Genomic DNA, 52254 nt, shown 5'->3' with positions numbered 1-52254 from the left:
GGTTGAGGGTTTTTATTTTGCCAGTTTGGTTTCCTTTAAACAAAACTAATATCACATAGAGAGGTCTCTTCAGGAGCAGGGAAAGGCTGGCCATAGTGGAACTCTTGTTTCACCAGAGAAAAGGTGACTCATGCTATCTGGAGGTGTTTAACGCCAGACTGGGGTCCTAAGCAGCCTGGTCGAGGACTTGATGTAGTGCCTGGTAACCCTGCTTGCAGCAGGAGGGTTAGAACTTGATCCTTGAGGTCCCTTCAAACCCAAACCACTCTATGATGATTATATGATTTCATAGCCATGTTCAGTTTTGTGGCCACCTGCAAGTTTTAAGTTGCCACTTCAATGGAATAGACAGTCTTAAGTCTGTCTCATTATTTAGATGGATAAGTACAGGTATCTAAAACCCGATATGGATGTTCCATGATGTAATCCTGTCCTAGGAGGCTATGTCTACAAGCTTTGAAGGGTGAAAGGGTAGATGTGTTGTTATGTAAGACATGGAGATTCTTCTTCATTTGAAGAAAGGAAGGAGTGATCCCTCTGACTGAAAGATGTGCCGTATGTTGGCCTGCAGATGTTGTAGTGTAGCACTTCTGAAAATGCAGCTATAAACTTTGAATGAGTCCTGGTAATAGCTGTGGCAAGCAAAGAAAATTAATTCCTTGCATGAAAAGCTCTCTTAGTTTTTTTACTTTCTCCATGTTTTTTAACTAAGAAGCTGAATGTTGTTTTCTATATTCTGGTAAAAATCCACACTGAATAATTGAGTTCTTAATTCTCACCACTTTTCTCCGCTCAGTAAAAGGTGTGCTGCTCTATGTTGAGCTCTGCAAGTGCTAACATCAGAAACGCACCAAGTATGACTTCTAGCACAGCAGTACTCATGAGTGAAGTGAGTTGGAATCAAAGGCATCCAAAGAGCACCAACTATTATTTTTAACCAAAAAATACCTTGCAACCTGCCAAGTATTCACCAAGACTGTTCATCCCAAGGGATTTCACAGCCCCCCATGGTAGGGAAAGGAGCTGTATTCTTTAAGTCACCCAGATAGGAGACTTGTTCTTCTCAACTACCATCACGGTACCATAAACAAACTGATCAAAGCTGTAATTGGCGTCCCAGACTGATTCCCTTCATCTGTCCCTTTAAGTGTACACACAAATGCATTCATACAACACTGGGAAGTATTCAGAAACAAAACGATGATGATTGTGGCACTCTCAGCAGGGACACTCCCTGGCTTATTTCAGAGTCCATTGCAGTGACAAAGGCTAACCTTCTATACCATACTAGTGATGGTGTCAGGACATTGTTAACCTATTCAGTAGTTCATCTTCCCGCAGACTTCCTGTGAAGAATCATAGCATCAGTCTTGTAAGTGGAAAACAAGATCATCCAGTCCAACCGTCCTCCTATCACCAGTTACCATGTCCCTCAACCATGTCCCTCAAGGCAACGTCCAAACGTTCCTTGAACACTAGGGTCAGTGACTTCCCAACTCCCTGGCGCGGCCCATTCCAGTCCCTGAATGACCTTAGTTGCTGGTTTTGTCCTCTACACTTTGTAGCCAATCTGTAAAATGGCGCACAAAACTCACAGATAGATGGCAAAATTAAACACACGGGAGACTTGAGAAGTGATTTGATCTTATGCTGGCTTGGTTTCTACAGAGCTTTGCAAGGTTGTAAATATGAATTACGCTGATCAGTTCTTTTAGAAAAGAGGAACCCCAGTTTGGGACTCCTTTTTTTCTGAAGGAGCTTGAATCAGCCTCTAGTGCGTACTTATGTTTTTATCTCTACAGATAGTTGCAAGTAAACAGGACTGCAAAGGACATCCCAGCTCAGTGTCACTTCCTAGGTAATGTACTGGGAATGTTTTCTACAGCACCCTAGAATGCATATCAAGTTAGTAAGTAAAAGAGAGTAGTCTGCTGTGTTAGTATCACTCAGGAGTGTCCCTATTTCCACTTGCCAAGAGTATAAACTTAACCTGGGAAACAACAGTAACAGACGGAAGCTTGTTTCCTACCAGGAATGCTGTTAAGAATATCTTTATAGAAGCAAGATACAACACTGGTAGGATCATGATAAAAATAATGCCAAGTTATCTAGTCTAATCCCTTGTCAAATTCCGTATGTCCTTCAGGCAATGCATGTACAGTTAAGATGTTAATTGGTCAGGGAATGTGCTGGATAAGTTACAACAGTTATTGCTGTTGGAGATATGCTTATCATCCACAGCTCAGTAACACGTTGTCTGGCACTCACTGGTGTCAAGTGTTTTACATGTGTTACTGGGGACAGCAGCTACATAATCTGCTAGATGTAAATACTAAAGGCCAGTGATTGCCTGCATGTTTTCTCTGTAGAAGTATACCTGCCTCCTGCTAGGGCTGGAGGCTCTGGGTTGCTTAGAACAAACATGGCCAAGAATCTAAAGCAAAGAAAATGTCATTTTCCCCCTACCTCCCAAGAATTGATTATTTGGGAATGTACATAAGTTGGGTACATCTGGTTTTGAATGCAAGTGGATAGATGTTTTTTCTTCCTCTCCCCAACTCCCCATACCTTCTGAAGGAGCACAGTAGAAAAATTGTGCCTAAGTGCAATAGTAGCTGTTCTAGGGATGGATTTTTGGCCAGATGCTCAATCAGCATAAACTGAAATGATTTAATTAAAGTCAATTTAACATAGGGCATGCTAGTTTGTGCCACTGCTCTTGGAAAAGGAAAATGTAGAACAGATTTTGGAAAATACAAGGATGAAAGCAGTTCAAGCTCTCATGTCATTAGTAGGGTTCAGAGGAAAACTTGTCTATGGGTAAAATACCTGTAGCCAGTAAGCACAAGGTTGGATGACATTACATAACTGATCTAAAAACTTAAATAAACGTTAAAAGCTCAGTATTCACCTTTTCTAGCACTGGGGCCAGGATTTTTACTGTATATCTTAAAAATATAGTTCAGAAAGCAAAATCCATCAGATTCAGGAATATTCTGGAGTTCTATAAATCTGTAATATTTTTTTTATTGTTCCAAGTAACATGCACCCAAAGATTGTCTCTCATTAATACTTCTGCAGCAAACATTCCAGCCGTGCTCTTGTCTCAGCAGCAGAAATCCAACAGTGATAGTTATCACCGTAACTTTTTGGGTTCAATCAATGCACAGTAGGATAAGTTTTGCACTAATAAAGCATATATACATCAGAGGCTGTTGCTGTTGTAGGCTGCCAGAGTCAGCTCTAAAATAGCTCTGGCCTAGGGGTATTTGGTTAAAGCTCTATGCTCTAGCTCATTCCAGTGGCCAGTGACAAACAATCCAAAATGTGCATCATCATCTTGCTGTCTGGCAGACCCAGCTTATTGCTGCCACTTGCCTCTTGAACTGTCAAACATAAGTAGGCAGCTAATGGTAGCCATCCAAATGACTGTGTGGGAAGCTGGGAAAGGGGCATGCGAGAAAAGAGCTACTCAGATAGCCTCAAAATTCTCTGCGTGTCTTGGAAAACTCTGCCAGCTGAAGGCTTTGGCTGTGCTGGTGTTCTGCTTAGGAAGCTTGGATAGCTGAATTTAAACCACAGCCTCAGTTCTGCCCACAACTGAAGCAGAGTGACGATAAGAGGGAGAAGAATTTGCCAAATGGAACAAAGAAAAAACTAAATCTGAGTGACTATGTACAGCTGGGTCTTTGAAGCATATATTTAGCCAAAAAGTGATTGAATTATTGATTTTTTTCACTTTATAAAAATATTCACAGATCTTATTACGATAACAATGAGGTTTATGACATTCTGACATATACTAGGGATCCTAGTATGTGAAGTGTACCTGAGTACACGATACTGGGATGCTTGGTGGGAATGCTGACAGTGCTGAATTGTGCGGTTTGTGGTGCCCTGAGCTTTCAGTGTGACTTTGGATGGTCCTCTCTTTACACTCTGAGTGCTACGGATCTCAACTGTTGCAGCATTCGGGCTGTTTTAAGAGCTGGGATTTTATTGTTCTTTTCTAAATATTCAGGCCAATCTTGGGCATCGTACTGTCCTTGACATTTATGGAGCAATGTATTTGCTGTGTTAAATCAGAAACATCTACATGCAAATACTGTTTCCTGGGAGGAGATGGAGCGTCTTCATTTACCAGCAATATATTATTTTGCTGTAGATTCCTTTGTGACAGCCTACCCATGATGGAAAATTTCTTCTGGTGAGGTATTTAAACATAGGTTTAGAAAACATTTTTTTTTAATGGAATTTAAGAGAGATTGTGATTCTAAAGGCCTGTAAACACTGTTGTGCGTAATGTAACTTTGGCAAAGGCAGATTATACAACCCTGGCACAGAGAAGCTCACATCTATAAAAGGCAAGATCTGTCCTTTGTTTATTCCCCAGTAAATCAGTGAAGTATGTCTTGGTATTTTAATTTCAGCTTAGCATATTTTATTTTCCCTTCGCATTTACAGGCCAGTGAAAATTGACTGAGTTGACTAACGACATAGAGACTGTTCATTAAAAAAAAAAAAAAAGGCTGGAAAGGAAACATTTTCTCATTTGTAAACAGAAAGGGCAGCATAGTACATTTATGGTGTGGTATTATAAGCTTCAGGTGCCGCAAGAAATCTAATGTGATTTATAGCCACCCTAGGAAACAATTAACTTTTAATGGCAGTTAAACACGTGGGAAAAATCAGGGTGCATGTACGTAAGAGAAGTTACTGATTTAGATTAGATATCACTGACATCTAATGGTACTGAAGATTTCGAGAGTGGTACTGCTCTGCATCACCCATTCCAGTTACGCACTGCAGCAAGGACAAAGCGTGCACCTTCATGAGCATTTTAAATCAAATCAAATGTAGCATTGATGTGGACTTCTGTTCACCTCATTTTCTGTGCTTTTGTTTGTATTGTTGGTGGTCTTGGGGCACAGAGACTAGATTAGGTACCTGTTAGATGAAACAGAAGCTGTGGCCGGACCCTCAACAGACATTCAGTCCACACAGGACTAGAAGAAGTCTGAAATAAAACCTTCTAAAGTAGCTATAGGATAAACTGTGTTGTTTAGTACCAAAAGATTTGCCCTATAAATTTGCTATTTCTGCATACATCTACAGACATACAGTTGGGTTTGCCTTTCAGTACATACATACATATAAATATATATATATGTATATGTACCTATATAGAGCTCCTGTTTGTCACACTTTTAGATTTATTGGGCTGGACACCTAGCTAGCAGAAAGCCAAATGCAGTGTCATTGAAACCAGCTACTATAATCCATCCTAAATCCTACCGTAGTATTACAGCCAGCTAAGTTTGCCAGGTACTGCCCCTTGCTCTTTAAAATAGAGGCTCAGCAAGCCTAAGGATAGATAATTGGAGTTGTTCTAAGTAGCAGGATTCCCATTCCCATAGCTCAGGAACCCTAAATTCAAAGAATGCAGCCAACAGATAAATCTGTGGTCTGATTACTTCTTTGCCCTTCACCTTGATATGACCAGCAGATTTTCTATATGACAATGTTTTCGTATGGATTGAAATGTGTAGTTCAATATGTTTCTTCAAACTCTCATAAAAATATCCATTAAATGGATGAACTGCATGCAAAAACAAATTTCAAGATTAAACCCTGTCGAATCAATACCAGATGTACCTTCAGAATGAATGAAATAATTCCCAGATTAAAGGATATATTAAAAACAATGCCTATTAAATGGGATGTTAGAAATAGGTGAATTAATATTTATCATCAGTGTCTAGTTACCTGAACATGAGCACCTTTCCTGTCCTTCAATATGGAAATTAAAATTGAAAGAGGGAATGTGGGAAGTAATGAAACTGCCGTTTATAAGTGTATTCCATGTCAAGGCACCACAATCTTGATTTACTTAGTGTTTTCCTCAAATGTAGCTTTCAGAGGTATCTGTTTAACTCCAGATATAATCTGTTCAGCTTGGCTGGAAACTAGTTTCAGTGCTGAAAGAAACTTGCTTTGATACTTATAGGTTTTTCCAGTCAGATGACTGTGAAGAATTACTTTCAAAAAAGTAATTTTGGACAGGAAGAGAAAGCAGAGGTTCAAAATGAAAATTTCCATCATGTCATTTTGTCACAGTTTTGTCTTGTCCTGTCATTATCGAGGATTAGATTTCAAATACTCCCAAATGAGAAGGGTAACGTAAGACTGTGTTCACTCACACTTCCTTATTCAGCTTGAGGGAGCAGCTGGAACCTCGTCCCCAGTGAGAAATCCCAAGTATGGCAATGAAATAGCATCTGCCAAGACTGGCTGCAGCTGTGAGCTCAGTGTGATGCTTTTGCCTCTCTTCAGAAGCTGTCTGCCAAGACCTGTCACTTGCACTGGGATCCTACAGGCGAGACAGAATACTGTGAGGCTTTTGGCTGTCTCATTAAGACAGAATTCTATCAAATGATTTTTTTTCCCCTATCTTGTGCCCATTTACCATTTGTTTGCTTTGATGATTGTATGAATTGCCATTTGTGGTAGCCATTTGAATTGTGTGAAAATAAACATTGAATTATATATGCTTTAATGCAGGCAGGCAACATTTTAGCACTCTGAGAGGAGAGAATGTACGAGTGCAATGAATGTCAGCTGTTTATAAACTTTATTCACAACAGCAATTGTTTAGAACTGATCTCCATCGATGCTCCAACTTCTGCATGTGCCCATGTCACTTATAAGAAAATGTGTCATTCAGGAGCCTGAAGAATTGTGAAGTCATGAGCACCCTGGGTCTAATTCTGAGTCATTTACGCTAGCATATTTGGAAGTAATTCAACTGTAGTCTGTGAAGTTGTCCTGGTATGAAATGCCTTGTAAAATCAGAATCAAGACTCCCTTGTTACTAAGGCATTTTAACTGTGATCTGAAAGGAAGTAAAACAAAAACAAACACAAAACTGCCACAGGCAAACGTCCCCAAATCTGGATTTTTTTTGATTCTATCTTGGGAAATGAGCTTCAAATTTAGATCAGTGCAAGCCAGCTTCTTAATCAAATGTTGGGCCCCTCCTCTCTGCTGCAAGTTCCAGTCAAGATACCATTTGCCTTCTGTGGAATTTTGGCTAATAGCTTAAAGATCAATCCACCATCTACAAATGATTATTGAGTGTGCATAGGACTATGCAACATGGGAAAATATGTGTACACTTATCTTGCAGGTCATCTTTCCTGCAGTATACAACTTGCATCCCATTTCCACTTATTGTTTCTCTCCTGCAGCACACAATATCACTTACAAAACCTTTTGCTCATTTTCAGCAAGCTTGTGCCGAATTCATTTAGGAATGGTTGTTGCATAGGCCGAGCAGAGGTCGCCCTTCTGGGTCCTCTTTGCTTGCTTTCTATTTCCACCATTTCATCCAGTCTGCTTTGTTTACTTTTTATTCCTTCAGCTTCATTTTTCATGCCTTTCATTTGGCCCAGTTAGTATCTCCAGCTGTGCTGATTGTATCTCACTTTATCCACTCTTTTATCTGGTCTTTTTCCAGATTCCATGACAGTTCTGTGGTACTTACCTCCAAACCCCAACTTAAATGATTCTGAGTTTTTATATAGCTATGTTCTCCACTTGAGTCCCCTAAAGCTTTATTTATATAGCCACAGTATAAATATATGTTTCATAGAATCGTGGAATGACCTTTAAGATCACTTCATTCCAATCCCCCTGCTATAAGCAGGAACGCCTCCCTCTAGACCAGCTTGCTCACAACCCTATCCAGCCTGGCCTTGAATGCTTCCAGGGGGGGAGTATACACAGCCTCGCTGGGCAACCTGTTCCAGTGTCCCACCGCTCTAACAGTAAAGAATTTCTTCCTGATATCTAGTCTAAATCTGCCCTCTTCCAGTTTAAAACCATTTCCCCTCCTCCTGTCACTAAATGCCCTTATAAAAAGTCCCTCCTCAGTTCCCTCACAATGTCTCTCTACAACATGGAATCAAAATTCTTGCCAGGCTTCCAATGGCCCTACAGGCTCCACAGGGATCTGCTGTGTCCCAAACAGATCATGTCATCAGGATGAAAACTATTTTAACTTTCAGTCTCACCACAAGGTGCCTTCAAGCCCCACAGCAAGGACCATAATTCATAATGCAATCAGATCAACTATACTAACCAGTATTTAGAGAAGAATCCTAGTTAATCTCTTTGGCTTAACTAGGACTACCAGCCAAAACTGATGGGGATAAGAAAACTCAGTAAAGCAGGACTTGCTCGAAATCAGAACATAAACAAACAGATGGATTCAGAGTTGAATTTCTGTGCAAGTTTCCAGGCCACTCTCTCACATAATAGTTTAGGTGTAAACACAGATGTGTAATTTTCAAGTAAGTTTTTTTTTTTTTTCTTTTACTTAGTTCAGTCCCACTTTTTAACCAACTCTTCCCTCAATCAGGGTGACTACACAGTTTGGAGGAAAATCTATCCACAGATGTATGGCAACTGGAGTTGTTGTAATTTAACTCAAATAATTAAGACATTTGTGAATGGCAGATGACCTCTCTGGAAATAGGCAATAAATTTTTCTGCAGGCTAATCTCAGAGTGGGCTGGAAGCCAGAAATGCTGCCTGTGTGTGCATGTGTGGCTCATTTCTTTGCTTTTCTCAGAGAAAAACAGTTCGGTACAAAATGTCAGCATTCTAATTAAGCTCTATTTTCATGGGCTATTAAACAACAACAAAAATAAATAAACAAATAAATGAAAACCACCAGAATATAAACCACAAAAATATTTTGAAATGGTATTACCAATGTAAACCATATTTCAGACCAAAAGAAAAATACTGTCATGTTAACTTGCATACCAACCTTTCAGCAGATACAATTTAAGTGCTAAGTTTTTAACCACTGTACAGCTATGTTCATAGGGGAAATTGCATTCGACTCTTTCAAGAGCTTCAGATCCATGCCACACTCAGTCCCATGGTGCTGTGGATAGACTTGAAACTGCAGAAATATTTTTTAGTTCTTTTATTTAACTTACGAAACCTCTGTGGATTCAGCATGCTGGACTTTAGCCCAGAGTTTAATATTCAGTCTCTAAGCCTTACAGGGAGAGTGCTGGAAAAAGCTTTTGGCATTGGCAGCCTTCTTTTTTACCTGCCCATATTAGACCAAAGAAACACAAGCAAAAGTATGACTCAGGCACTTTGAAAACTCCAGAGTGTAAGAATGCTGGGTATATTCAACGCAGTCACAGTGTAAAAAGAAGGAAAAAGCCCTTCAAATTCCCTAGGGTCCAGGTATAAATCATAGACAAAAAGTCTTGTCAGCAAATTGAGGGCAAACTTCATTAATTAGAGTAACAAGACTCCCTTCCTTAGTTGAAGTCACCCTTCTAAGATGCAACTTTATCTTCCACATCGACTGAAGTCATGACCTCTTGCAAGTTGGAAGGTTAGCTGATAGATCTGAGGTGATTTAAGGTCAGTGACAGACAGCTATAAACAGATGGAGCCTGATGTTTCTTTCCAAACATTTCCTAGACTCCAACAGTAAAATTCTAGCAGACAGAATCTTAGTTTTGTTAATTAAAATTAAATTATAGGAGGACATTAACTTATTTCATAAGACCAGTAGAAATAACCTTCTGCAGTGATCTCAGTAAAGAGTAGCAGTCTAGAGACCAAAGCTGTTCTTTAGAAAGAGCTCTTAACACATAAACCATCCAAGTTTCATTTCCTCAAGCTGACTGCCAGAACCTAAGGAAGAGGCAATAAAATTTCTAGAACTTGGCAAAAAAATTAGAAGCAATGGCTCAGCTTATCCATGATGCAGCAAAACCTGGTTTTAATCCAAATCCAGAAAGGAGCTACTTCATAGAGTACTTTGGTCCCACGTGTGAAGATTTCCTAAACTGAAGACAGGATTTATATTCCTGATTAAAGATGTGAAACACTGAAAGCACTACTAATTACTCTTCGTGAGTCCAGTCTAGGAACATACAGGGCACATACAGCCTGCATGCAAATACTGGACAGTGCACCACACAACCATTTTCTCTGCTTGCTCAGGAGTGCTTGCTCACATTCTTGAGTGCCATCTGCTGGCACCTCATCTGTTCTTCTATCTAAGCATGTTATTCTCTCAGAGGCTGTTCATTGTTTTACTAGTGATTTTGAAAGAGAGAAGACTATCCAAGAGTTTTTGAATATCTAAGCTGACGCGTCTCCCCATGCAAACTTTGGATCAGAGGCTGTAAGCAGCAATGCTATGGTGACGGTGAAGTAGACACATACCACTGGACTGTGGTTTGCATGAAGCATGAGTCTGAACATACTGTTGTGGTGCTGTTTTGAGACTACTAAAGGAGAAAAAATGTAAGACTGCCAGTCACTTATCTAGTTATTTGCCTGCCTCACTTAAGAAACCTGTGAGGGTACTGCTATTTTCATGTGATACTTCAACAATTTCTTTTTAAAAGACACCAAGTCTTGCTTCAGTCAGTATATTATGCGTGGGCATGCGTGGGACACAGCTGTCTGTAACACTGTATTTAATCCTGGAAAAAAGAATACTATATTTTGGTATTAAAACCTACCCTAAATTTGAAGATTTTGTATTCTGTAATTCTACAGACACCAGAAGTCATATTGGTTTTTAAAACTGCATTATACTATACAAAAGGTTTATTTTGCTCTTGGTCCAGACATTACACGAGTCTTCAACCAGATCTGCTCTGTGGATAACAGATAATACCAGGCATAATTTCACTGATTGTTCAAGTAACTCTGAGAAGTGGTTACTGTCCTTTCTAAGTTAGTCAACTAGATGAATACAACAAAATCCAGTCGGCATTGCTAATACAGTAGTGAGTTTGCTGTTTCTCCCGAAGTAACTCCTTAAGAATATTACAGTGTAACTTACCTCTTTAATACTGTATGGAAACTGCTGAGTCCTGGCCTGAACCACTGATGGAGCACCTGGGGAAAGGACCGGGTCAGCCCTGGGAGCACAGGTGAAGGCAATGCAGCTGTGTGATTGGAAGGGGTGGAACCTGGTTGTGCCTCTCCCAGACCTCATTTAAGGGCTGACTGGCACTGGGAAGGATCTTTAGTTGGGGGAGTCTTCCTTTGTGGAGTTTTCCCTGTAAACCTAAATCTTCAGAAATGGGTGAGTACTTTTCCTTTCCCTTTGTAATGCCTTTCCATTTGTGCTAGTTCCTTTGTTATTACACCTTCTGTATTGCTATTCTATTGTATTAATCTTTTTGATTGTTACACCATTATGCTTTCAACTCCTCCACAGTTTTGAGGCGTGCTATTAGGCACAACTCCCACATTATCTTTACTTTGGCTACCTGTGCTGTACAAGTAAACACGGAGCACAGCAGCACAGGTGTCTCTTCTCTCAAATAATTCTCGGGGACTCATGGAACACCATCATGGTCTGAGATAAGCCAATGATTTCAATTTTTTTTTTTTTTTTTTTTTTTTTGAGTTACCACATGTTCAGAATTCTCTGAAAGTTCATGAACATTAAAGTGGAGCTTCTGTTACCTCACAGAAAACAGCTACGGTGAAGTAAGTTACTCCAGAGTAGAGAAAGGAAAGATAGCTACTGTTTTAAGCTTATACAGAACAAATGGGATTTCTGTGCCAGTGTTCAGAATCTCACCTAAGCTGTCCTTTCATGGAGCGTTTCAGAAGAGGCTTCAGATAGGCTGTGTTCATTGTAAGGCTTGGTGTATTTTACTAAACTGGAGGCTTTGACAGATGAGCTCTGATCCATCCAAGTTAAGTCGGGCAAGGATCCAACTCGGCAAAGCCACAGAAGCTGAGATTGCTCCTGCTGTCCACCCGCTAAGTTCCCTGTTCTCAGAACAGCATCTGTGCTTGGGTCCTTCCCTTGCCTAGGTTAGTGTCTTTGCTCCACCAACATCCGTTCTTTGTCTCAATGTGGGTTACGTACTGCAGTAGCTGACGAGCAGAAACACCTCATCTCTCTGCTCCCTGTGCTAAGGGATGCTGGCTCCTACCCGGAGACGCAGTGCTTTGTGGGACCAGTCATGCTTTAAGCCAGTGTGGCAATGGTTTCTCTGGAGCATAGCCAAAGCCTGTGGAGCTTTGCATTCTCCCTCTGCCACTGTCTCTGAGCCTTACAACAGCACAGTGGTTGGTTTTATCTATATGCATTGGAAAGATTATTGTGGCCAATAGCACATAGTAACAACCCGGATGCTACTGAACAAAGCAGTACTCTCGTGGCCTTCTCATATACAGGTCTTAGCATTCAGGTCTTTCTATGTAAATGCTGCATCCTCCACCACGCAGGCACACACGCTGAGCATCTCGGTGTGTCTGCCTGTCCCATCTCTTCGTTGCTCACCTGCGCTCGAGGCAGCTGCCAGGAGGAGGTGGACCCGCTACGGCTGCCGGGCCTCACGAGGTGAGCGCGCGCTCCCTCGCGCCTCAGCGCCCAGCCCGCCTACCGCACTGAGGAGCCGGCGATGCTGAGGGCCGCCTCTGTAGTTTCCGCCCCTCGAGGCTGTTCGTCCCTCCCTCCCGCGGGTGCCCGTCTCCTCCTCCTGCATCCCCCGTGTTCGGTGGGGAAAAAGGACAGAGCCCTTCCACGTTTTCCCGGCGTCTATAGAGTTAAAATGGCAGCCATCGAGCAGGGCTAGTTTGGGGCTGACAGGATCGGGTAGGTTTCTGATTTATTAAACGCTATATTGGGATTTTGCTGTGTGGCAGCAGGTGCTGGTTGCATTTTCATGAGCTACTGGGATGTAGCTGTCTTACAAGGTCACTGCGTGTTGGAGCCTATCCTAAGCCCAACTCCAGGCATGTGCCTGTTCCATGAGCCAGGCTCAAGGTAACTGAAGCCATTATGAAGTTATCTGCTGTCTGTCTTGGTTTTCAATATAATTTGGCAGAAGAGTACGAGGCAACAGCAGCACACTGCTCAGCAAACTCGTGTGAGGCTGTCTTCAGTTGACTGGATGCCTGTTACTCAGCAGACCTTGAAGTGGTAAAATATGGGAAATAAAAAGGGAGGATTCAAGATGTTGTCTGAGACATGTGAATCTGTTTGTCATTGCCTGGTTTACCATACAAAAATGGGAGAATTGTGCTCTTTTCTGCCAGAAATCCCTACCCAGTATAGCAGCAGAGTGATTCTGGTCTCTGCTTGGAATTGCAGTGGGAGGATTTGTTTTTCTCCCCCTGTGCTGTCATTTCTTATGTTACTTCTAGGCCAGAGCAATTTCTTGCTTGCTTGGCACAACAGCTGGAGAGACACTGACCTGTGTTGTCCTCCATGATATAAGCATCCCACAGGAGAGAGCAGTGCGAGGTTTGTCCCATAGCAGGAATTCTAATGGAAAGGAGCTGATTGCTCTTTGACTGTGGTCCCTGTACCAGCATATAACAAGCTGTGACAGACTGCCTATGGCTACTAGAAGTTCTCCAGCTTCTTACGAGGTGTTGATCTGGTTGAGGAAGGAATAGGTCAGTGCATTTTGCGGACTCCTACTGAGGCAGCTGTCTCATTAATTAATGCATTAGTTTCATAATGAAAAGGGAGTGGTTTTCAGAGGGCGAAAGGTAGAGATTATCTGATAGAGGAAGCACAGAAGATGTTGGGACATCTTATTACGTTCTTCTGTTACCATATAGAAAATGTAGAAAGATAGACCTTTTGTGGAAGAAAATAGTTTACCTTACAGCATTTTAGTAATGTGTGTTAACTGTACTTGAAATATGTGCCTTGTGCATTCAGCAAGAGCCTGTCATGGAGGGCAATTTCTGTTCTGATCTAATGCCTTCTCATTATTATACCACTGCAACAATGTGATCCACCACACTGCTATAGTCCAAATCAGTTTAAGTTTTCTGTGAATGAAAGAATTAAATGCACTGGTGAGTTCATGCCAAATAGTGGCTGATCTGGATTCAGCAGCAGCTTGCACTGGCAGTTTTTGCAGGTAAAAATGACATTTTCACTCTGTGTTGTTCAGTTGAAAGACCTCTGGTATTATATTTAAACTGATCTTTATCAGAAATGTCACCCTGAATTTGATATGTTAATTTACATTTTTGAGGAGGGAACAGAAAGCACTGAGAGCAGAAGTGCCCCTAAATCAATGCCAAATCTTGTCCATGCACTTTCTCTTCAACTCTCTTCTCTTTTGAGAAATGTTTTCTGGCCCAAACTGACTCCAAACAAATATCTCTATTCTTGACATTTCCCAGCAGTAAGTTTTCTAATAATTTAATTTGAAGTTTAATCTCACCTGTCATCTCTGTTGAGAAATTCCTGAGAAGCTTTGAAGAATATTGAAGAAGCCTTTAAAGCCAGTGCAAAGTCTCCTGCAGGTTTCAGTAGACACTGGAATGTGCCTTTTGTAAGGAAGAAGTAGGAAGAGACAGTTTAACTACATGGAGTAAATTTCATGCTGATAATCTATTTGACAATTTTATTAGGATTAACTATGGTGACACCTGGTACTGTGTGTCTGAGTGTATGCACTAACAATTTCAGAATGATGGAAAGAAAGCATTCATACCATAGATATGGTGTTCTGCCTGCTTCCTTTAAGGGTTGTACTGCTTAGAGGCTGAAAGCTTAATGTGTTCCCTTACTTGCAGCCAGCCAAGCTTTGCTGTGCTTAGGCACTTTGCAGTGGGCAATGGGAATTGCAGTTCCACATCCTCCTCTTTGTAGAATAGGGCGAGACTTCAAGTTTCACTGGTGAGACCAGGTTGACTGAAGGACGCAGGTTTCTGATGAGAAGTATGTGCAAGAGCTGACCTCCAAACACCAGTGTCCATTCCAAAGTGCATTGATGTTCTTGCACAGATTTTTAGACTTTAAAAATCTCTTACAATTACAGTAGGAGGTAGTGTCAGAAGCTTTGGAAAGTCACTTTTCTTTATTGGCCCCTTCCTAGTCTAGGTACAGTATACATTTTTTGTGTATTTGTCTGCTTCCTTCTGGGATAATAGTGTTCCAGAGCTCTCTGCCTGATGCTGATGTGCTCGTTTAAGCTTTTTCAGTTCTTTGGGCATTGAGAATAAATATTTAGTGTTATTTGAAACTAACAGGGGAGAGCATTTCCACATGCCCTCTGTTTACAGAGCTCCCCAAACATTGATTTAGACTATTTAGGCTCCTCTAGTTTGCACTGCCCCTCTTGCCTGGAGTGCCTTCACTAAAAGTGTGACTAGAGGAGACAAAAACCATTCCTGCATTCAGTATTAAATAGCTTTGTGCACTGGCTCTCATTCTTTAAAAAGTGTTTGTTCTGAAACAGCCTTGAAATCAAATCTTATCAAGCCTCTGCTTTACTTTCCTGTGTGAGTGGGGCCTCCTAAGTATAAGCCAGAGAAGTAAAAGCCTGTACCTCCTTAGCAGGAGGCAGTCAGAACCAAAACAATTAGTCTGCAGTGCTAGAAAACCTGGACTTTATTTCTTCCAGCCAGTGTTTGAGGAGCCTTTCTCTATCCGGTACCTGCCTCAAGGAAGGATGGCTGCGTGAAGAGGTGAAATTTTTTCTCCCATCTCCAAAGCAACTTGAAGCTTTAGAGAATTCCATGTATGAAATGTCTCAAAGCACCTCAGCAAAATGAATACACCTTCCAAAAAACCTGTAATGCATGCTGCATTTTTGTTATATATCAATCATTGGAAGGTGGCAAAAAGCATGGCAATGTCTCTTATGAGGAAGCTGACAAGTGCTAAGATCTTCATTTTGAAATGCTGGTTCTGAAACAGAGCAGAAATGGGAGGCTTTAGGCAGATGTTTTCCTCACAAACCTTCACTTTTGTCCTGGTTTGATACGGAAGTTTTCATCTGGCAACCAAAGTTTCAGTGTTTGTACCTTCAGTCTGCTTAAGAAAGTCCAGTCCAAAAACACCCTGTTTTGAAATAGCATTCTGAAAATATTAATTCAGACTGCCTTACATCACCCTGCTTCTGTCAGTGAATGAAAGGCTGTTGTTCTTCTAAGTAAATAGGAATACTTAGACTCATGATAGGAATACACCAATGAATTCAGCTCTGAGAGGTTACTTCATTGCAAAAGCTCTCTGATAAGTGGGAAAACCAAAAAAATGGGCTTTTTTTAGTTAAAACTCTCTCGGAGTCTGGGTGAAATTAGGCTGCTGTAACTTTTGTCAGAGTATACATCTTACACAGCTTGGACTGCTGTGGTCTTGTTGCAGCAAGTGAACTGGGATTTGTACGCCTGGATGCAGCCAGAACTTGTCCAACTGCCATTTCATTGTGATGAGCCCAAGGCCTGCAGCAGCTCCTGCATTCGGACAGCTTTCTGATAGCCACTACCTCTGCCAGAGGGGAGCTGTAGAAGTCAAATCTGCCTATGACCCAGTTTTTTAGCAGAAATGAATCCCATGGTCAGAAGTTTCCTTGGGAAGTCTTGGGAGTGACCAGTCCCACAATCTTGCTGCTGTGTGTTTCTGCATGCAGGAGCAACGTGTTGTATCAGGTGGATAGGAAGCCTAGAATCTGCTTCCTAGAAACAGATTAACCCGGCAGTATTCAAAATCATCTTATTTGTAGTGTTAAAACTTAGTTTCTGAAAGTTCATTATACTGGATCCATGAAAAAAAATTTGCTCTTCACCTTAGTATTTTCAATGCTTAGTTTATCTATATGGTGAAAAATACACTTTAGAAAAAAAAAAAATCTGGACAGCAGAACTTAATTTTCCCTTAGAAACCAGTCTGTAGCTTGATCTTGAAATTCCTGCATTTCTCAAAGGATCTCTAACATTATTCTCCTTAAAGAATATTTGCCTCAGAGAAGGGACAAGAGCTTTACTGCATTCTTTGTGAGCTCCTAAATTCCATGTAAGGCCGAGGTCAGGTCTCTGAACGCAAGTGAAACATTTTATTACTGATTGAAGGTCAGCAGAGTCATAGTGGAAAATGGCATTCTTAACAAATAATTAGTTGTATAGAAAATGTCTGATGACCTGAACAGAAGGCTGTCCCATCCCACTGGCATCTCCTGCCACTGTACCCTGGTCTCAGATCCTTCCTCTGTATTCAGAACAGCTATGCCTGTTTCCAGTTCTTCCCTTGGTCTTATATAATAAAACAAACAAAGAAAACAACCTCTCAAAGTTATGGCAATAGGAATTGGAATCCTGATTGCTATTGTACGCTTCATACTTCTTGCCTTGAGAAGTGGCAGTTTGAAGAGGCACTTTTCTCTCATGCTGGAAAGGTGAAGTTCTTGATGGCAGCATTAAGCACACAGAGCAAACTGTGCCAAATGTAGTGTTAGCTCAGCCCCATAATATCCTCAGTGCGTTGTCTCGAGCGAGACAAGAACAAGTTGGCAGTCTGGGCTGCATGCATTTCATATATCCAATGCACTTGTGAGCTTGGGAATATTTTGGTAGAAGTTCAGCATAGAATCGGTATCTGCTTTCAGACAAAACACTTTGTGGATTATTCTTCTAGCCATTAGGCCATTTCCTGAAGTTCTCATGTAGCTCACATTAAGGGAAAATAAGGTAACGAGATGTCCTGTTCTCTCCATTGTCAGTTGTCAGGGTTTGGTTTTGAGCATAGCCCATTGGTGTGTATTGCTCTAAGCAAAGCAACATCTTCAGAAATTGCCAGTAGGGAGTTCTGATTTAGGATGTGCTTTTCTCAGCCTGTGGTGGTTGTGGAGTACTTCTCAAAGCAATGGCAGAGGAAAAATGTAACGAGGAGGGAATAGATAATAGTGGTCTGAGGTTACCCACTGGAGGCAGGATGATAGCAGAGTAATTACTGAAAGAGGCAGCAGTGTTGCTTGACTAGAAATTGAGCTACCCCCCTAAGAGTGACGAGGCATGCATAGATGGAACAAAAGTAATTCTGCTGCTTAGATAAATTACAATATGTTTTCAAACATAATCAGCACAAAATCCTCAGAGAACTCTAAATCCTGTCAGGAGGGTCCAATTCCAACCATATCAGTGCTATGGTGTAAAGGGGCAAGGCTTTCAGAAATCACTCGCTGTGCCACTTCCTCCACTTACTGACACTCATAGAGGAAGTAAGATGTATTCTGACTGTCTGAGACAAAGAATGCCAAGTGAAAACCCTTGGGCAAAACCACGCAGTGAAAAATTATACACGATACTAAACTTTTTTTGTGCCATATTCCTTTATACTGTTGTTTTTAACTGGGAGAAATTGTTCATCCGAGGACAGGTTTTTCTGAAGGTGTGTCAGTAACTACTGGAATAATCACTGATCTGCTCTGCTTCTAAATCCAATCAGTAGGGAGGTGACAAGTGCGATCTCTTTACAGGAGGTGGAAGGAGGTGCATACACTAGAGGCTTGAACCCGAAATTCTGGAGACAGTTCTATTGTTTGGCTGTAGAACTTGAGTTATTTTCCAGGCCTTTTGCATGGACTACTTTTTGATTATTCGTAGTTTGATTTTGGTCGTATACTGAGATATGTTTTTAAGTAAACATGGTACTGATTTTGGAATTTCTTCACAGCATAAATGAACTCTTTCACCTTATCTTGGAATTACACAGTTCTCCCACTTATCCTGTGTTATTTTCAGATGAACTATACTTAATGTGCCATGTTGGTCATATGAAACAAGGACTGGAAAAGTAGATTTCTTGAGCCCCTTTTAGAGTTTGGAGAAGTGGATTTAAAATAAAAAAAGAAGCATCCAGTTTACAACATGTTGTACTGAAGTGTTTTCAAACTGAATTTTCAAAATGTTATTTCATCCTTGTGTGCAAGTGCAAAGCATTATGATCTGCACGTACTGGATTAAATTAAGCTGCTTCATGTGTCACCACTGATTCTACACAGGTTTTTGTTTTTTTTTCTGGCCTGGAAAAATCTATTTTTGGTCTAGCTTTTGCTTTGGTAGAAGTTCTTAGATTATTTAACTCATTTTTCCTAATTTTATATGAATTATATTTGTCTTCATTGCTGTAGCTTTATCATGTGAATTCCTTTCAAAAATCCAGTGATGTGAGAGTTCTTTTTTCTAGAGGAAACATCTCTAGTTCTGAGTTCAGGAAAGAACTGTGCTGGCTCCTCTATTTCTCCTCTGTCTGCAGTGATTTGCCTGTAAGGATACTGTGTCTACATAGCTGAGCAATTATTCAAAAAATCCTAGGTATTGGAATTTGTTCTCCTGCTCAGGTTCTGAGCTGGGGGCTTTACAGCCAGTGTTGTCTTATGTATGCTCTGTGTAATCTCACAGCCAAGTTAAAGGTGTTCTGCGAGTGAGGAATTCCCATTCTTCAGTCGGCCTATCAAATCTGTGTGAGCTCAGAGTGGAAGCCAGGTCTGTGTTTATCAGAAGAAGGGTGTTCCCTTCCCTCACAGCTTCCCGGGCAGGAAGGGCAGACAAGGGGATTTGTTATTCTGCCCTCTGAATTGACTTGTTTTAGGCTTGAGTATAAGGTTTGGAAGTAGCCTCCATGGAAAGGAATGGGAAATGGCTTACTGTTCATGTTTTTGTTTTTCCTGCCTTGGCTAGTGAACATTTTGAACAGCCTCTTTGGCATATCTTTTTCAAGTTATGACTGAATGTGGGAGTGAGATGCTTCTCTGGGCTCAGCTAGGAGTCCATGAGGAAACCAAACCAAGTTTTTGCCATGCTACTGGCAGGGCATATGGTATAGAATAGAATATTCTGTACATAAAATATTCTATATCATTGGTGTAGAATAGGATAAAAGTTCTGATTTCCATGACTAAAATGTAAGTTCAGACAGAAGATGACAGGTGCTGTTTTGCTTTTCCTTTGCTACTATGAAAGGAACCTTTGGTAGAGCTGAATGGGTTAGGATAGTGTGTAACCAGAGGGATAAAGTGCACTTCCTTCCAGTCCCACTGCCAGTTTTGGTTCTTAGGGTTTCAGTTGTCTCAGTATATGTTTGGAGTGTTGCCTAACATTGTTCCCCTTTACAGTGCAGACCATCGGAGAGGAATGACGTGTAATTTATTTATCAATACTGACAGCATCAACATGTTGACATCCGTGATAGGTGTAGAGGGTTACAGTAATGAGGAATCAGTATGTGTTCTTCAGGTATTCATTCTAGATTTCTGGGAATGGTCCTAGGAAAAAATGAACTGTATTGTTCGTTTGTTTTTTCTGCAGATTAAAGAGCATGCCTTTGGAATATGCAGAGAGCTACAGAGCATTTTTTTCAGTGTTCAAGCTTGAAGCAAAGCAGAATGTGTTGGATACAGAAGCAGAGGCATCTGTAGAAAATCCAGGAAATATGTTAATAGGGGTAAGTGAACAAGATTGAATTCTTTTGGTCCAATATCTGTCAGCACAAAAGATGTGTAGACCCCTGCCGATGATTTGCAAACCACATCTCTGCTCCTGCTATATGTTTTGAGAATATCAAAAAGCACAAATGTATCATATGCCAGAGATACTTACTGCTGTACGTAGTAAGCACAGTTTGCCCAGCAATAACAATTGTTGTCCAGGGAGAAACAGGAGGAAGAGGCTGACAGAGCATCTCCATTTCAGTTACTCCTGTGATTACAGCTCTTGTGGAGTTTGCACTCCATATCAAACTGCTATCATGACTGCTGAGGTTGATATCATACTGGTCTTAAGATTGGGAATACATTCTTGTCTCCTTGCACCTCCATCCCATTGCCTTTCCCACAGAACCAAGTAGAGACAGCACAGCAATGAATATAAGCCTGCTGAGTTAACACTGTGATACCAATCCATGCTTCCATTTTGGGGCTTCAGAAGAAGCAGTATATCAGGCATATGTTTTTCCTATGATTTACCTTTCTAACTTCCTCCCTTAGTTTTGTTTCTGCTGCAGCACTTACTGATACCAAAATGAATTGAAGAATAGCATTCAAATGCTAATGTTTCATGCTGCTTTCACCAAATCTCTGACTGATTCATTTAAAATCAAAACTGCCAGGATTTAAAAAAGAAATTAATGTGTGGTGTGGCAGCACCAGCATAATGGGAGATTTTGATTCTTGAGCTGCACACAGGTGTCCCTTTACAACAAAAAATGGAGTTTAATTATAAAATAAATGTTCCTAATAAACCATCTAATCTAAAACTTCACACGAATCGCATTCAGTTAGCCTTCGTCTTTCAGGTCTTTTCACTTGGTTGTGCTCCCAAGCTGACTAGGAGGTGCAGAGCCATCATGGGCATGGCTAGTCTTAAGAAAGAGGAAAGAGGAAATAGGGGAAATGTGAGGAAACCTTAAGGCCTCCTCCTGAGGGACCCCGTTAAGATCAAGGCTGAACTTAAATACCTTTATACTATTTATACCTACCAACCCCCTACTTTTAGAGTTTGCTTCATTAACAGATGAAATTAGAATAATTGTATACGCCAGCTGTCAAGGGAGAAAGGAAAAATGAAGAACATAGAAGATGGTAGGCATGAGTCTCATGTTCTGCATACTTTGGGTAAATTCACATCAAGAGAGGAAGCCATATTCAGTGACGACATCAAAGTATTGACATTTTACTTTCTGTTACTGGAATTTAAATGGCTGGTGATGTCAGAGAGCTGTGAATCAAGACAGAATTGTTGATCTTAGCTCTCTGTGAGAAGTTGCGTAGGCTAGCTTTTCCTTACAAGACATTTTACAGCCTTTCTTATATGAAGGATTTCTCATGTTTCTTTTGTGCTAATTGTTACCTCTTTTCTGGTGAAAAGAGAATTAATAGCACCATCCTCAATTCCACCCATTCTGAAAACAGCTATCAATTCAGCTCACAGCTATTCATATCTGCTGGTATCAACACAGAGCAAGAGTCTCTTCCCAAAAGAAATTCTGATTTTTTCACAGCTCCTACATCAGTGAAGTTAAAAACATTCAAAAGGAAGAGGTAGCTTGGATGAAGTTTGGAGTGTTCTTTATTCTTGCCTTTCCTCTGCAAAATATGAAGAAATTTGCATGTCATGGTGGATTTCAAACTCTTGCAGAATCTGCCAGAAGTTTCCCCCTTTTGTTGAAGCTCTGAAAACAGGAATTTTTATGACCTGTTGTGTTTTGCATACCCCTAGTACTGAGAAATTGATTAGCTTCGTATCTGAGTTCACAGTATGGAATGTTTTTCACCCTGGAATAGTAACTTCCCTCACTGGAAGTAAATCTTCCTTATCATTTGGCATTTTGGCTCTTTAACCATTGTAATAACAATAAGAAAACCTGAACAGATTTGAAAACATCAGGCAACAATTTGTTCTTCGGAGTAGCTCACAGTTTAGGCGTCAGAGCATTATGAAACCAAAAAACATATTCACAGAGTGGTTAGAAAACGAGTATGATAGTCAGAGGAGGGTGTCTGAAACTGTTCAGCAGAAAATTGACTAAGTGTAGCTGTATCTTCTGGCTGGTAGCTGAAGTGGCAATGTTTTGTTTTGGTTTGTTCTTCATCATTTGTCCGTAACTCTGTATTTATCATTTAACATATGAAGACATAGCTAGAAATCTGGAATATGCTGTCCCTACAATGCTTTGCTGAGAAGCTGGGAAGGAAACAGGGTGAAATATTTATGAATATACAGAAAGGATTTGTTTAGTTGTTTAGTATGTTGTGTGTTCTGTTAACCTTTAATGTAGAATGCTGATTTTGAAACAAGAATGAAATATCAAAGAATTCCATTTCAGTAGTACAATGTTGCTAACTTTTTACCCCAAAGAACTCAGTATACTTTTTTCTCTGTGTGCTTTGCACTTTGAAGTTTTACTTCATTGAAATGGGACTGGTAATCAAAGCGTTGGAGTTTCATATAAAGGCAATCCATCAGGTTTTTAAATAACTTCAAAATAGTAGGTTTCTGGGCTGATGGAACAGGGGAAGGGTAAAAGAATCAATTCTTCTAACTTCTTACATCAGAAAAGCATGGAAATCAGTGGGAGCAAAAGACTATCCAGGGTTTTGCGGCCTTTGCTGAGTGTAAGAGACATTCTGAAGCATCATCTCTTCCAGAGCAGTGCCACAATGTGTTCAAAACTGTTTCATACAGCACCATTCTGGACAAAATATCTAGCATACAGCTAGACAACTGCATTATGCTATGGGTAAACAGCTGGCCCAAAGGGTTATATATGGTAATTGAGCTTACATCAGGCTGGTGACCAGCCACTAGGGGAGTTCCCCAGAGCTCCATTATAGAGCAAGTTTTCTTTGATGTTCTTATAAATGTTCTGGATGCAGGACTCAAGTGCATACTGAATTAGGTGGAGTATTGATGCCTTTGCAAGTGAAGAGGCCTTGCAGAGAGATCTTGACAAACTGAAGTGCTGGGTAATCACCAGCCACGTGAAGTGCAACAAGAACAAGTGCCAGATTCTGCACCTGATAAGGGGGTGACCCTGGCTGTACGTGCAGATGAGAGGACGAAAAGCTGAAGTCCAACCCCACAGGAAAGAATCTGGGGCTTCTGGTTGATGGCAAGTTGAATGTGAGCCAGCAGTGTGCCCTGGGCTGTATCAGGTTAGGGAAGGAGTTGTCCCGCTCTGCGCTTCACTGGTGTATCTTCACCTCAAGCACTGCATGCAGGGTTGGGTACCACAATATAAGAAGTTGTACACTTGTGATCCTGGGGGTTTTCTTCCAACGTGGGATATTCTGTATGTATGTATACATATATATATGTATGTGTATATATATATATATATATATATATATATGTATGTATTCTGAGAGAGAATTATATATATTCTATATATACTCTATACACATATATTCTATATGTGATTCTCTCTGAGACAAGGAACAGGGGAAGGGGTCAATAAGACACCCTGTGCCAACTCCACCAGTGATTTTATACGTTTGTCTAATTTAGAAAGCAAGTTCTGAAAAGGTTTTATGCTTTATGTTAATCTAAATACAAGTAAGAAAAAACAGTGCTCATTTTCTGCATGCTGCTGTGAAAGTTAGTTATGTTGTGTTGTTTTTACCTCCATGGTGTTTTATTTGATTAAAAATATCAGTTTACTTCCTTTTTATTGGGCTGCAAAGTCTTAATGCGTATAAAAATTATATAGAATCTGTCTAGATGTTTCAGAAATATTGTATTGTGGCACATGGTCACTTAAGGAGTGACTTCACTTTTTTGGAAGCTTCTCCCTCTGAGAGCATCAGGAGCCAATTTTAGTGCCTGGGGGCAAGTCAGAAGCAAGATAAGTAACCCTTGACATGGAGCTTTGGCATTTGTGAACTGCACATAGCAGCAATCCTTAAACAAACAATGACAAAGGAAATAAGTATTTTTAAGCCTCAGCGTGGGTAAATAAATCCAGCTACCACAGCTAGCATATATAAGGAGTAGGAAGCAGGGTATTATTAACAACTAAGGAGCTACAGTATTACTTATAGCTGGTTTTTGCTTGTTTTGTGGGTTGTGCACGAAGCTGTCTGACTAATCGGGGATGATAAGGAGTCGCATTTTGTGGTGTACTTAACAGGAAATGATGTCATCTGCATGCATGGAGACCAGCCGGAAAGTGTTCAGACAGGGATTTCTGAGTGGCTGATGAGGTCAAAGGTGGGAACCAAATACAGTCAGATTTGATAACAGTAGAAGAGTAGAGATTGTTTTGAGACTCCCTTCCTAAACAGAAGGTGAACAGGGGCTATGAAATTTGCATTTGGGTTCTGTGATAGTAAAAACAGAATTTCTGTTGAGAAAGGTAAAATAAGTCTATCTGGAATGTGCTTTTGAGGTTGGAAGCCAGTTCCAGAAAGAATTTAAGGAGCTAGTGTGAGATTGTCCTTTTGCCACTCTTCAAAAGAAAAAAAAACCCAACTGCTGAAGGTATTGGGATTCTTACTCTGTAAGACAGGGAGAATCATTTAACTTCCTTGTAGGAGGTTTAATATTTTTTTACTTCTGCTCTTCAAAAAAATAAATGAAAAACCCCACAGAATCAGAAGTTGTATGCAAGAAAATGATCGCGTTTAAGCATAGGTTTAAGTAGGTATACCCTTATATACAGTGTATATGAAATGAAAATCTGCCTGCTTTCACTTGTCACGTAATTTATAGAAGCTTTCAGTTCATGTTATTCAGCAGAGCAACTCTGCTGGAGGTAATGACAGACTAGTAAATGACCAGCTCTAAAAGTTCCTGTGATGTTTTAAATGTGAGTTCTAGAGAGAGATAAGGGATTGCTTAGCAACTGTGGAAGCACTCAAGCTCTTCTTTTATAAAAGCTCCTGAGATCTCTCTGTGGAGAACTTCTATTGTATCTGTTTGGAAAGTAGTCTGAAGTATCTCTCCTGACCCTCCTTCAGTAGCTGGAAAGCTTTAGAATGTAAGTGGATCACTGAAACTGTTTTTCAGTATGTAAAGTCTTTCAAAAACAGATGGAACAGAGGCAGAAATACGCTATACAGATCTTGCCTTGATTTTTTTTTTACTTTTTTTTTTAGGGGGGGGGGGGGAGGGGAGAGGTTACTAATCATGTTCTACACTGATTTACAATTGCAGGGGATTCAGTTGTGTCACAGGAAAGAGCCCATTCTTTAGAGCTGTAAAGTTATAAAGAGAGAGGCTGTGCCTCAAGGAGTATATGCATATCCCAGTAAAACTAACTTTTTTCTTAAAATCAAAGGAACTGACTTGTTAGCAAGCAGGCAGTCAAGGAAGGGAATATAGTTTTTTAGCAGCTCAATGCCAGCAAGTAGATGTAGCAAGTAGATGTTATTGGGATGAGGATGACATAACCCTTAAAGACAGAAGAGTTTTGGAGATGAGTGTAGATCCTGTAGAGGCAAGCTAAGAAGCTGAGTAAGCAGGTAAGGTAAAATAAATGTCAGGCTGTTAGTTCGGAGACCTGTGTGAATGGTGTTTGCTAATACAGAGGTTCCATATTGCATCTCAGTCCCCTTTTTCCTATCATATTCCATAAGGCTGACTCTGAATTTTGAGCTTTTGAAAAGTGCAGGTAATTTGCAGAAGGAAAATTAATTGTATTCAACAGAGGATTGCTATGGGATCCTCCTTGATTTCCAACAGTCACATTCTTTCAAGTTTGGTAATGTACTTAGTGATAATGAAAGCAAGTAGCTCATTGTGTTGGTATGAGCAAGGTGTAATGCAAATGGGCATTGTGCAAACATTGTCAGACTGCCAAAGCAAATTATTTCAGGTTAGTCCTAGCCCTCTGTAAGAACAGATTGTCTGAAAGCCTTACTGTTATCTGTAGCCCTCCTATCTGGAGATCTTCCCAGAGAGCAATACGTATGACTGGTTTCAGGGCAGGATCCCTGCCATAACAGAGCTCATGTAAGTACTAAGCAATTGATTCAGTGCTTAAAACCAAGCTTAGCCTTGTTTAGAAGCTTCCCAAGCTGAAGGTCCAGCAAACCATTAGGGGCAAGCAGTTTCCTAATGGTGCACATTCAGCATCCCCTTCTTAGACCCAGCATTCTCCTTTGATGGGTATGGAAAAAAACCCAGAGAAGATGAACACACTTCCTGTCACTCAATGCACTCGCAGCCAGCAGACAGACTGGAGAAGAGTTTTCTAGACTAGAATCACCAGTATGCTGGTACATATGTATTAGTGAGCTGAAGGCTGTGTTGTTTAAAAATTATTCAATTGATATCAAGAAGTCTTAGAATTAATGTTAGTGTCAAGCAGAGAAGCACTGCGTAACCCTGACTTGCTCTTCCATTTGGTCACATCACTAACCCCTCTGCTTGTTATCGGTGCCTGAATGTGTAGAATCCCCAGAGCTGTAATAAAAAAAGACCTGTTGAGCATGTAGAACTGGGCAAAGGAGAATGGCTGGAAAACTGAGACCCCTCCCTGCATTTGCACAGCAAGCATCTCTTGTAATTAATAAGCGTATTTACTAGTCACAAGTCTTTGATAAGTAATGCCTCAACAGCTCAAACCTTTGAGGTACAAGTCATTCCTCAGCTTTAAATGAGAAGCCTTGATCTGAAAAACATCGAGTGAAGAAATTAAATGTTTTAAATGTATATCTTAAGCTGCTTTTTTAAACAAACGCCCAGAGTATGACAGGACTAGAAGGTTGAAGGAATATATAACTGGGCTTTCAGACTGTAATGTACCTTTACCCGCTCCTATTTCAGCTATTATTGCAAGGACTCTGGTTTTACCCAAATTGACAGCAACGTGGCAGAGATTATTTCTACGTGTTCTTTTTATGTAGATTTACCAGCAATTTAGGAACTGGACAAATGAAACTTGTCAGTGAACCTATGGGGTACATCTGCCTCTTGTCCAACCTGCAGAATGTTACCAGTTAGCTACTGCCCCAGCCAGGAAAGTGTTACCTTCTTAGTTCAGATTGTGTAAACTCATGCATTTGGCTTAGAAGAGTGAAGTACCTGGACTGCTGACAACATAACTACTCTGACAGAAACAGAAGGCGTAACTGTACCTTCCCTTATATGCAGAAGAGTAGGAAGTTATGTCCAGGTAAAGCAGGATACATGATAGACTGGCCCCCATCCTATCTTTTCCCTATCAGCTTTTGTCAGTGTAATATGAATGCCACTTCCAAGATCCTCCAGGTGAGGAACTGTCCACCTGGCTCACGGGTACTTCCTTTAATTCATAGAATCATAAAATTGAATTGGAAGGGATTCCAACTAATTCTAAAGGTCATCTAGTCCAATTCCCCTGCCATGAACAGGGACATCCACAGCTAGGTCAGGTTGCTCAGAGCCTGGTCCAGCCTGACTTTGAATTTGTCCAATGGGGCATCCAGCACCTCTCTGGGCAAGCTGTTCTAGTGCCTCACCACCTTTACTGTAAAAAACTTATTCCTTATGTCCAATGTAAATTTTCCCTTCTTTAGTTTGAAACCATTTCTCTTGTCCTGTCACAGCAAATCCTGTTAAAGAGTTTGCCCCCTTCCTTCTTATAGCCTCCCTTTCAGGTCCTGGAAGGCTGCTTATAAGATCTCCCCAGAACCTTCTCCTCTCCAGAGTGAGCAGCCCCAGCTCTCTCAGCCTGTCCTTGTAGGGGAGGTGTTCCACCCCTTGGATCACTTGTGTCCCTTCTCTGGTCACAGAAGTCCACATTTCTCCTGTACTGAGCACTCAACATCTGAACGCAGTACTCTAGGTGAGGTCTTAGCAGTGCAGAGCAGAGGGGCAGGATCACCTCCCTCAACCTGCTAACCATTCTTCTTTTGATGCTGCCCAGGATGTGTTTGGCTTTCTGGACTGTGAGGGCACATTGCTGGCTCGTGTTCTGCTTGCCTTGAGCCATGGCAATTCATATGTCTGTTAGCATATTTCAGCATGTCTCCAGGAAATTAAGTATGCTTGCTGCAAAAATCGGTACTACTGGAGTGAAAGTAATTTGATAAACTCAGCAGGTCAGATTACAGAACATATTTCTCATAGATATTTGCTCACTACAGGGTCTGGCTGTATTTAAGATGAAGAATAATCAGAAACAAAGTTATTTAATAGCTCTGAAATAGAAAACTTTTTGTACAGCTGTGCATACATGAAATTTTTGTATGAGAAATCAATCCTCTCAACTGCCTCGGATATCATAGAATCATTAAGGTTGGGAAAAATCTCTAAGACCATCTAGTCCAACTGTCCACCTACCACAGACGTTACCCACTAAACCATGTTCCATGTTACCACATCTACGTGTTTCTTGAATGCCTCCCTGGGCAGCCCATTCCAGTGCCTGACCACATTTCAGAGAGGAAATTTTTCCTGATATCCAACTGGAACCTGCCCTGGTGTGACTTGAGGCCAGTCTCTCTCATCCTATTGTGGCCCATCAAATTACAGAATCCTTAGAATTGGGAGGGACTTAACCTGGCCAACCTATTCCAGTGCCCCACCACCCTCACTGTAAAATGATGTACATGACAGATACCGTATTTTTATAAATGTTTCAGTTTTCTTGAAAGAAAGGAATTTTGCCATTGAGTTCTTAAAATGCCCTTCTTTACTGCAATTGAAAGCCACTCTAGGTGTAACTCAACAGATATCTGTTGGCTGATACTTTCTCCTTTTCATCCCTGAGGACACTTCTCTGCTCCTTCCACCCCTACTTTGCCATTCCTTAGAACATCTTGGTCACTTAAGGTGTATTTGGTTCCTTGCCATGTACATCTATCTCCACACAGGGAATTAAAACTTGAAGCTCTTGCTGGACAGTTTGATGGAAATAAATCTACCCACATAGTTCTACTGACCTGCTTGGTGGATATGTGGATGTTCACACTGCTGTAGGGGTTTCAGTCTCTGAGCTAAAAACCTGCTTGAATATCTCAACCAGGGATGATAAAGACTTGTAGACTGTTGTTCACTGTGGGCAGAAGGAAATGCCTTTTATACTCCACAGTGTAAAACCTAGACTGTGTCTGTTTGAGTGGTTTATCTCAGTGCTGCTATCAAATTTAGCTTCACATTTTGTCTCAGTGGAGTCCTGTAATCTGTACCTAACTGTGCCATACAAAATGAGATTGCTTAAGCTATTCATCCTTCAGGTAGCAAAAGGAGATGCCATTAATTTCTGCAAAGACTGGGAAGATGATAGGACTGTATCTAGCTGGAGCAGCAGGTGAGGCAGAACATAATAATGTGTAAGGGATCTTTTCTCTTAGCAGGCATTGTCATTTAAATCTGCAATAACCAGAAGTGATTGGAATGATCGTAAAGTGATAGGAAAAAGCTTTCATCAGCATCACCTGGATCGCTGGCTGCTGTGTCCACAGATTATAAAATTTATTGACACACATTTCCAAATTCTTTAATGCCCCTTGCTGTTTATTAGTGTCTCTGGCTTTATTGTTCTCTAATGGTGACCAGATGGTTGTTTAGCCAAAAGGCTTTTCAGTGATACCACCTTTGAGAAAGAAGCTAACTATAGCATGTGACTAAACTGCCAATATCCCTTCCATTCAAACCACATAGTCTAGAATTTATAGCTCCACTTCCAGGGCACTGGGTTTTATTCTTGAGTTTGTCCATATTTGAGATCATAACATAGCATGAACAAAGATATTGACAACAAATGTGAACAGTTCTCTGTCTTTGACACTTCCAAGTGTCATATTCTTTACTTTTGTGTGAAAACTGAGTTGTGTGCATTGAAAAAGCAGATAACATCTGAAAAGATAAAGATGGTAATGATGGGAGCAAGAAGCTAAGGTAGCCCCCACAAAGCCTAGATTCCAGAGCAACAAGATATCTATGCAGTGCTTGATACAGCGCCTATTAAAGGACAGTGCAAGTCACAATACATTTCCACAGCTATGTCTTTGGGAAACAAACATCTTATGAGCTATGTTGCACTGGAGATGGGAGAACCACTTCTTTCTTGTAGAATGGATTCAGGAATGGGCTGGTTTTGAGGGAATCTTTAACCCCATTTAGTTATTTATTACTAATTGAATAACCATGCAACCAATCATTTGTATTCATCACTGATCCGCTATTAGAGAGTTTGATGGCTCAATATCAGTCCATTAGCAAAACATTTTTCTTTCTATTAAGTGTATTTGTGAAGGGAAGGACAAATAAATGAGCTAGCAAATAGCCCAGTGTGCAAGAGGTTGGGTAGGAGATTAAGGGGTAACGAAGAGTTTTTGGTTTGTGTTTGTATTGTTGTGTTTTTAAAGAAAATCGGAAGAAGATAAAATATTCTGTTTGATTTAAATCAACAAATAAATTTGCTTTTGCAGGAGGCACTGACCTAACAGAACAGTGCGAGGCAATTGAGAGAAAAGCCCTGGGCTATAAAAATCTGCTTTCTTTTTTCAGCTTTTTTCAGAACATCTAAAAAGAAAGCACAGCTGCCATTGTGAGAACTAACTTCAGATTTGAAAATGTTCCTGTTGTGAAATGCAGGTTACACTAGAAAAGAAATACGTTTGTCTTATTCTTAGAATCAATTCTTCTACTGAAATCACAGAATCACAAGGTTGGAAACTACCTGCAAGATCATTTAGTCCAACCACCCTCCCATTCCTATCAGTGCCACAAGCACTAAACCATCTCTCGTAGCTCCTCATCCAGGCACCTCTTGAACTCTACCAGGGACGGCGACTCCACCACCTCCCTGGGCAGCCATTCCAGTGCCTGACCACCCTTTGAGAGAAAAAGTTTCTCCTAATATCCAACCTAAACCTCCTCTAGTACAACTTCTGGCCATTTCCTCGGGTCCTACTATTTGCCTGGGAGAAGAGGCCAGACCCTTTTGCACCACAACCTCCCTTCAGGAAGTTGTAGAGTGCCATGAGGTCTCCCCTGAGCCTCCTCTTCTCCAGACTGAACAATCCCAGCTCCCTCAGCTGCTCCTCATAAGGTTTGTGCTCCAGACCCCTCACCAGTTTCATTGCCCTTCTCTGGACACGTTCCAGGGCCTCAATGTCTTTCTTGTAGTGAGGGGCCCAAAACTGAACACAGCACTCGAGGTGCGGCCTCACCAGTGCTGAGTAGAGGGGGATGATCACCTCCCTGCTTCTGCTGGCCACACTATTTCTAATACAGGCCAGGATGCCGTTGGCCCTCTTGGCCACCTGGGCACACTGTCGGCTCATGTTCAGCCGAGCATCAACCAACACCCCCAGGTCCCTTTCCTCTTCACAATCATCCAACCACTCATCCCCAAGCCTGTAACGCTGCATGGGGTTGTTGTGGCCAAAGTGCAGAACCCGACACTTGGCCTTGTTGAACCTCATCCCATTCACCTCAGCCCAGCGATCCAGCTGATCTAGATCCCTCTGCAGGGCCTCCCTGCCCTCAGGCAGATCGACACCACCTCCCAACTTGGTGTCATCCGCAAACTTACTCAGGGTACACTCAATCCCTTCATAGATGAAGTCGTCAATGAAGACATTAAACAGGATGAGCCCCAGTACCGACCCCTGGGGGACACCACTTGTAACAAGTCCTTTCTAATGTTTAGGAATCTAAACAGCCTTCTGCATCAACAGCAATGTGAGATGCTGTAATTTTTTTATACTACGTAAATGTGATTGAAGCTATTTTTTCATTTTTCAAAATTAATCTTTACAAGTTTTGTACAACTCTGTTTCCATGTATTCTCTCTCAAGCTACAGAGTATGCAAGTGCACAAATTCCCAGCACTCCTACCCTGCAAATAGTGTGATTCTAATGCATCTGTTGGTGCAGAATCCAGAAAAAATATTTTGCTTAGCCAATTCCTGTTCTTATTTTCCTTTTTCCCTTTTTCTTTTCCTAACCCAGCACTCCAGAGAGCACCAGTGGAATTTCCTGATGGCAGGGCAATATTATATCCCATTACAAGTGTTCCACATGTTCTATATTAGTTGAAAAATTTCTACTGTCAAAAACAAATTTCCACCTGTTGCCTTTGAAAATGCTGTCTCTTTTTGTCTGACAGAAGAGAGCAGGGGCCCTACTTCATATTTCTTGCAAAAATAGAGATTTGCATAGTGTGCACAGCCCATGGCTCTAAATCCCATGTTTATTGACATCTGACTTTGGCATTCAGCTTTGGAGTGATGAAAGACTGAGAAAGTATGTAGAGGTGTGACAGAAATGAGAACAGCGAGCTTGCAGCATTTTGTAGATTTAAAAAGCTGAAAGTGTCCGCTTGCTCTTTGCTACAGTATTTGCTGCACGTTCCCCATGAGTGTAGAGGTGAGCTTGTTTCAGTTAAAAATGCATTTAAATTGAACTAAGAATCTTCTCTGCTCTTATTTTTGTAGCAGTCCTTACACGGTATCTTAGAAGAATCTATCATACGCTCACTCAGCATGAACATCAAGTAAGACACGTAAAACAGAAAGGATATACTTTGGTGAGATAGATAGTCAAGTACTTGCTGTCTGCAGTAGCATTACTTTGATTTAGAGGACAGCAGTAAAAAATTGTTCAAACTTATGTAGAGGCAGATTTCTAACACCTGGAATGTAGTGTATGTGTGTATACAAACATATGTGCGTGAGGAGTGCTTTAAAATGTATGCCTCTGTTTTATTATGCTGTCCCACGGCGTCAGAGGCTGATGTTGGTGGTATGGCAGAGGAGACTGAGCCTTCCCATCAGTATTCTGGAAAGATCCAGAGAAATGGGCCTTGTGACCTTGTTTGTATAAGGAAGGTCTGTTCTAAAAACCTCATTCCCTGAATATCAACTCAATAATGGCAATTGGGTTATCTGGAGTCACTGTCTGCTCTTCTGAGATGTGTCACAATCCAGGAAGAGTTAAGCCTTTGTACCTACGTAGCAAACAAAGTACCAGCAGCAGCTAAATAGACAAATACATAAACAGTAATGTTGCAACTGCACTGGTCCCAACTGCCCTATAAAGTGATTCATTACTCGACTGATGCTATTCTCAAACTCTTTTTATTTTGTTTTTATTATTAATAGAGTCACAACTACCTGGGTATTTTAGAATATAACACTAGCTTCTTATTTCTGCTGTTTTAGGTTGGGTATAACTTTTAGTTTCCTCAGTGGTGGCAATGATTTTATACACTTTCACCCACTAGGGGCTACTTTTAGAACTCTATTTCTGAAGAGCCAGGGTAAAATTTCCTTTGGTCCTTTGTTTAAAGACTATATTAAAACATTCCAGGATGCTTTTATTTTTTTTCTTTTTGAATGTCAGCAACACGCTTGGTTTGATGCAAAGATGAGCGGGTTACACATTTCCTGCCTGTTTCTCACTGCACTGTCTAAACACTGAATCCCATCCTGAGATTCTGTAAATATGAAGTAACGTACGGCTTATTTTCTCATTTCATCTTCTTTTACTGAAACAGATGAAGATTAATCCTGGCCAAGATCACTAGCTAGGGGAGAAGGCTAGATGTAACATAAGGCTATGTTTGTGGTATAGAGTTCCTGTGTTTGCAGGCTGTGCGTTATGTAGGGCAAAACAATCATTTAATGATGTAATTTAGACCTCAATTACAGCCTGTGTGAGACAGTTGTTTATGTTTCAACATTCTTTGTTTTGCACAGGTGCAATAGGGCATCTACGCTTCAACTTGGATGCAGGAGTTTCTGCAAGGGAAAGTGATCGATCAGAAGAAATCCTGCAGGTTGCCATCTGAAGTACCTTTACCTGAGAGCATCTTCAGTGCTCCTTTTCTCTTAGATTATTATGGCTATCATCAAGCTTAAAGCAATAAAGGAAAAGTTTTATCAGTAACAATACAGTAACAGCAAAAATGCTGAACAAAACTCTACTTCTCTTGCACCTCTCATTGTGAGAGGTGAGACACAACTCTGAGTTGTGTCTGATAGGGTTAGATACCTTCTGTCGCCAGTTGAAGGACTTCTATGAAATGGCCTTGCACCTATTTTCAGCATGGCTGTGTCTGAGAAGTCGCAGCAATGTATCTGTGCAGGAATGAACAATACCAAACTCTTAACTTCCTAATGCTGACCTTGGTTGTCTTGTCCTACAAATCTCTTCCGCAACACAGTGACAAAGAAATTTTTTTCTGCCATTTTAGCAGCTGTGATTCTTGGGAACACAAGTTTTGTTTCTTTCCAAAAAATACAGACTGAAAATAGCAAGATGGTCCTGGTGCTTCTTAATCAAGTGGGTTCACAGAGCATGAAAAGAATCCTGTCTCTCAGAGCAGGTTGCTGGTCCTTGCTATTATAGTGATTGTTCTGAACATCCTAATGTTGCCTGCTTTCAGCTTGGCAGGCCTTTAATGAAATAAGCTGTTTTTCTGCCTTGTCCATAGGCAGTGTCAGTAACCACAGGTTTTATTTAAATACATGAATGTTCTGGAATCCATCACTCCTGCAGTGTGACAAAAAGTCAGGCTTAAGGAATCACAGATCACAGAATTGAAGGAGTTAGAAAGGACCTCAAAAGATCATTGATGGAGTCCAACCCTGCTGCTAAAGCAGATTCCCTACACATTTCACTGTAAATTACAGTAGTAATTTACACTTGCTGAATTTCCTGCTTTCTCACTCTCGATCTTTTAGTGCTGCTCCAACCAGAAGTCCTCTTGCATGTAATCAGTAACTTGGAAAGGAGAGAGGTTTGTTACTCTGACAGTGGGCCAGACCAGTGTCTGTGTTGTGAGTCCCATCCATGGTGAAACAACATTGTTTGTCATTGTAAAAAGGACGGTTTTTAGGTTTTTTTTCCCAATGCTCATTTGCAGTTGTCAAATTTATTCTGCCCTGTTGTATTAAATTATTTCCAATAATTTTGTGACAACATAGCTTAAAAATGGCAAAGGTCATAGGGGGTTTTTTTGTTTGTTGTTTTGTTGGTGGTGGTTTTTTATAAGAGCATCTGATTCCATCTCTTGGGAGGTTATTTAAAAAAATTAACAATAACCTTGAAAATAGAAAGGGACCACTTGTACAATAAAAAGCAAATTATTTATGGCAAAAATACTACCAACATTTGTATGACCCAGGATAGTCTGGAAAGGGAAGTTAAAGATGCACGTTATCCTTGTCTCTTGGTTTTTCCTACTTCACTGTAACAGTGATTTATGTATCTGCTGTCTTAGCCAAAAATGGGAAAAAATGGATTAGAGCGAGATATCACATGGCACAAAATCAGTTCTCCTGCTGCAGTTGCTCCTGTATGCAGGCAGAACCTCGGGCCAGATTCGTGCCAAGTCTGACTTCTCACCCAGAGGATTACGTAGCACTGCAGCACCACATGTCCATGCCAGCCTTAAGCAGGCTTTGCAGTCAAATGTAAATCTAGGCATTTGATTCCCACAGGTTGCCAAGAAGCTTATACACATGCCGTCTGTGACTGCAAATATATTTTGAAGCTTTCTACTGTCAGGAATACTTGGGAAGGAATATCTGTCTTGTTATCTGTTGGGCTTTATGATAATCAATTCTAATAATAATGGGTACTGTCTATTATTACCTTGAAGCAGTGAACTGAAAGCAAGCCCTACAATGAATAAAAGCTTAGTTGGAAAGAATTCTTTTGTTCTCACATGGGTTTGCTGTCATCTCCTGAAATGTTATTAATTTCCTTTTGGAAATTGCTACAACAATCAAAGCTTGATATTTTTGCCAGGCATTTGGTTTGAATAAACAGCTGTATTGATTTACAGAGATGCTGGGCCTCCTGCCAGTTGTTTCTTTGCACTGCCACTACGAGTATGAAAGGATACCTGACACAGTGTGCCCTTGACTATGCTGTATCTTGTCTGCTACGTCCTACTGTATTCACTTTCTTTCTGTTTGTGAAGGCTGGCCAACTGTTAAAGAATGTAATGATTTATGGTGTGAAAGCTGGAAGTGGCCAGCTAGTTCTTGGCTGGGTTCTTTTCATCCCAAACCCACATGTTTCTCAATCCCCCTGGGGATCCCAAGCGTTTCCTTCCAAGCTGTTTTAAGCATGAATCTGCTTCTCCATCTCTGCTCTTTAGATTTTAAAAAAGAAAATGCCTAGAAAATGCCTTTCTTGGAGACATTCCTTCAGGAGTCTAGATGAGAACAGAAACTATAATTAGAATGGAAGGCTCTGACTGAAGATTTAATACGTCTTTCCTTAAACAAGCAATTTTGACACTGAGAGTAGTTACAGTTAGGGGAATGCTGGCTGTAAAATCTAGTTAGAAGCTAGACAAATATGAGATGTGCCAACAGTGCTAGCAAAACTAGCTCAGTTGTGTTTGTGGGATGTGATGCCATAAGAATGTTGGTAGCATAGCCCGGAGGCTTTCTCCTGCCAGAGAGCTTTCAGTGCATCAAACAAGACATCCCAAGAAATGGTCTGATCATTTCTGAGACCCCTCAGAGGTTTAAAACACAGTCTGTGAATGAACAAACAGCCGGTTTTGGACATAGATGGGCATTAGAAAGGTATGGTACATGGAAGCTACTGAGGAAGAACTGCATTCCAATTTCTTTTGTTTGTTGTGATTCAGCATGTTAAGTGCAGACAGTAGCATCTGTTTACCATAGTGGCAACTGTCTCTTTAGAAAACAAGTAACCTGACAAGATAAATGCTGTAATGCAAATGTGATCTTATGTTGACTTCCAGTAAATTCTGGCATATGTTCAGTTAGTAAAGGGAAACAAATCTTTGTATTGTAGCAGACTTATGATTAACAGTCAGGATTAATGTCAGATTGCTAAGTTTTGTGATTAGTTAGTTGATTCTGCACTTGGAACTTTCTTTGTCTCACTCATTTGGATCTTTCAAATGCTTCAGATGGGGCAGGTCTGACCATCTGCAGAACCTTGCAGAATTTGCCAGAAGTGACAGTGCCTAAAGCAACATCTCCCTTTGTACTTTTGTCAGCTGATCCAGAAGTTGATTTTGAAGGTAGACAGCGCTCTTTGCTGCTCTGCCAGTGGAAATCCTCAATCTAGCTGACACGTTTTCCAATTGCTTCTGACACTAAACTACAGTAGAAAAGGACCTAGAATGTTGCAGCAGGATTTTGAGTCTGGGCTGGGTGCTGTTCCACTAACAGCTCGCCTTTACCCTTACTCTTTGTAGAAGCAGGAAAGCAAAATCATTTACAAAGATTCTAACACCCCCCACTTCCCCCTTGACTCCATCAGTGCTATACTCTTCATATAAATGCTTTTCTGGTCAGCAGTTGCAGTTTTCTGTGAAGAGTGAGTGTCCTCTTCCAACCTGGAGCCTAAGGTTCTCTCCCTGCTACTGGATGCCTGGAAGAAAGCAGAAGAACAAGGCGCATTTGTAGAGAGACTTATTCAGATATTTCCTCATCTCTATCTAATCTGTGGTTTAGACATCATCTAAATAATAGGAAGACGATGGTCAAACACATTGTTAGTGTGATAAGAATGAGGATAAATTTGAACTGTTCTTCTGTAGTTTGTAGTTTCTTTCATTTTGCCTAGTGTCTCCTTCAGGTAGGTGCAATGGAAGATCAAATGCATGTTTCTGTTTTGTGGTTGTTCATTTGAGGGTGGGGTTTTTTTCAGTTCTTTTGCAGATTTCCTTCTCTTGCTTATCTCAGACCAGCACTGGTCTAGGGAGTGCAAGTGAAAAAGCACTGGTATCAAAGTGTGCTTCTTTACAAATGTGATAAGCAGTAGAAAAATAGTATGCTCCTGAGATTTGTAACAATATGGTTTTTGTTCCTTCTATTTTTTCAGAATTAACTTATGCATTTCTGACCATCTCCAAGATGCTGTAATCCTTAAGTCCCTCTAGCTACTTACAAATTGTATTTTGGAATGGAGCCTGAAAACTGAGGGGGTCTTCCACATTCAGGTATGAGCTTTTTTTTAATGCTGCCATTGCTCATTTACCTGAGTTTTGTCACAGGCAGTAAATGCTATACATTGTCTTACATAGATCAAAATCTTCATAGCTGGTCCAAAAGATCCACGTTTTCAGATAAAGATCTCATTTTTGGGTGAGTGGACAGCTAGGGAATCCTGACAGAGTAAAAGAACAAATATGCCAAAAGATAAGTAATTATCCTCAAAGAATAGCTTGTAAGTCGACTTAAGCACGTCAAAGGGATTAAGTAATGCAGTGTTTACCACCATGTTCATGTTTCTATATTGCTGACACTGAAATCAGAGGCTAATTAGTCAAGCAGCTAGTTCATAGTTTTCCTAAGAGTGAACGGATGAATCTTGTTTACCTTCAAGACAATCAAGTTGAACAGATGCTTCTGTCAGAGATATTTTAATTAGACTTACAAATCTATCTAAATTCTCCCCCTCTCCAACCTCTTACAAAATGGAATCTGCATTGTGGTCTTCAATGTACAGTCATGTTCTCAGCTTTATTCCCCCCTTCTAAAGGTTAAAAATGGAAAATAGTGCATTTAACAAGTTGGCATCAGAAGCACACTGCTTGAGATGTCTTTTTTTCTATGCTGGAATTCTGCAATTATTTTTAATAGCTGTGCCACTGGTGTCTTCTGCTGTATTTTGAGAAATCATTTGATGACTGAAATGTAAACATTAAGCACTGAAAAAATTTGGCCTCAGTAAACTGATCACATACATGTAATTTTTGCTTTCTGTTCTGCATGTACATCTTGTGAAGAAGATGGCCAGTAATCCTCGTGTATTTGTATTGCATACTTCTAAAGGAGTTTTCTTGTTTGTCTGATGCAGATTGCATTCCTCAGAGAACAACAAGGGCCCGTAGGGAGCAGATTGACACCTCTGACCCTTGCTGAGCAGGCTGAGGTCATTCTAGGGGTCGTGTTTTGATCTTCTCCTTCAGATCAGCACGGAGTGGAGGGGATTAAGAGATTGTTTTCTGCAGACTGTGCAAGGGGTTCAATACTGAGGACAGCACTGGAAAGAATGTTAGTCATTCCCACTGACTGCTATGGGAAATCCATAGGATCACTGCATCAAGTGCTGGGATTGCTAGAGAGTCTTAAGATAGAAGGAGTCTCTGGCAAGGTGTATTTTATCTAGCTGTGATATTTCTACAGAAGATGCTATTTTACTGCATATTGATTTAAGATGTGTATTTCATGGAGGATTGACATATTTGCTATATTTTTTTCCAAGTGATTTATCCAATAATCTCAAATTTAGATTAAAAGAAAAATGTTAAGCATTTCATCCCAAGTTTTTTTCTTGCCATTCTTTTTGCCCATGTAAAACTTCATTTGTGGCTCTCTGGATCACAGCATTTAAAGGAAAAGCAGCTTGCCCTATAAATTTCTATCAGTCCCAAAGCTTGCCTTAAACAACTAACTAACAAAACTTTGTGCTTGAGAGTCAATTCACTCGACCTACCAGTATTAAAAAGCAGTATCAAAGAATGGTTTGGGCTTGAATAAAATCAGTGCAGAGAAATCAATTCTCCTGGGGCACAACTTAGAGCCCAGACTCTGGCGTTGTTCTCTACATTGGCAGCTGAGTTCAAAAGTCTGTTCTCTCTTCCTAAGTTCAGCCTGTCTAAGGCAAAGGACACACCCCCACAGCAGTGATGCAATATAGCCACAGGAAAACTGCATTCCTCCAAGTATTTAGCTGTGGTGAGAAGCACAGTTTATTAGACAGTGATTTCAGGACAACGCAAGTTTTCCCACTTCCAAGAACAAAAATGGGAAGGTGTTACAAAAGGTAGCTTTAAAGTTATTAGAGGCCTATGCTGCTGCCTATCACCACAGAATGTAAACATGTTCCATGTACAATAGCTTTGCCTGTTTGCTTGATCTGTTACATCAAAGGAGTATTCTTTTTCTTCCCTTCACATACTTACAAATGGGAAATATAAATCATGTAATAAATTGGTAGCTTATGCAGTTGAAGAATTACTATATTGGGCTCACTGTGCTTTTTTTGCATCAACTCGTGTGCCTTAGCCAAGGAGTGCTGTTCTTTAACCGTTTCCTCTTTCTACATCTCTGACTAAATTGCAACTTTACAGTTTGTTCATGCAGAAAAAAAAAAAACCCAAACAGTCACTACTTCCACATTGGTTCTAATCTTACACTAGTGAAAATCTGAAGTATGAGATTAAGTTATGAAGTTATTTTCTATTTTACTTCTGTCTTAAACAGATGGATGGCACCACCTCCCAAGGCTAGGGCTAGAGAACCTTTTTTTTTTTCTCTCCCTCTTATGATTTCAAAATGAAGCCACATCAAACCAACCCCAAATACCTGTCTGCTGACCAGAGCTGTTAAGTTCTGGTGCCAGGGAAATGAGCCTGGCCTGACTGAACTAATTAAGTTGGCCAAGGCACTTGAGGATAGCTTAAAGATGAGCATCAGTGGGAAAAGCAGGGAGTAAAACTACCTTCTTATATATGCACATATTAAAGGAAACAGGCTGCTTGAAAAACATGGTGAGTGAATGGCACCACAGGCTGTCTGCTAAGAGAGCAGAGTCTGGAAGTGAATGAAGATGACTTTTTATACAGCAGTCCTCGAAGAACAGAAGGATTGATTCCTCCCTGCTCTCCCTTCATTATAAAATTACTTTCTGCTTAGATTCTAAGAAATGATACTTTTAGTTTCTGAAACTGTTTTGCAATAATGTTGAGGGGATTATTGGACCATCCTAACGCAAATTATCTTCATGAGCAGATCTAAGTGGTAAATAACCTTCTTCGTTTACAAGCAGTTAAGCTATACTGGCTTGACTCTGTAGTTGTTACTGTTGCTGCTAATTTTGTGTGCTTTGTTGAATATGCTCCACGTTTAATGCTTTTCTGTTTCCACAGAAACAAAGCAATGGTTGAAAAAATGGAACTGACAGCAACTAAGAAGCTCAAATTTCCACATCTTCCTTCCTTGACATGCTTTGAGGGTGCTAAGATACTTCAAGAGATACGGTATGTGACAAACAGAAGTCTAAGCTACCTGCTATTTGTTGCTAGTGCTGATAATTCCATCTTCTTAGAAGTCCAGCGTGAGTAACCATCATTTTCCTACTTAAAATTTCTCTGCATTTTTAGTTGGATGTGTTTGTTACGTTGTGAGTTAAACTATGCAGTTTAGCACTTGTCAAACAGCAAGGGCCAACTCTTAGCTCTGTTTTGGATGAACTGTCTCTCAGAAAAAGGAGAGAGGGAATGTTTTGTAGGGCTGCTCCATAGTGTTCTTCATAGAGTCCAGTACACATGTTCACTGCAGTGAGAAAGAAATACAGTGGGTTGCAGCTAGTTGAAATTTGTTATGTGATCAATTGCTGTGAGGAAACAGCCTTATTAGACTTCAGGTTTCATCTCAATTTGTCTTACAGAAGTTTTGTTTTTCTCTATTCTGAGCTCGTCCTGTATGAATGTTGTACTATTGAGTCCTTACAAAGAAAAGAGGTTTGTTTACTGCATTGAAAACAAGTATGAGATGAAGAAGAATGGGTATTTTTCAATATTACATGATTTTTTTTCTATGTCTGACTGGTGTCTTAACCTAAATAAGGAATGCGAAGGGAATTAATAGTGAGTATCTCTAGGCAGAGGTGTTTCAGCAGTTGGATCATTATTTTCATACTTAGGAGACCAAAGTCCATTCTCTCATGAGTATGCCTACAGTGGGCAGGTGGTTTCACCTTTCTGTGCTTCAGCTCCTCAGTTCTGCACTAAGGCTAATTGCATTGCCTCATTACAGCTTGCTGTAGGGGAGCACCAACCTGATGTATTTTGAAGGAGATGTGGGCGGGAATCATTGCAGCCATGGTGCTTAGTATGTATTTCTTAAAGAAGGCACTGGACTGTTGCTCTAGCAAAGGCTGTGACACTTATTCCACATTCCACTCAATGAACTTTCACTTAACTGCTCAGAGAGGATGCAGGAGAGGGAGAAATTCTTGTTTAAGGGACTTGAAGGAGTTAGCTTGCATTAGGGGCAGAGTGGTGGGGTGTTTGTTTTTTTCCTTGTCATTCCCCCTCCTCCATGGAAAATACTGAGGATTATTTGCATGTGTGTACACAGTGGGAGAAGATGCCCAGCTGGGATCCAAGCATGAATGAAACAGAGCTTGCAGTTCAAAGCCGACACAGTCTTGAATTCTTGCTCCTAGGGAAAAAAAAAAAAAAACAACTTCCTTTATTTGTTACTTTACTAAAAAAAGAAAAAATTGAAATTAAAATCCCTCATCTTCCTTTTAAAAAGTGCATGCATTTCAATAATTTAAATCAGTACACTTCCTCCAGGAGAGGAAGAGAGGGATATTCCTTTTTCCCAAAGCCTGTTTTTAATCACTGGCTGAATTTTGAGACAATCTCTGAACATTCAGCACTTGTGGTCAGTTTTCCCCACCCAAAATGTTAGTGGTTTTTGCAGACATTCCATAAACACAGGAAGCTTTGACTGTGTCTCTAACAGATAGAGAGACAGAAAAGCAAAATACCCATTATAAAGGCTAAGTCTAAACTTGACATGCCAGCTCAGAACAATGATTTATGCAGTCCAGAAGTCTGTCTCTGATAGTCAGAGACAGATGTTTCAAGGAGAATACTGAATATTTGTAAAGCACAATTCTGACAGAACCTGCCTATGTTCTTTTTTAATTTTTAAATATTTTTTTTAATTACTGAAATCCTCCCTGAATCGTGGAGCTTTATACTCTGAGTCTATATTTTATGTCTATTTATTTGAAGAGGGGAAAGGGGCAACATGGAAGGCTGCAAAAGTGTGCTGTGCAGAATTCCCTTGGTGTTTTGGATTCTTGATGATCTCGTGGCCATTAGGTCCTAATTTGAATCTGCTAAGTTTTAGCCTTAATTACACCTGCAGAAATTTCGTAGATTGAACATGTTTTATCCGAGCGTTCTGTTCTGTTCATTTTAGAACTTCCAGCACCTTACGTAACGTCTGATTTTCCTTTTAACGTGGGAATAGCCGAAGAGAAATTGCTGTCTTTTTTTTCCCTGCACCATTTATTGTTTTTATATAATCCAGTTGTTGTTAATCTCCTTCTTAAAACAGTTCCTTTCACCCTTGCGTTTTTCAATGAGAAATCTTTCCTTTAGTCACTTTCTTCACCAGCCTCAACTTTGCTTTTGCCCACCAATACAGGTGGATACACACCTTTCACTTTAGAAGAGCATTTTAATTTTATAATATTCTTTCCCATTTGAGTTTTAATCTTTCTGACCTCATCAGCTGCACGAATAATGATTTAGCAGAACTCCCCACCATTAGCCCATATCTTTCTCATGAGCAGTTGCATTCAGTAACAAATAGCTGGAGTTCAGAACACTTTTTGCAAGGTACATTACTTCACTCTGTTAGTCTACGTTTCTCATTTCTACCCATTTAAAATTACAGGAGAGGACATGAAATCTCTAACAATTTCTGATGGCTTTTGTGAGTAGCTGTTGAAATAACTGAATCTAAAGGGCTTTTAATCATACATTTTGAATTTAGGATTCTGAATCACAATAATTTCGTATTATCTAGAGACAGTGTTCTTTAGACAAGCTTCCTCATTTTGAGTAATTGTCTTTAAATTCTGTGGTTTAATATGATTTCTCCCTTAGCAGTCAAACTGGAATACAGCGTCCCCATTGTCAGCCTGTTTGCCTACAGAAACTCCATTCCAGAATTTCTTGTTCTGTAGAGGGAAAAAAGAAAAAGTAACAATCACTAACAAATCAGACCAAAAAAATACTGATTCTGATTCCAGCAAAGTGGAAAAAAAAAATAGTAGTAGGACTTTCACCTTAATGCTGATAATCTTAAAATAGGAATCAAAGCACATGTTTTAAGTTTGTCATAAAATCATTTTGTAAAAATGCATCCGATGGTAGAGGCAGATGTACCCACATGCAGAACTTTAGCACAGGATAGTGCTAAAATTAACTAAACAATTAAAATCCCAAACTTCCCTATCAAAAGTTCCTATTGCAGCTCCACCAAGAGAGGACTGCTTAATTTTAGTTTAGATTTGTTTTACCCTAACCACTGCAGAAAGTATATTCTATTGTACTCTACTGGTATAACACTTAAGGCACCTCATCTCTCTAATCCTCACTGCATCACCCATAGCTTAAGTTCAGATAAACTCAAGGTATCATTATCAGGGTCCTGCTGGAAGCAGTTGTATTCAGTTTGGTCAAGCTGTTCATTAAAATTTTATTTACTTTCTGTTTAAAATCTGCCTTTAGTGTATCCCTGCCCTGTCCATTTGTGCTTCCTCTTACAAGTTTAGGCTGAAATCTGGAAATTCCTACCCCTCTGAGTAATGAATAAAGATGTAATTCCTCTCTGCAAGCTCAGCTTCTTTGGATCTGCTTTGAAATTAGCCCAGTTTCCTGGCCCTTAACATATTTTACTAAACTTGCTTACATGATGGCTTTAACACTGGGTGCTCATTTTTGTTTCTAACCTTACAACAGATATCATATGTGAGTAAAGAAATGCCTTGTTTTACCAACTGAGGTTGGCTTCAGAAGCCATATTGTGCTCTGTTTATTTACCTTTGTTTGTTTATTTTCATTGTACTGATCAAAAGCTTGGGGTTCCATGGCCAAATGTCACCTGTGTTGGTGTTACAGACAGATATTGGTTCCTTTTCTTAAAAATGACTGGAAGGGGGACTATTTATCTTTTAATCTTGACGTTATAATTAAGCATAGATAATTAACTACAAGATCGTAACGACTTTATGGCAGTAAGGGACCAGTAGGAATAACTATTACAACAACTGTCAATGCTTCTATGCTGTGTTTACAAGATTAATATACAACCACAAAAATTTGTTGCAGACAGAAACTTGGCATTAAAACAGGAAGTCCAGGATTTTTTTTTTTTGTCTTAAACTTGCATTTAACCTATTTGGTCGTTTTAAAGTAGGAAAAAGACTTTGTGGTTGTTTTAAGATAGACATTCCTGACATCATTCTGCTTTCAGAGTATCTATGGAATTAATGGAGGCCACAGGACTCTGCCCCCTACTTTGCCCCCATTCTGCCTCTCCTCAGCAAACTGTTGTGTTTTTTTTGCACTCCATCGCAGCCCATGACAGGGACAGATAAAAGCATACTTGTGTTTATTCTTCCTCATTTTTCTCTTTCGTTCAATTAGGCATTTGCAAAACCCTGTAACTAGTGATGCTCACTGACTTTTGATAGCAGAGAGTTTCTTTGAGAACTTCTGGAAAATTTCACCTTAGTTTTGTATTCTGTACACAGTGAGTGCTTTCTATGCCTACATGCAGTGTCTACTAGGCAGCCTATGCTGTCCTGAAAGCCACCTTTTTTTCCCCCAATCATTTTAACTCTTGCAGCTGATAGATTTCCAGCTCTTCCTGAAATAAGTGGCCCGTTGTGAAGAGAGTAGCAGCAGAAATTGTTCTAGTCATATTTCTGCTGGTCTGGGAAATGAATGTTTAGCTTCTGTCTGGCCAATACCTCATGACTTAAACAATTTTAACGTGATAAGGGAACTCAGAGGAAGAGAGGGTATTTGGAATATAAAGAATTAGGACGTCAAGAAAATACTTTTAAGTTAGTGAGAGATTAAAAAAAAAATTAGGAACTCTTAGTTCTAAATAGAGAAAACATTGAAGTGTAACAGAAAGGGTATTTAGGAAAGGAAGCAGCTGTGCTCTGAATGGAGAATCCCCTGAAGGTTTTGTGAGCTGCAAAATGCTGTGCTGGCAGAGAAGAGGCCTCACTGAGTGACTTCTTCGTTTTTCTTTTCATCTCAGGTGTCCAACTTTGCTTTAAAAATAAGCAGTGTAGTTCCAGTACTGCATAACATAAACCGTGAGGTTTTTTAAGTTCAAACAAATAGCTGTGAAGGAGCAAAGAATCCACTGTTCTCAGTCAGAGTTTCGTTTTGTGCATTACCTGTGAACGTAGGGTATTAATTCCTCTCTTACGCTGTCTGTGATGCAGGATGGGATTCTGTTGCCCTAAAATCTTAGAAAACAAATGCATTTGGTGATAAGCGCTCATATTTGAATCATAAGAAAGAGCAGTGCCATAATCCATGTTTTACTGACACCTAACATGAACGGGATTGCTTTGCCTCAAATTGTGTTAGTCAGTCTGAGGCAAAGCCGACCACATTGTGGCCTGGTAGTCTAAGCAGTAGCTTAGTAGCTTAAGTTTGTCTTGCTGATTAATAGCATAAATTATATTTTCTACAGATGCTGAACAGACACTTAAAATGATGTTTGAGTTGTGCCATTTTAAAGTCCTGATGAGTTTGTCCAGGAAATGTAGTTGCTTTGTTGACTGTATGATGTTGGGATGATGTCCTTATGCCCCAGTATGCATGTTCTATTAGCAAGTATCATTTGCTCAGGCTAGGAAATCCCTGTGCGCTATGTATTCTACAGCCAGGAAGACAGAAAAAAAGTTTCAGGTCACACATAGCATTTGTTCAGTCTTGAAAACATTTAGACAAATAGAATTAATTTATTAAAACCTGTAAATCATAGAATGGTTTGGGTTGAAACGGACCTTTAAGATCACCTGGTTCCAATCCCCCTGCCATAGGCCGTAGGCAGAAACGCCTCCCTCTAGACCAGGTTGCTCACAGCCCCATGCAGACCGGCCTTGAACGCTTCCAGGGAGAGGCATCCACAACCTCTCAGAACCTTCAGACAGTGATGTTGTGATGTTGCATTGCTCAGACGTGTGGCGTACCACAAGCATCATGGTGACTTCAGCTACAAGTGCCACACTTGTGAACTGGCACTCTGGAACAAGATGTAAAGCTTCAAAGGCAGCAGCTTTTTAGTTACGCACCAGTTAGTGAGTGTTCCTTGATATCTAACATAACACACACGTTGGTAGTTCCTCCCTTCCATGCTCATTCCCATCCTTCCAAAACAGACAAACTGAGCAGAGGTGAAAGGTGAGGGACAAATGTCAAGCTCTTTAATTTAGCCCTCTGGGCAGGTCTGTGCAAAACAGAGCACATATAGTGCCCTGGGAATTCAACTGTTGTTAATGTTTCCTGTCCAGAAAATGAGCTTTGGGTTGGAGTGATGAGAATGGCAAGGTAATTTTTCACTGACAAAATGGTTTACTTTATATAAATCCATGATAATAGGGATGAGTTTAATCAGTAAAACAGCTGGAAATTTGTTCTAGTTTATAAGCCACTCAGATGGGCGTACATTAATCTGTAGCACTCTTCATATCTGTCACTATCTGAGTCTGCATGTTTATAACATAGTATATTAGTTAGCTTCTCACTAGATGGCTGGAAGATGCTGGCTGTGCCAGACATTCAGTAGCAGTTCCCTTCCTGTAGTACGTGGTTCTCTAGGAGCTGAAGAGAATCAAGAAATCAAATATTGCAGATTAAAATGAACTTCGCAGGCTTGACATCTTAGTTGGAATTATATATATCTTCAAATTGAAAGGCATTAACCTGTCAGGTTGCAAAGGCAGTTGTCTAGATTACCTAGAGCTAAGCTCCACGGGGTACCTTAACTGATACAACTCACGGATGGCTCCACATTTGGCCATTCATTTGCTTTTGCCAGGTCAGGCTTTGTCTGATGATACGGTGAGCAAATTCAGATCACTGAACTGAGAAACAACAAACAATAGCAAAAAGCCCCACAGATTTATTTACTGAATTATTTTGTGCAGATTTAGTGAGCTAGGTTTGACAAACAAGGGAAGGAATAAGATCCTACAACCTAAATCAGACATGCCCTTACAAGATGTGCTCAGAAATATCTGTCATACAACCTCACCCTCAACATGCCAGATTCCAAACACTTTCATAAATTCCTTTTTACTTCCATGACTTTCACAAGCATATATACTTCTAGCACTTTTCCTGTCTTGGTTGGTTTTTATAAAGAGGCTGATTTTGCTTTGTAGTTTCTGTTTGTTCTGTGAATTTCAGTGTCTGGTTTGAATGATTCTTTGCATATTGTTGTTTACACTGGTGGTACGTTGTGGGAATACCCCCTGTGCTAACAAAAGCTCTGGTGTCTATGTACAGGGCTTGTACCCTGAGAGGAAGACAAGGAGAAGTGTGTCAGGCTCTATAAGGGAGAAAAGTATCTTAACTGAGATGTAATGTTCTGTAGATAAACATGATGACAATGTAATCTCTTTGCATAGAAACAGCAATGCTGATTTATTGTGTCCTTAATATAACTGCCAACATTCTCCACAACTGAGGTTCCCACCAGAAGGGAAAAATAGGATTTTTTTTTTTAAATCTTCATTTTTTTCATTGTCTCAATGTAGAAAATTGTCTAACGTGTAAAGATTGTATTTCATCACTGCAGTCAGAAGAAGCATGTTTCCTGTGTTGTTATTAGCTGACTCGTAGAGAGTGGAAGATTTCTTTTCACACTGTTCAGCACAGTACTTTTCTTCCTCCAAACAGACTTACGCCGTGAGTTTTCATGAACTCTTTTGATACTCCTGATGCTTCCAGTATGGTTTTCCTATGGGAGGATCAAACCTTGAGAATAACACTGCTGTTCTCCCAGTAATGGGTTCTGCACATCATATTAGCAGCTTTATTGTGTACCAGCAAGCTTCACAGTGTAGAGACAGTGTCTGTAAGGACTGGGCCTGGAGTTGGCAATAGTTACAGTGAGATTCTGCTAAATGAACATTTCCTCCTTCTCCTTGGACATTATACAGTCTTCAGAAGTTGCTTTCTCGTATAGCAGATTCTTGCCTAATCATCTGCTGACTTTATTCATTTTCCGAGAAATTCATGCATTCCAGGTTAGTCCTCCTCTGAAGCTTCTCAGGAGAAGTGGTATATTGGTGAGAAAAGAAATTGAATTCATACAGGCACTGCGTCAAAGAAGCATGAGAACATTGGGGTACTTGCTAGCAAATTGTTAAGGGAGGACTGAAAAAAACGAAAAAACACAATGAGATGCTTCTTTCCCAGCTGCACTGTCTGGTCTTCCCCACTCCTTCCAGCAACAGTTTAGGGATTTCATGATCAGTTTTCCATCCAAGCAAACACACTTAACAAATTTTCATGAGCTAATAGTCTGTGTATTCGTGTAGTAGTTTTGTTGAGGCTTTTTAACCTATTTATACTGTTGGCCTTCAAAGCATCCTGTGGCAGTGAGTTCCATAGTTTAATTACACGTTGTATGAAAAAGCATTTGCTTTTGTTTTAAGGCCGATAATTCTAGTTGGGTGCTCACAACAAAAAATAGTGAGTAATTGTTTCCTTTTCATAGTTAGTGAATTTGAATGTAAGCACGTTTTTAAGCACACTCTGAAATAGTTGGCTCAATTAAATCCTTAGAATTTTCATCATCTCCTGCTGTAGTATCTTGAAGACAAGACTGCTAAAGGAACTGGTTTGATTCCATACAGCTTTCAGTTACAGTGATTTTAATAATGTTTCATGTTGATGTTTTTAATTTGTTAGCAAATCCCGATGCTAAGATGTGATTCACAGACTGCTAGAAATAATTAGGACAGACCCTTGATAACAAGCAGTGTAGTAAGAGATGACAATACAGTTACTGCGCGTGCAGTTGTGATGGTGCTTCCCAACTAAGTTCTGACCAGCCCCACATGTTTTCATAGTATACAGATTCAGAAGCAGAGATACAGAGAGGGTAGGTGACATGGTAAGGCACCAGCTGGGAATCAGTGACGTGCTCTTAAAATTTAAGAAAGGACTTCTTAAAAATTTAAGAAAGGACTTAAAATAAGAGTCCTTTCTTCCTTCTGATTGTTACATTGCATGAACTTTTATAAAGCTTCCCTTTTAATTAGGAAAATTGTATAAGATTTCTGGAATCTAGTCTATCAAAACAGTTACATGTATCCCTAGTTTCTGCCTAATTTTAAGCATAATAGTCAAAGCTATGGAGGAAGTGGTGTTTTCATCTATGAATAAATTACTTATTTAAAAAAAAAAAACAACATTTATCCACCCATTCTGTCAGAATCCTTCAAAGCCTAAGGATTTCATGCTTTGAAAACCAGTTATTAAACAAAATAAACTGCACAGAGGAAGGAGAGAAACGTAAGGTTTTCCAAAGTTCAAAAAGAATAAAAAGAAGAACGAAGATCTTGTTCTCAGTACCAAACCTCTACACCAACATTGAGAATTAATTCACATCAGGTTGGGGGCAGAAGGATCCTATTGTTTTTCTTTTAAAATATATTTTTCATTAAAATGAAATATACCATACATAACATTTCTGACCAGATTATTATTTCTATTTCTAACATATGGTGCAGGAGTATGTTATATTTATTGTCTTTAGAGCATGCAGAAATCAGAAGTAAGTATTTTTCACTATACACTCATGCAGATGTTGTATTCTGCAGAACAGAAGAGGTCAAGTTTATTTAGAGGAAAACTAAGACCAAGCTTACTCTGCAGAAAAGACCTCCCATATCAGAGATCCCAAGTTTGGCTCCAAGCAAGCTGCTGATTCTACACTGGGCAGCACAGTATTGTGCAGAGATGCTAAGCACAGTCAGTGTCCTGGCAGTGCTCTAGGTGCTGGTTAATTAGCCTGCATGCCTTCGTGTTTTCATGCAGCTAAACTTCTTTCAGTTCTGCCACTAAGTTTAACGCCTGCTTGAGGATTTCCACAGGGTGCTCATGATGTGACACACATGCCCAGAGGTTCTGCAGTGAATCTGGTAATAAGTGACACTGTGGGAAGGGAAAAAATAAATAATAATTCTGGTAAATGTACCAGATACCATTGCCTTAAGTACAGGAAACGCATTTATACCCTGGAGTATACAGACAGCCATGTCTTTATTCAGAGCAAAGTAGTATGGAAAATATATAGAGTGAAAAAGAAGGTTTCATGTGTGATGTGTATGATCTGCTTCTCTGATTTGTGGGCTTGTGAGAACAACACAATGAAATTCATGCTTTGCTTTCACAAGACAAATAACATGTGAAACAATTACACTTGGTGCAACGGCCCTGACAAAAGTATGGCTGATTGCTTGTCTAAAGCAAATAAATTTTAGCTGCCTAGCAGATGCCCCAATTTTGGACACAGGATTAATAATTGTTAAAATAAAATGCATTGAAAATCAGATATAGTAGTAGAATTCAAAAAACACATCTTCTTTTCCTGGTCCTTACTTGGTGCCAGTGTGCAGTTGTTACAGAGCTGTCGCATGCTGCCAGGTGTTTCGGTGATGAAGGAGATGGCAAACAGTGTCCAAGTGTTGCCTTTAAAACCATTCAGGCTGCAAGGGGCAGTAGCAAAAAATTAAAAGTTGCCTATGCAGAAGTTGACTTGGCAGCCTGTAAGGAACACAAGAACTGCTTCTGTTTTACATATCCTAGCTTTGTAGCGGTTATCAGCTTGCAGCAAGGTGTCTGGAATTAATAGGTGATGGTGTGCAGAACCCTGTTCTGTCTGACCAAATGCAGCAGAATGTGCTGTCCTACTCATCTCTGTAGCTCAGATCAATCGGTCCAGAACATCTGAATCTGCCTAGCGCTTGGTAGTTGTGTGTTTTTGAAGTCACTGCTGTACAGCTGCATGCTAGAGAAGAAAATCTGTGAGCAGTCTTCAACTTCCTATGGATTTGTGTTCAATATGCTGCTAGTTGTGCAGCCTCTGTTAGAAACCGTTGTTCCTTCTCATAAACAGCTGAAGAGAAACTGTAATCAACAAAGGAAAGTTTTTGCAAAAAAAGCCACTGGGGAATTCTGTCTCTGGTTAAGCCTGCTGTTGGCTGCAGAGGAATAGTGTGCAGATGATTCTGAGCTTGTTAACTTCAGCCGCGAACTGTCAAGAATCACTCTGGCAGAGAGCTGCAATAGTGCAAGTCCAATTGTTTGCTAAGCCTATTGTCCCCCTAGACCCGTGGATGTTAAAATAGCTTCTAATGAAACTGTAGCTTCTGGCTGGCCCTTTGCCTGCTATCCAGCTGTAACAGTTATGCCATCTGCGTGCCAGTTTT

General features: G+C 40.2%; 1 long non-coding RNA gene across 1 annotated transcript; it reads left to right on the top strand.

Moving 5' to 3' along the window:
* Positions 1 to 12560: 12560 nt before the first annotated feature.
* Positions 12561 to 41294, top strand: LOC122182702. Its single transcript, XR_006179924.1, has 4 exons — positions 12561 to 12667; positions 20128 to 20263; positions 38071 to 38188; positions 41123 to 41294. It is a non-coding gene; the product is annotated as an uncharacterized LOC122182702 (long non-coding RNA).
* Positions 41295 to 52254: the final 10960 nt, after the last annotated feature.

The sequence above is a fragment of the Lagopus leucura genome, unplaced genomic scaffold (assembly GCF_019238085.1).
Source record: "Lagopus leucura isolate 7727_CA_CO unplaced genomic scaffold, USGS_WTPT01 Super-Scaffold_100015, whole genome shotgun sequence".
In the NCBI taxonomy this organism is placed as follows: domain Eukaryota; kingdom Metazoa; phylum Chordata; class Aves; order Galliformes; family Phasianidae; genus Lagopus; species Lagopus leucura.
This window is presented reverse-complemented; position numbering and strand designations above follow the sequence as displayed.